At 34.0% G+C, this 60,948-nt stretch overlaps 8 protein-coding genes, 1 long non-coding RNA gene and 1 pseudogene across 22 annotated transcripts; 6 read left to right on the top strand and 4 right to left on the bottom strand.

Annotated features, from left to right (window-relative positions):
- Window positions 1-5,166: 5,166 nt before the first annotated feature.
- Window positions 5,167-10,657, top strand: LOC144571586 (vacuolar lysine transporter YPQ1-like). 4 transcript variants are annotated; one of them, XM_078320933.1, is made up of 16 exons: window positions 5,203-5,330; window positions 5,431-5,531; window positions 6,154-6,399; window positions 6,524-6,566; window positions 6,716-6,744; window positions 6,838-6,864; window positions 6,953-7,048; window positions 7,132-7,280; window positions 7,644-7,791; window positions 8,424-8,543; window positions 8,734-8,847; window positions 8,996-9,016; window positions 9,436-9,494; window positions 9,798-9,888; window positions 10,144-10,244; window positions 10,469-10,657. In XM_078320933.1, exons 3-15 carry the CDS (start codon window positions 6,388-6,390, stop codon window positions 10,207-10,209), a joined length of 975 nt encoding a protein of 324 aa, XP_078177059.1. In that variant the 5' UTR covers window positions 5,203-5,330; window positions 5,431-5,531; window positions 6,154-6,387; the 3' UTR covers window positions 10,210-10,244; window positions 10,469-10,657. The 4 variants fall into 4 exon arrangements, with proteins under 4 accessions (XP_078177057.1, XP_078177059.1, XP_078177058.1 ...); XM_078320932.1 differs by lacking the exon at window positions 6,716-6,744; XM_078320934.1 differs by lacking the exon at window positions 5,431-5,531 and having other exon boundaries at window positions 5,213-5,330.
- A 2,604-nt stretch (window positions 10,658-13,261) lies between these two features.
- LOC144572050 (RNA-binding protein P-like) lies at window positions 13,262-16,102 on the top strand. Of its 7 annotated transcripts, XM_078321455.1 has the most exons (5): window positions 13,268-13,582; window positions 13,671-13,682; window positions 13,713-13,993; window positions 14,216-15,060; window positions 15,804-16,102. In XM_078321455.1, the coding sequence occupies exons 1-4, from the start codon at window positions 13,399-13,401 to the stop codon at window positions 15,047-15,049; spliced, it is 1,311 nt and encodes a 436-aa protein (XP_078177581.1). In that variant the 5' UTR covers window positions 13,268-13,398; the 3' UTR covers window positions 15,050-15,060; window positions 15,804-16,102. The 7 variants fall into 7 exon arrangements, with proteins under 7 accessions (XP_078177580.1, XP_078177581.1, XP_078177582.1 ...); XM_078321454.1 differs by lacking the exon at window positions 13,671-13,682 and having other exon boundaries at window positions 13,262-13,582; window positions 13,701-13,993; XM_078321456.1 differs by lacking the exon at window positions 13,671-13,682 and having other exon boundaries at window positions 13,701-13,993; window positions 15,749-16,102.
- Window positions 16,103-25,302: 9,200 nt separating this feature from the next.
- LOC144571848 (ADP-ribosylation factor-like) lies at window positions 25,303-26,655 on the top strand (annotated as a pseudogene). Its single transcript, XR_013517599.1, has 4 exons — window positions 25,303-25,597; window positions 25,849-25,901; window positions 26,021-26,134; window positions 26,397-26,655. The product of XR_013517599.1 is annotated as an ADP-ribosylation factor-like (transcript).
- An 865-nt stretch (window positions 26,656-27,520) lies between these two features.
- On the bottom strand, window positions 27,521-29,960 carry LOC144571844 (uncharacterized). Its single transcript, XM_078321226.1, has 3 exons — window positions 29,090-29,960; window positions 28,234-28,706; window positions 27,521-27,921 (listed from the first exon to the last, which is right to left on the bottom strand). The coding sequence occupies exons 1-3, from the start codon at window positions 29,702-29,704 to the stop codon at window positions 27,642-27,644; spliced, it is 1,368 nt and encodes a 455-aa protein (XP_078177352.1). The 5' UTR covers window positions 29,705-29,960; the 3' UTR covers window positions 27,521-27,641.
- Window positions 29,961-30,898: 938 nt separating this feature from the next.
- On the bottom strand, window positions 30,899-33,907 carry MOS4 (modifier of snc1,4). Of its 3 annotated transcripts, none has more exons than XM_078321230.1 (8): window positions 33,638-33,907; window positions 33,247-33,321; window positions 32,638-32,816; window positions 32,357-32,440; window positions 32,080-32,149; window positions 31,853-31,989; window positions 31,642-31,697; window positions 30,899-31,232 (listed from the first exon to the last, which is right to left on the bottom strand). In XM_078321230.1, exons 1-7 carry the CDS (start codon window positions 33,800-33,802, stop codon window positions 31,649-31,651), a joined length of 759 nt encoding a protein of 252 aa, XP_078177356.1. In that variant the 5' UTR covers window positions 33,803-33,907; the 3' UTR covers window positions 30,899-31,232; window positions 31,642-31,648. The 3 variants fall into 3 exon arrangements, with proteins under 3 accessions (XP_078177356.1, XP_078177355.1, XP_078177357.1); XM_078321229.1 differs by having other exon boundaries at window positions 30,899-31,227; XM_078321231.1 differs by having other exon boundaries at window positions 31,001-31,227; window positions 31,647-31,697.
- A 1,343-nt stretch (window positions 33,908-35,250) lies between these two features.
- Window positions 35,251-40,318, top strand: LOC144571845 (mediator of RNA polymerase II transcription subunit). 2 transcript variants are annotated; one of them, XM_078321227.1, is made up of 7 exons: window positions 35,251-35,598; window positions 36,029-36,194; window positions 37,082-37,538; window positions 37,722-37,781; window positions 39,136-39,204; window positions 39,607-39,650; window positions 39,954-40,318. In XM_078321227.1, the coding sequence occupies exons 1-7, from the start codon at window positions 35,361-35,363 to the stop codon at window positions 40,096-40,098; spliced, it is 1,179 nt and encodes a 392-aa protein (XP_078177353.1). In that variant the 5' UTR covers window positions 35,251-35,360; the 3' UTR covers window positions 40,099-40,318. The 2 variants fall into 2 exon arrangements, with proteins under 2 accessions (XP_078177353.1, XP_078177354.1); XM_078321228.1 differs by lacking the exon at window positions 39,136-39,204 and having other exon boundaries at window positions 35,253-35,598.
- Window positions 40,319-42,065: 1,747 nt separating this feature from the next.
- On the top strand, window positions 42,066-42,995 carry LOC144571843 (uncharacterized). The gene is made up of 3 exons (XR_013517597.1): window positions 42,066-42,219; window positions 42,318-42,373; window positions 42,619-42,995. It is a non-coding gene; the product is annotated as an uncharacterized LOC144571843 (long non-coding RNA).
- Window positions 42,996-44,726: 1,731 nt separating this feature from the next.
- On the bottom strand, window positions 44,727-47,305 carry LOC144571795 (uncharacterized). Its single transcript, XM_078321176.1, has 6 exons — window positions 47,147-47,305; window positions 46,537-46,587; window positions 46,106-46,157; window positions 45,586-45,644; window positions 45,439-45,484; window positions 44,727-45,086 (listed from the first exon to the last, which is right to left on the bottom strand). Exons 1-6 carry the CDS (start codon window positions 47,276-47,278, stop codon window positions 44,974-44,976), a joined length of 453 nt encoding a protein of 150 aa, XP_078177302.1. The 5' UTR covers window positions 47,279-47,305; the 3' UTR covers window positions 44,727-44,973.
- Window positions 47,306-47,492: 187 nt separating this feature from the next.
- Window positions 47,493-49,964, top strand: LOC144571903 (uncharacterized). Its single transcript, XM_078321298.1, has 4 exons — window positions 47,493-47,576; window positions 48,349-48,657; window positions 49,129-49,201; window positions 49,513-49,964. The coding sequence occupies exons 1-4, from the start codon at window positions 47,493-47,495 to the stop codon at window positions 49,962-49,964; spliced, it is 918 nt and encodes a 305-aa protein (XP_078177424.1).
- Window positions 49,965-50,036: 72 nt separating this feature from the next.
- Window positions 50,037-51,618, bottom strand: EULS3 (hydroxyproline-rich glycoprotein family protein). The gene is made up of 4 exons (XM_078321225.1): window positions 51,337-51,618; window positions 51,088-51,210; window positions 50,473-50,701; window positions 50,037-50,244 (listed from the first exon to the last, which is right to left on the bottom strand). Coding segments are annotated over exons 1-4 (537 nt in total). The 5' UTR covers window positions 51,520-51,618; the 3' UTR covers window positions 50,037-50,242.
- Window positions 51,619-60,948: the final 9,330 nt, after the last annotated feature.

The following is a 60,948-nucleotide window of genomic DNA, read 5'->3' as shown; positions in this document are numbered from 1 at the left end:
ATGAATACTTCTGATTTATAAATAATATATGAGTAGTTCCTCTGTTAACTTTTGAAATTTCATGTATATTGACTAAATATGAATAAATAACTGATTAGAGATGAATACTTCATGTTTATATGAATTTTTTATTTGTTATTTACAAATATATAATTATTTCATGAATAATCATATGCATACTACCCACACATTCGGTTATCAATACTTATATAGTTGGATATGAATACTTAATGTATATTGACAACATATGAATATTTCATGGGATACATATGAATGCTTCATATGTACTTTCAATATATGAATAATTCATTTATATTGACTATTTATTCCTATTATTGCTAATTTTTAACATATTAACTATTAATATATCATTAGTTAGAAATGAATATTTCCATACATAAATATGCATATCTATAGAAGTATTCATATATGTACAATTATTAATATTTTTTAAATATGGATGTAGAGTTTAGTAGCACATCATAGATCAGTATGTGCAAGTGAATATTATATGGATTAGATATGAATACTTAAAAATTAGTATATGCATTCGCTGTTATTAGCAATTTGCGAAAACGTCGCTTTCAACAAACGGTTACAGTCCCCCAATCCAGCCTGTGTTGGTCCCCAGCAGTCGTTAGTGGTCCCCAACAGTTAGTGTTTATGTTTGACCAATAATATGGATAAAAAAACAATAGTTAATTCCATAGGTATGAATACTATACCTGTCAACGTTTAATATAATCATAATCAGCCCTGCTGGTTGCCAGTTGTCCAAGTCAGTTAGTGTCCCTGTCACAACTTTTTTGTCTTTTAGTGGGGGGACGTTTAGGGGACTGATATAGGGGGACTATTAGTCGATCCCTAAATTTTAATCTTCCTTACTCTGCCTTAAAATACATATTTATCCTCACTACTTGCCCTCACTCTGATAATAATTGGCAAAAATATGACAATTATTATCATATCAGTGAAGTAGATAAGATGGTATTGAATAAGAGTACCAAATTGCCCTCGCATGTAAAATACTAATATTTAAAATATATTAAAAAATTAAGAAATTTGATATTGTAACTTTATTTTACCTTGTCATTAAAATATTTAAAATATTATCACCCCGCTCATAAAAAAAAAAGAATGTGATGACATTACTTATTAGTAACGTTCATTTCACATATATATGTATTTCATCAAAACTAAAATATACAATTATATAACAAAACTTAGTGGATTTTATAGTATGAACAAATCAGATTATAAGTCCTAAAGTTTATATGAGAAAAATAAAGATTCAAATTATGTCGTGCCAACTTGAAATATTGAAGTTGATGTACAATTCAAATTTGTTATTACAAAATTTTAAATACATGTGTTCGAATTCATAAACAGTTCATGTACAATCAAAGGTTTAAATAACGTTTATCGTGTCATAGCGGAATGGCTAAAATACCAGCGCTTTGTCCATATAACGCCGCTATAGCGTCAATAATGTCATAGTTTTTATAGTCCGAAAACGCTATAGCGTCGTTATTGTTGGGTTTCGGACTGACCAAAACCGGTTTAGACTTAAGATGCAGAAATACCGTAAAACAAAAATTTTTCTTCTAACTTATGCCAAGGATTAAACGGGGTATGTCAGGAAACTTTCCAAGGCGGTCCACCTTCAGTATTCCTTTGGCATCAAAACCCAATTTAATCATTTTACAGATCTACTCCATAATTGATTTCTAAAACTTTAATCTACTTACCAATTAAATAGATTAATATAACATTTATACCTTGTTTCCAAATTCATATTGGAATGCAGACCGAGCGAGAAGAGCGACTCCGGGAATGACTTGTCTCGGAGCACCAGACGTCTGATGCCTCTATCGGTTATCCACCAGGACTAACCAGAGAGCTGTTTATTTCTTTTGCCAGAAATATTATAAATCGTGGGATTCTGCAAAAACACTATTCACCGAGAAAAGATAAAAACACGTAAACACAAACTTGCAGTTATTCAGATTCACTAATAAGCAAAATTGAAATATCGCTAAATTCAGGAAAACACTAGTCACTGATCCCGCAAATATACTTCTCAACAACCCGCAAGATTGTACGTAAACTACGTATAACTTTTTTTTCTCAACCAAAACACTATTTGGGAGAGAAACCGAGAAAGAGAGAAAATAGAAACTCGAATCGATCAGATAGATTCGATACGAAGTGAATTAGTAGTTTTTCTCGCTACCCCTCCACCCCTATTTATAGGGTTATATGGCGGTTGTCAAATGACCGAAATACCCTCGGGTGGATAAGGATGATGACATGTCACGATGACGTGTCATGTGGATAAGAACGATGACGTGTCATGTGGATAAGGATGACATGTGAAAAGACAAAAATGCCCTCGGCCCAAATTCAATTAATATTCATATAATTATTCTGAACAATTATATTTCTTGCGGTTGTTGTTTCGGTAACTTTTATACAACGTGTTGTGCACGTTTATAAATTAATTGTTGTTTTGCTTGTCATCTTATATGACATTTATAATTTAATTATATCACGTATAATTAATTATAACCATCTTATTATTAATCATAATCAATTTATAATTAATCAATAAGATTCTCCGAGTAGCTCCTATATGGTGTGACCCAATAGGATCTCTATTATGTTTGTAAATAGAATCAGAACTGTTCTAACTTCTATAATCATAGGAGACATCTGACATCTGCACTATGACCATCCAATTACACAGATGATGATGTACTGTGCAATATCACGATCCAGTAAACTATTTTACTCGTGTTAATTATTTGTCTCGTAGTTATTAGATCAGTTTCAAGGTAGGTGTGTGTCATCCTTGCAAACATAATCTTTTCTTGATCTTGAACATATTACCAAATATAATTACTCTTGTAATTATACCGCATGCAGATAATCTTATTATGTTAAGGGGCACAGTGATACTATAACTCGTATAGAGATACGAGAGACAATAGTATTTTTGATAAACCATCACTTCCTCAGCTAAGCTATGTATACCAAAGAGCTACCATTATAGCTACTTTTTACGGATAGCGTAAGGTAACAATCACACATACACATATGTTAGTAGGAAAGATGAATACCTCATACTGTAGAACTTAACACTGAATGAAAGCATTAATGACACGAACACAATTCCATTTAATGTTTCATTCGGGGTCTGTCAAATACGTTGTTCCTGGAACAAGTATCTATGTGATTAAAATGACACTCTTGTCTATGGTCTGTAAAACTTGACCATCTTTCAATCCACATACTAACCTTATAGCGGTCAATTAGTGTTCTTGCTAATTACCTCACTTAGTGACTTTTAAGAGTACATATCATCTATATTATGAAATTTCATAATTTCAGTCATGAACTCGAAATGATTCATAAATACAATAATACTCAAGGCAACAAAATGATTAATCATCCAATTCATGAACAAAATATATATGATAAACTATCGTACTATTGACTTCTAAATTATTACAAACTAACAGTTATAACGCACTATTTAGAACCTTGCGCATAATAGAAGTGCTATAAGAAAAGTATTAGCTGAAATAATTATATATATAGCTAATCAAATAACTTAAATATAAGTTGAAGTTCGTATTAATATGTGTTTTATGTCATGTTTTCAATACACGGAAAAAAAATAAGAGAATTATTATCAAATTTTAGAAACAGTGTCATATTTTATTTGATAATAATCGAAGGTTTAAATAGCGTTTATCGCATCATAGTGGACTGATTAAAAAAAACAGCACTATGCCCAAATAGCGCTGATAGCGCCATAGCTTTTATGGTCTGAAAACGCTGTAGCGCGCTATTTAGAACCTTGAATAATATTATATTTTGGTAGCTATATTTTTTAGTCATTATAGTTTTGGCATTAACAAAGTATCATTAAAAATGTATTAATTAGGGAAAAATTTATATATTTAAATTCTTTGAAACAAACGTAGCAAGTGTTTATAGAATTTTATTTTTGTAAGATAATAAATGACTCATTATGGAAAGAAGTATCTTATTTAATCCAGAAAAAAATCAAGATATTGACTATTTAAAAAAAAATTAGTAACGCATTAATTTCTTACAGATCTTAACAAATATAACGAATCTTAATTAGGATTTAGGAACAAAACTAAAATAAAAAGAAAACTTTATCTTAAGCGCTGAATATTATAGCGCTGCCCTTTCAGAAATCCTTTTCGAGAGCCAAACGTGCCTTAAAATGGAATAAGAAGTTTAGGCCTAAATAGCACTGAATATTATAAAAAATCTTAATTAATATTTTATTATTAATAATTATTATTAATTTATAATTAATATTTTATATTATTAATATATTAAATAAATTTTATAATAATACATAATATATTACAGTTATTATTAATATATTAATATTATATAATAAATATCTTATTATAAATAATTAATTAATTTGTGTTTTCAAAACTTTAGTCCTCCACTAAATCTAACCAAACAAGAAATAGTTTAAGCTATGAATTAACTTTAAACCTCAACCAAACATAAATAATTTAGATCGGCTTAAGTTAGAATAACCAATTTAGAGACCACAACCAAACATGGATCTAAGAATAAATAACTATTATGTTCTATATTTTGGACACCCTAAATGTAATTTTTTTTTTTTTTTACAATTTTACTGGTACCTCAAAATATGCGCCGGATCTTAACACTTTCTTAATTTTATCTACTCAAACATCATTAATAGAAAACTGAAACATACAGGGGCATGTTTTTGGATAGTTTTGGAAAGCATATCCGGACATCATCCATTTTTTTTTTTTTTTTTTTTTTCCGGCCAAAGATTCGGAGATCAATGTCGAGGAGCTTCTGACGGTTTTTATCGAAACTCTCTGAAGTAACTTCACTTTTAAGTTTAGACAAACCGTCCGATCAGAACTCAGACCAACCCGGAAGCCTTTAATAATCATGCCTGGCAGATTGGATGGTTCCGATCTAAAATTAAAATTTGAGTTAATTCAGGTTAATGAATTAGCCCAAGACCAACAAAATCGACTCACGTGATACCTCATTTGTCCGCCACGTGTCGTTCTCTAAGCCAATTCCGGGTTCATGAAAGCTAAAGCCACACATAATAACCCGCCAATCTTTGATTTTGAGAAGAGAGAGAGAGAGAGAGAGAGAGAGAGAGAGAGAGAGAGGCAGAGAAATTTGTTTCCTCATTTTTCCTCTATAATCAGCTTAGAAACCCTTGTTTCTGTTCTCTGGCCGCCGCTTTTCACTCTCTTTGGACCGCCTCACCAAATTCGACTAAGGTATTTTTCTATTTTCGGCCAACCTTTTTTTGGTATTTTTGTCAGAGCATTTTTGGAGAATCTCTTACGCCATTTATATCATTTTTTTCTCGCGGCGAAGGTTATATAAGAGGTGGAACATTCAACATTGACATAAACTTGTCGCTTCAATTTGAGGCATCACCTAAATTTCTTTTATTTCTTCAGTTTATTAGTAATCGAGTAAGTATTTTATTTAATCTCTAGTTTGTTTCTTGTATGTAACTTGTTTCTTGTTTGATTAATTTGTTAGCCCTATAAAGCCGGGGTTTTTAGGTTTTGGTTTGAGTTATTAGAAGATTTAATTAATTAGTTTATAGTAAATGCCGAGAAGTTCTCGTCTAGGCCTAGGAAGACGACAATGGTTCCTCATAAATAAACCCGAAAGAGAGAGAGGGGGAGGGAGAGAGAGAGAGGAGAAAGATTCTCTCGTTTATGAATTTATAATTTTGTATATTTTTTACTTTTTACTTATTGGATCTGTTACCGTGTCAGCTTTAACCTCTGTTTCATCTAAAAAAAAAAGCTTTAACCTCTGTTTTGTCCTCTGCTCTCAGCAATTTTTTATTCTTTCCCCTCCAACCGAGAAAATACTCGGAGCTTCTGGATTTTCTTATCCAATTTTAATTGCATTTCTTAAAAGCTTTGTATCAACAAGAATTTAAATTCGTTTTGTATCCTGTTCCACAATATGATCATTGAATCTGATGACAGACTTCATTGGTGAAAAATACACACGTAATCTATTTATGCATCTAACCTTTTCCACGCTTTTATTAAATTTTATTCTTCTTTTATGTATCAGGTCAGGAATTTAAATGGGTTTTCTTTCAAGTCCTCCCCCTAAATGCTTAAGCGAGGGCTGTTCGGAGTGGGCTCGTGTGTATTTGAAATACTGTCTGTGCGGTACAAAGGATGGTGTTGCTCTTTCCTTAGGTCTTCTCAGTGTTGTGAGTTGGGGTGTAGCCGAGATACCTCAAATTATAACTAATCATAAAACCAAGTCGGCTGAAGGGCTTTCTATTGCTTTCCTAACAACATGGATTGTTGGGTAAGTTTGAAATAATAAATTTATTTAACTGATGTTTATGTACATATTTTGTTCATTAAAGTGATATTTTAGAGGTTCTCTTGATTATTGATTGTGATGTCTGTCTGTCTAATTCCAATTATAGGGATCTGTTCAATATGATCGGCTGTTTCTTGGAGCCTGCTACTGTAAGATTTCAAACTTCTTTTTTACTGATATTTTGCTCTCTACTTAATTACACATATGTCATGTGGTTCTAGCAATGGAACATGAGCATTGAGCACTTATGGTCAAATTCATTTCACCACGTTTTTTTTCTTACTAATTCTTGACCCAGGCTGTGTCAGCTCGGTAATCTCGGGTCCAGTTGAGTTGATTTTAATTAAGTTTTGTAGTCTATGAAGTATTTGTTAAGAAGGTAAGGTGGCTAATATTTTTTTTTTTCATTTCAAATTGCAGCTTCCGACACAATTTTACATGGCATTGGTAAGACAATTGAAACTAATACTTCAAACTTCAGTTTTTCTAGAAGCAATGTAATATCTATAAGTGAATGAACTTAATTCTTGTGCAGCTGTACACTGCTACTACGATAGTCTTGGCATGGCAGACCATATATTATGGGCACCTCTACCATCGAGTTAAATCGAATAAAAGTGAAAATCAGAAGGTATATGAATTTCAAAGTTCCATTGCGAAACTTCTCTTTGCATATTAAACATGTAGGGTTAACATCTTGAAAATAATTTTCAGAGTCAACAAGAAGTAGGTGATGGTAAGGAATCGAGAACTGTCAATGTGGAAACAACAAATGATTGTGAAGACAGTGCAAATGGAAGGAGCTCACCAATTCCTGTAGGAACTAAGCACTACTATGTGGATGGAGCTGACTTTTACTATACGTAATTGCTATTTTCCCTTAATGCTCAGTTTTAGAAAAGCAATGAACCTCATGAGCTGGTTCTTAATTTGAGAAAATCAGATGGGTCTAGTCCACCCATTAAAGCTGAAGAAATGATAAGAAAGCGAGACACCATCCTTAGCAAATTCAAAATTGATAACTTAGGCCCTGTTGAAATTCCATTTTCTATTGAACTTTTATTTTTTCCTAGCTTGAGATCACTAGTTGGAGTTGTATCCAAACCAGGAATAAGATTAAATTGAAAAGGCGTGCAAAGAGGAAAACAGACATATTAAGGCAACAATTTAAGGTTTGTTAACTGTGGCGTAAGTACTTTTGATAAACTCTAAATGTTATATGCTAGGTCGGCGAGATCCTTGTCAAGAAGCCCATTACCAATGGCTGGTTCATGGGTAACACATTCACGACAAACACCTCCCCTCTCTGAACCTTTACTCGGTGCACGCTCTCAGATGAAGTCCGCACCGGTCACCAAAAACATGCTTTCTGTGGTAAGTTATAATATCTTAATTTTTAAGAAAAATTTATGCATGAAGATTCCATAGCAAACCATCTTCCCATACAAAAAATGAAATATCTTGATATATCCAACTTAATTACGCTACCTGCTTGCTAAAAAATAGAGCAGTATGCTGGGCATCTCAGTGATGCCGCATCATTAATAAAGCAGGAAGTGTGGGGTATAAGACTATGAGCAAGTTATGTCTTGGAGGGAAATGTAGTGTTCTGATTTCTGAAAGTTCCATGTTGGTGTTGATTTTGTTTACATACAGAGATCTGTGTTCTATTTTGGAGTTTCTGGGTGTACATCTAGTTGATTTTGATTGAGACTATGATTTCATTATATGAATAATTGATGAACCTTTATATAGTAACAAAATCTTTTGAACCCGCAATCTATTTTTTCGAAAATCACATTTATATGGAACTATGATGAAAAGTGCTACAAGTAATAAGAACCTTCGGAACCCGCAATCTATTTTTTCGAAAATTACATATGAAATAGACAATTAGTCCTTAGCAAAGAAAAGTGAAATAAAATGCACTAGATAACTTCAAGATATTATGAACATCAGATGCATTATTATTAATATGATCCAATTATCGCAAAATTTATTTGCAGGTACCTTTGGCAATTTTCCTGGTTTCCGCATTCAACCTTTGGTCATCCGCACAATATAGTTTTAGTCAATCATCTGATGGAATGGTCATTCCTGTTGGCCGAAAGCTTTTGCAATTGGAGGTAAAAGTTCTCTTGCAGTACACAATTTTAGACAACGGTAGTTTATACAGTTAACCAAAATTAACACTTCTCTGGTACATACTCCTTATAACAAATTGATTCGTATAAAAATATTGCGATATAAGGTGCACAAAAACCAATCACAATTGCTAGTATGGTACTTCTAAATTTTTTAATATAACAATTGAAGGGTATTATGCTAAATTCTGGAGGTGGTGGTGGAGAAAGTTGGATTGGAACCTTCCTTGGGTGGGCCATGGCGGCAATATACATGGGAGGTCGCCTCCCGCAGATCTACTTGAACGTGAGTAATCATTTCTGATATTTGATTTTGGACATTCATTAGATGAGTTAGACACAAAATAGAATGCCATTAGTTATTCATAATATTTCTAAATTTGAATATTTTTAAACCTGTGTAAAGTCTGACTTGCTATCAAATGCTTTTTCAGATCAAAAGAGGCAATGTGGAGGCAAGTAATCTATCATTTCTTACTTTTTGGGGGGCTGCCTTGCCTGCCTGCTCATTAAGTGCTGAGCTAGCATTGGGCACGGAATATAGCCTAAGCTAGAAAATAAGACAACACAATAGAATACAAGCTTGGAAGTAAAGCAGAATTGTGTTTGGCTTAAACTTGACTTGGCCAAAGAAATCATAATGTTAAACTTGATGCAAAATCGGACTAAGCCTTAAACCAGTGAAAAACTAATAACTGATATGTCTTGTCTAAACTCTGGCCAAGACTAACTTATACCAAGTTTCCAAGACCAGGCTGTGTCCTGTTTGGTAGGGTTAGTCCCAAATACTAAGACTATGCTGAAATTAGGCTTTGGCGTCAGCCTAAGTCTTCGTTTTTTAGTTTTTAGCCTCATGTCACCTATTTACTTTCAGGGACTTAATCCACTGATGTTCATTTTTGCTCTATTCGGCAATGTGACTTATGTCGGAAGGTAATGCCAAAAGTTTGGGAGTATTATTCCTTACACTCCTTTTCTTAGTTATTAAAATTTATAGTTCACGGAATTGTGTATGGAATCCTTCTAGTAATTATTTTTTTAATCTCATAGTGCTAATTATTATTGTGCACGCTAGAACTAAATGAAAGTGAAGCAAAAAGAGGATGTAGGACTAGAAATGGAAAAAAAGAAATTGTGTGGTGTGGCTAGCAAGGATTTTCTAGTATCAAATTTACAATGCTGAACTGCATTTAAATTTTATTTCTAACTCTTCTCTCTCTCTAATTTGTGATGCAGCATTCTTGTCAATAGCTTGGAATGGGCAAAAATAAGTCCAAACCTGCCCTGGTTGGTTGATGCTGCTGGTTGTGTGGTCCTTGATACCTTCGTATCCTTTTCTCTATTTGCATATTCCTCAAAATATAGTCACCAAACATTTCAAATTTAGTTGCCAGCATAATACCAGTCCCTAATGTCTGGTATGATTTGTATAACTGGTTAGGTAGCAAAAATAATGATAATCTTTGGTATTGGTATTCAAACTTGTATTAAGTTGAATGTTATGACAAAGGCTCAGGCGAAAACATGTGTTCTCGATCACAAAAACAAAATATGAACTGAACTTCTTTAACTGAGATTATAGATAATGCTGCAGTTTCTGTATTTTTACCTTAAATCAAGGAAGAGTTCTCAAGACATAGAGAAATGAAGAGTTTTTGCAATGCTATTATAGCATATTTCAAGGTTTGTTCTTTAGTTCTGAATTATCGATTCGCATTTGCTTCTCCTAGAATAGTTATTAAAGATACCTCATTGTACTCCAATCCCCACTTCACCCATTCTTTTGAGGGGTTTTTGTGTGGTGGGGGGGCGCAGCAATTTGACAGTGGGATACCATCTTCTTTATTTTAAAGATAATGGAGTTTTACATTTTTTCCTATTAAAATTTTTTTTGTTTTATTTTTCAGGTGATCGTTGCAGTATCCGTTGCCTTGTTTCTAGTTTTAGAACTCTGTAATTTAATGATGCCAAACAAATCCTGTACTATTGGGGTGCTTTTAGTATTTTGTATGTGGAGTTGTGACAGCAATTTATAGCGTGTAAAGTATTTAAAAACAATTGGTTTTTGGTAACTGTTAAATAGAGTTTTGTACCTCCTTGGAGCAAGAACTTGTAGTTTGTAGATTGAGGCAAGTGAATTCTCTTTGAATTGTTAGCTAGGTCCTGGGGATGTATGTAAATAATATGTACTACCAAACAGTTGATGTTATGTTGTTCCATGCGATCGACTTGAATCCTGTCCCACAACGATTTTGGATTTATCAAATGTGAGCTATATATATTCTAGCTAGGATGATTGAGTGTGGTTTATGGAGCAGCATGACACATAATAGAAGGAACAATAGTTAAAACCAATAGATCGACAATCCTGTATTCCAGTGGACTATAAGCTAGTAAAATTAAATTCGGTCTGAGAAATGGAGGTAGCTCCATGTACTACAGAACCAATTGAATTCGGTAGATGCCTTGGCATATCCTCTTTCTCTTCGAGTAGGTTTTCTATATCAATTTGTTGTTAGTGGTAGCATATATGCTACGGTCCCTTCTGGCACTGATTTTTCTTTTTTGAATTAAGATTGAAGGTCAAAATCACTCAACTATTTAATATTCACAAACGATTGTTTTTGTTTTGTTTTTTTTTTATAAAAAAATACCACCTTTTACACATAGAGCATTATCTTTACCATTATATAAAAAATCAGTTCTTTTTTGACACTGATCTTATCTTAGTACTAGCATAATTTATCTCTTAATTAATTAAGATCATGTCTTAGAAGATGACTTGTTTCTTAATTTTATGTTAGGCCCTACTCAAACCAACTAACTTGTCTTTTTTAGGATTATAAAATGCATCACTAGATATATAATAATATATAGGCGCATATTTGGCACTCAACGCAACCGCAAAAGGACCGAAAACACATATTCAAAACGTACCATAAAAACCTGTAATGATTAGAAGTGCAACTTAATTTATAATGCAATGAACAAAGGATTATCTTTAATTTTCTTTTCTTTTTTTTCAAACATTGGTAGTAGCTACCAATTTACAGTAAATAAATGCATTTAAAACTCCTAACAACCATCTAAAAATCCCAAAACAAACACTGCACAATATTGCCCATTAATTCCAGATAGCCCCCGATCAACACCCTGAGCACGGCCTTGTCTTTAGTAGAATGAACAAAAGATTATCAGAGCAAACAAATTAAATTGCCGTTATTTTATTTTTAAAAATAAGATATGGAGGCCCTTAAATGCATAATGTCACTGAACATAAAATCCAGCATAAATTACAAGAAGAATACAAGTCTAAAAATGCTCCAACTAGCTTCAGCATAAAATAAAAATAGCAAACAAAAGGTGAAAAAACCAAGAGCAAATAAATACGGATTTCAATAACAAACAGAAGCTAGAGCTCCGTCATGATACGTTGAATTACTAGCAACCCGTATATGATTAGATAGATCTTTTTTGGTGTGTCGAGATTTGTCAACTCAAAGAATTATTACTTGTAATTTATGTACATATAAAATTTTAAAATTTGCAAAATTATTTAGTACAAAGGCAAGCGATAAAAAGTTAAAATTTAAATGCATTATAATAACTTATAAAACTCTATTTTTCATCATTTGTTTTACCCCTTGACTTTGTGCTAAATAATTCGAAATTTTCAAAAAATTTCATCGATGTGTATCACTCGTGAAGTATATCGGTTTGAATCTGTTATTTGAAGACAATCTGATAGATTTAGAGTTATACTCATCAAATCTTTTGATGAGCATAGCACACACTAGCTAGTTTTCATCTATAATATTTCCAATTCATTTTTTAGAAGAATGGTCGAGATAACAATATAAGTATATGTGATCAAAACGTTTCTCATTTTTAATTGCAATTTAGTTCAGTAACAAAGACAATGCTCTCTGTGGAGAGATTGTAAGTTTGAAACTCGAATGGAGGAACATATATTAAATAGTTTGATAGCTTGATCCAGAGCGGAACTCAACTTTGTGTATAGGAAAGGCTAACCGACCAAATATGATATATTTAAAATATATTCCAATAAAAACAAAAATCTATATAACACAAACTAATATTGATTTTTCACAATTTAATATGAAAATAAAATATTAAAATTAACATTTATCTAAAAGTTATAATAAATAAAAATTAAGTAATGTGGACTAAGTATGTATTTAAATTGAATTTCAAAAAATTGAAAAAAATAATCTGATAATTATAATTCAATTTTCTTTCTTTTTCATTTTGAAAGGAAAAAAAAAAGAACGATGGACATTTTTTATTATGGAAAATAAGAAAAATAATTACGTAATAAAAAGGTGAAGTGAATATTTGTAGGCCGTAAAATTGCGCCTCGCCTGAATTGGAAACCCGTAGACCCAAAAATCCAAAATATTAACGGGCTATATCCACATAGTCCATCGTCTTATTAAAGCCTGCGCCAAGTTAACCTCATCGAAATAGATTGCATAACCCATTTACCCAATCCAACCAGTGAATCTTTCTTTGACACGAATAACAGAATAATTCTGTTTGGATCTGGACTGTCAATCAATTCAAAGGTGTCCGTGTGTTCCACCTCGAACCGGATTGTCCCGGATTCGGATCGGACGGCCGTGATTCTAGGTGACCCTGGCACCATTTATGCACCAAGCACAACAAAATAATAATAATAATAATTGAATATATACACGACGAGGAGCACCCGTGTCCTTCGGTTTTCGCCCTTTACGTCATCTCTTTCGTCTCTCAGCCGCTAGTCCCACTCCAACCCTAACCCTAACCCTAACTCCGATCTCCTTTCTATTTCGCCATGGCGAAGAAGCGAAAGCTCGCCGGAGGCGCCTCCACCCCGGCTGCCCAACAGCCAGCAATTAAAACCGAGCATAAGGAAGAGCCCGTCGAGGAAGCCGAACCGAGCGTACCGGTAAAACAGGAACCAGTAGAGGCCGAGGAGAATGATGAAGAGATGAACGATGACTCGGCCGTAGCTCAAGGTAATGACAGATCTGGTCTTATTTGTTCTTGAATTTCAGTTTTTGCAAAAAAATGCCATTTAACAATGGTGTTTTCTGTTTCTGTCAGTCAAAGAAGAGGGTGCTGCTGAAGAAGAAGAAGAAGAAGAAGAAGAAGAAGAAGAAGAAGTGGAAGCTGAAGCGGAGGCAGAGGATGAGGAGAACAGTCCGGCATCGATCCAGAACATCCTAGAGGCTTTCCCAAAGGATCAGCTGGTGGAATTGTTGCGGGACGCCGCAATGACCCACCAGAGCGTGCTGGACCAGGTTCGTCAGGCTGCGGATGTAGACCCCGCTCAGAGGAAGGTGTTTGTGCATGGTCTTGGCTGGGACACCACCAATGAGGTCTTGACAGCCTCTTTTAGCCCCTTTGGTGAAATTGAAGATCTAAAGGTAGGACTTTTGAGAACCATTCTAAGAAGAATTTAGTATATGTTGGTTTCAGTTAATGCTGCCTGTTCTTGACCAGTGTCTAGAAAATTTTCACCAGCGTACATACATACCAGTATAAAATAAACCCTGTATTACAACCTGTGCAGTGCAATAGTATTAAGTATGCAGCAGAATATAGCAAAATTAAGGACTGGAGCAGAACTTAATATATTACTCCTGCAGGTAGTTATGGATAAAAACACTGGCAAGTGCAAGGGTTATGGGTTTGTTCTCTTCAGACGGCGAAGTGGTGCCAAAAATGCACTGAAAGAACCTCAGAAAAAAATCGGGAACCGCATGGCTGCGTGTCAGCTGGCATCTTTAGGGCCAGTACCGACTAGTGCCCCTGCTCCCACTGGTCAGTCTCCTTCAGTCTCGGAGTACACCCAGCGCAAGATCTTCGTAAGCAATGTGGGCCCTGATGTTGACCCACAGAAACTATTGCAGTTCTTTGCTAAATTTGGAGAGATCGAAGAGGGCCCACTAGGTCTCGACAAAGCCACTGGAAAACCTAAGGGGTTCGCCTTATTTGTTTACAAATCTGTTGAGAGTGCGAAAAAGGCATTAGCAGAGCCTCATAAGAAGTTTGAAGGGGAGATGCTGCATTGTCAGAGGGCAATTGATGGCCCACGTCCCGGCAAATCTGGGTTCACGAAAAACTTAGGTCCCGGGTTTCAGGGCAGAAACAACCCAAATCAGGTCTACGGAGGTGGGGTGCCCGGTGCACAGGTGGTTGCACCAGCTGGTCTGCCAGGCCCAGGCAAGGGTCATTTAATTGCCCCAGCGGGACCCACTGTGCAGGTGCCTGCGCCTGCTGTAGCTGCGCCAGGACTGAACCCTGCTCTCGGCCAAGCTCTGACAGCCTTCCTAGCGACTCAATTGGGGGCACTGGGACAGGGTGGAGCTGCTGGTGGTCCACCACAGGGTTATGGATACGGTGCACCAGGTGGTCCATATGGTGGTCCACCGCAAGGAGGACCTGGAAGAGGGGGTGGTGGCTACATGGGTGGTATTTAGGTGAGATCAAGGTAAGAAAATCCATTCTAGTTATATTATCTTCTTGTCTGTTTCTCAGAGCAAATGCATGTCCAATTAACCAGTTGATGCACCCTTGTTAGGAGGGAATTTCCTGTGTATAATGTTTCTTGGGGTGAGCTTAGGCTGAGCTTGGTATTTGGGTGAATTACTGCAGTCTGGTTGCTTTTGTGGCCACATCCTATAGATGATTAAAGTGTCATTTTAATTTTTCACGGCTTTGAGATTTTCATTGCCACTCATCATGCAAAGTGTTTTTTTTTTTCCCAAAAAAAATATAACAAAAAGAAAACAGACCTCATGTTGTTGGATTTGAGTTAGGTATCTCCTTATGAGATGGAACTTTCAGTTTATGTACTGTTACTTAATTTTAATAAATTACCTGGTTAGTGGGTGGTTTTGATAAAATTTTGCAAATAATGTGGTGATTTCTTTTGAGTAAAATCCATCTATATTGTGAAACTTTTGCTTTGATTTTAACCTGTTATTCAAAATATGCTTCTCATTTTCTAGAAGCTTCCATGTTTGTCAATTTTTGAATATAATCAATCTATATTGGTATTTAACTCTTTTAAAACAATAGACCAAACAGTTCCATCAAGCCCAGATAATTCATGAAAAGATAAATTTGGAGGGCCAAGTATTTTTCTCATTTACAACAATGCTTTTGGCAAATTTCAGGCAAAATTTTGGATGCACATGTTTATTACAACAGCTTTTTTTAATTACTTTGCAGATTATAATCTAGCTGCTTTTATGTATTTGGAGAGAATTTTAAGAAGTGCTGCCTCTGTGCCTTTCATAAAACTTTTAAGCTTTACATGGTCATTATTACTCATTGTTGTCATAAAGCTTAGTTTTTCTAATGTGCTTTAATAGCAAGTATTTTTTTTCATTGTAAATTGTTGGTCAAATTGTCTAGAAAGGCCCTTTTATTGCAAGGCAACTGTAAAAGAACTCCATGGATTTCTGTTGTTTGTGATGCTATTGTCGAGAGATGCATTTTTAAGATTTTAAATTCAATCTTGTTTAAAAGCTTCTTTTTCTTCCTTTATCAGTTATGTTGAATGTGTTTGTTACAAATTATGTTTTGTTCTGCAACGCCAAATTTTTCTTTAACTTAGTTTTTAAACTCTTTCATATGATCCTAACCAGTGTTGATCAACCCACCCATTCTTGACACAAGGTCGAACCAGTGTACAGTATATTGTAATATGGATTTCTTTTTAAGGTCCAGACAAGTCTCATTTGATTTAAAGTACTCTTAACTCTTGTTTTAATGAAGTGCAAAACAAAGTCTGTTTGTGATCACAAAAACCTCCTCTGTCCTCTTTGTCGTCTGTAGACATTTAGTTTTACTCTATTACTGGTATATTCTGGGCTATTAGATTTTTCCTTTTTGTTTTGTTCTCTTTAATTTCGAATATTGCCTTAGTTTGTATCATACAAGGCACAGTCAAAGATAGGGTAGGCGTAACCAGAACACTCTTTTCCAGGGGCATGTTGTGAGGGGCCATAGAAGGAAGGAAAAATGTAACCAGAACATTCTTATTCTTGAAAAACATACATTTAATTTCAATTTAGCATCCAACTGTCTAGTACAAATACTTTTTTATTTATTCTACCTGGGGTGTGGTGTGCTTGGCTTTGTCGAAGTATGTTGTAGTTGTGGTTGGAATGTAGGTTTCTGCATTTTCTTGCTTTTCTGGGTAAATTTTGCATGAGTCTGTTACAACTTCTTTGTGGAAAAGGTTGTTTTCTGCATGGCTTTTGACTTGTTTAGATTTGTACCGTCCATGACTAGCAGGAGCCTGGGTCATGAGGTAAATGCTGTTTGCATTTCTCATCATAAAATTTTGGAACTTTCAGTTGAATTATGGAAAAAAATGGTGTTGCTGTAGAGTTGTTATTGTAATAGAAAATTGTATACAGTTCTCTATGTAACATTTTCATCTTGGAAGATTGCAAACTTGTGTAATTGTAGAAAGGCTTGTGCACATGTAAAGCAAACAGCTTATCTTGCGACTCCTGAGCACATGGTTATTGACTTATTGTAACATGAAAAATGAAAGCACTTGCATGTTACATAATCCTTGTGCATGTTAATACGGTGGAACTTGCATGTTAGGGTTTCCAATAAACATAAAAGTACTGCTGAAGTGACTGCCTTGTGTCTTATAGAAAGCAACATTGAGTCTCGTATATTCTTCAGATATACCCGGCAACCAACAATATTTGTAACCAAAGTAGCAGGTTTTCTGCTAGTTCTGTAGTACTAGATCTGTATTATATGAGATGTAGTAGTTCTGAGTAATGCCACTCAGGATGCCACGGTAATTGTAGGTTATGATTTTTGTGAAAATTGTTTGTCATAATCTAGAGTTCTGAATAGTATCCAATTATCCATATAATAAATGGTTCGTGAACCTAAGATTGAGAGACTAATTTACATTTAATGACGAGTTTAGGCTTTGACCCGATTGAAACCTTGAGGTGATTTAGGTCGAAATTTTCATTTCTACCATATTCACAAAATAAATAAATCAAAACACCTCAATTTTACTTGTTGGCCTCTTGGCTAGGGCAGCCGGGGCAATTGGCAGCTTCCAGTCTCTGAGAACGTTTAATGGTTTGATAGTTTGGATAAAATGCAAATTCCCATCAACCAAAGGTGTTTTGGTTTATTTTTTTTAGGAAAAATTTCTAGTGTATCCATCAAAATTTTTAAAATAGCCAATATTCCCATCAAAACATTGAAATTCCTTATTTCCCCATTCTAAATTGAAATCCTTTCTTATTTCCCCATATATTGATTAATTCTGAAAATTTAAGTTAAATTTATAATTTTATTTTATTTTGAAATTTAACTTAAATTTTTATTATGGTTTAAATAAAAATTTCGGTGATTTAGGATTTAAATATTCCAGTAAAAATACCAAAAGGACTCGCTTGTTTTGATTAAACCTCTACACATCACTCACATCCAAGTATCCATATAACTAGAATCTCTGATATGTATTGGGGATTGCTCTTAAGTTTGAGTATGACTAGCATATATCAGTAGGGTTTGTTCTCATTATTGTACCAGTTGATTTCGTTTTGAATGTGAACCAGCTTAGTGAAGCCTCATGTGTGACTATTTGTGTACCAATTTCAAAGGTCCAATTATATTCTAATTCCGGATAATTATAATAACCGAAGGTATTTTCTAATGCTAGATCCAGATTTTTGTCCCTTTTAATTAAACAGATGCTTAAATTCGAGTCAAGCTTGTAAGAGTTAATTTACGGAGGAGTTATATATGACGGAATATGCTAGCATGCTATGTATAGCATAGAACCCCTCTATGCAACGGCTTGGATTTCAAGTTTTAAAAATCCTAACGGTCGATCCGAACCGTTCATCTTGTTCTCCATATTAATATGTGTTTGGAGACCAAATTTTACATTTTTTTAAAATTTTTTACTATTTCTTTAGATTTATTGAAAATCGCTGTTTTCAGCAAATCTGGACCATAAAAAAACAGCGATTTTCAATAAATCTAAAGAAATAGTAAAAAAATTTCAAAAAAATGTAAAATTTGGTCCCCAAACACATATTAATATGGAGAACAAGATGAACGGTTCGGATCGACCGTTAGGATTTTTAAAACTTGAAATCCAAGCCGTTGCATAGAGGGGGTCTATGCTATGCATAGCATGCTAGCATATTCCTATATATGGCCATGATTATTAACGATATGTCTATTCTATTATTAAGCACGTTGGGTGTCCGATCCGCCAACGGCTACGATCGAGAGATGAAACTTCGAATTTGATCTCAGCTCTCCAATTACATATTTTGTCTTCTTTTGATTAAATGCATCGGTTTTATGTATAGAAGTCTAAATTTAGTTAAAAACATACCCACCACATATGCTGTCACACGATACGTTACAATTAAAATTGCAGAAATTCTGAAATTTAGCGATATATTTATCTGTTTCCTTTTTTTTTTTTTTTTTCATATTTCTCCTCTTTAATTGAGAAGACTCCACCTTCAATTTTTTTTTTTTTTTTTGTTTCCTTACTTCTTCGTTTCTATACGGATCATTTTTTTTATTTTCTTATTTCTCTTTCTTTGTTTCTATATATATTGGTGTGGACAATTTAGAAGACTCCACCTTCAATTTTCTTATTTTTTTGTTTCCTTACTTCTTCGTTTCTATACGGATCATTTTTTTATTTCTCTTTCTTTGTTTCTATATATATTGGTGTGGACAATTTAGAATATATTTCCGATATAGAATATATCAATGTGTGTGTGTGTGTGTGTGTGTTCTAAATTGGAAACAAAGAATAATATAAATTGGAACGTGTGTGTGAATATATATTTTTCTTATAATATGTGTGTGTGTGTGTGTATCCTATACATACACACGATAACACTTTTTATTTATGTTTTTTTGATATCATATTATATGTTGATATTGAATTGTTGTATGATATTTGATATTAGATTCGAATCGAGCTATTATTTGATATCATTGGTACTTAAAAATAAAAAATCATCACATCATCAAATTGTTATCAGAGATCACGATTAAAGTTAATTAAAAATACAGAATCATATAAATTTTCTATTAACATGTGTTTTAATTTTTAGATAATTATTATTTTCATTGATATATTTGTTTCTTATAATATGTTCCCGTTGCAACGCACGGGTATGATACTAGTAAATAATAATCCAAGTAATTCTGAATTTTGCCTCTAGTCAATTATGTTGTTTTATGTGTTGTCAGATTACATAATTTACAATCAAACTAATTAGATAAGAGTATTGCTTAATTTATTCGAGAGTTTTATATTAAGAAATGCCTTCTTTGAGAAGGGAGGATTAGAAAAATCCTATTGATTGCTGCTCGATTATTAAAATTATAAATTGTTATGGAATTTGAGAGTTGAACTCCCACATTTCTTGTCAATTTTTTTTATAAATCGTTGTGAGCTTCTTTTTGAAAAACAATTATGTATGCATTGAAATGATCGATTTTTTTTAAAAATAGAACTAATTTTAGTTATTTTAATAGAACATGCACTATTGATTTGGATTTTATAAAAAAACACCTCCACCGATTTTAGAGATCGATGACCATTTTTTTTTTTTTTTAAGTTAAGAAACTCACCACTCTTCACATGTCTCTCTCTCCCTCCCATCCAACATTCAACTTCTATGAAAATCTGGCCTATAAACTCACCACTCTTCACATTTTTTTGGGTATGCTTTTAACCTCTATTACTCAAAATCCTGATTCCTGTAAATATTGAAACACACGTATCTAATTTAAGATACATTGTTGTCTATTTTTGTAGGAATTTGTGTAAACACATATAAAGATATATGAAAACATTTATATTCGCGCAAATATTTAGGAAGATAACAACCGTTGGAACTGGCCTCTATTTCAATAACAACGTTTCAAGGAGATTGTTCAAATGTTTTTTTTTTTTGTTTCTCTACTATACTTTTTTTTAATAACAAAAGATCAAAATTTAACGTGCGAAACTAAAATTATTATATGTAATATACATTGTTTTCTCTATTTGCACATAAAATTAACTTTTCTAATTTATTTAATTATGAATCAGTAAGTTAAGAAATTAATATTTAGAAATTATCCATCATTTTAGTGTAATTTTGCATGCCACTAATACTAATTAAAATAAAATAAAATGTCATAATATTTTACATGTGCATAAATATATATATATAGAGAGAGAGAGACTAATATGCTTTCGGTAGCATATGGGCCGAAGTGCTACCGGTCCAATTTTGAAATTTCAAAATCCAAAAAGTCGATCTGAACCATTCATCTTGTTCTCCATATTAATATGTGCTTGGAGACCAAATTTTACATTTTTCTGAATTTTTTTACTATTTATTAAGCCACTTTGAAAATTGTTGATCCAATGGTGGCTTAACAAAATAGTAAAATCAGAAGTCACCGTTGGATCAGTAATTTTCAAAGTGGCTTAATAAATAGTAAAAAATTCAGAAAAATGTAAAATTTGGTCTCCAAGCACATAATAATATGGAGAACAAGATGAACGGTTCAGATCGACTTTTTGGATTTTGAAATTTCAAATTTGGACCGGTAGCACTTCGGCCCATATGCAACCGAAAGCATATTAGTCACTCTCTCTCTCTATATATATAGAGAGAGAGAGTGTGGCTAATATCAAAATGTTTGCACCACGCCTCCCGTGCAACCAAGTTATTTTTCAATTTTTAAAGTCCAAATGATCGATCCGAACCGTTAGATGTGTTCTTCATATTAAAATGTGCTTGGAGACCAAATTTTACATTTTTTAGATTTTTTTTTACTATTTATTAAGCCACTTTGAAAATCGCGGATCCAACGGTAGCTTCTGATTTTACTGTTTGGTTAAGCCACCGTTGGATCGGCGATTTTCAAAGTGACTTAATAAATAGTAAAAAAAATTCCAAAAAATGTAAAATTTGGTATCCAAGCACATTTTAATATGGAGAACACATCTAACGGTTCGGATCGATCATTTGGACTTTAAAAATCAGAAAATGACTTGGTTGCACGGGAGACATAGTGCAAACGTTTTGATATTAGCCACACTCTCTCTATATATATAATATATAACAATTTAATTTTAACATTCAAGTTATTTAAATTTATAAAATTAAGGCATAATACAAATAAAATTAGAGACATCTATACGCTCCTGTTTTTAAATAGCATGTGCATTTATGTCAACCAGCACAAATTCATAACAGGCCTAGGTTGCTGCTTTCTCCAGTGCCATTGTATAAACCGTCACTCTGACATGGGCCGTCATTTCAAAAAGGCCCAATATCAGCATATTATCAAGGCCCAATTCTTTTACCTCAAAATTTAAAGTCTAGGGTTTTTGCCCGAGTGGTGATATATATTCACGGAAACAATAGCCAACGGCGCCGCTTTGATGCCGATTCTGGCTTCTCTTTCCTTGCTCTTTTGTTGTATGTTCTTAACATGTTTTTGTAATTTTAATTTTAATTTTATTACGCCTGATATTGCAATCGCTTGCTGGTTACATCAGATGCAGCAAGGGATCTATCGTTAGGCCAAACGAAAAGTCAGAACTCAAAAGTTCTCTACCTTTAGCTCCGATTTTCCTCGATTTCTTTAGGAAATGTTGGTGACAAGGTAGATACATTCCCAATTTCCCATTCCTTCTTTTGTAACCAATGTTCGAAATTACTCTAAAAAGATTTGAGATTTTCCCATTCCTTGATCAGCTATTTCTGAGACAAAATTTTGATTTTTTAATTTTCACCAATTGTATTGGGTTAGTATATTTTGTTCGGCTTACGATGATGTCGATCAAGGATAATTGCTTTACCAGACTAATGTTTAAACCACCAACATCTCCGAGGCAATTTTAATTCCAACCTTCGTACGCTGATCATCATTAAAATTTCTATTCATCTCAAATCACAATGTCTTATTTACCTGAACTATTGTTAAATATGCTCACAGAAACTTGCAAAGATTCCAATTTCGCAGGTGATACCGTGGAACTAAAAAATATTTTACTTGAATAAAGTCAGTTTCCATCATGCATATTTTCTTTAAAATGGAATTCTTTTATTTCTATATCTTTAAAATGGAATTCTTTTATTTGGTAAAAAAGAAACTAAAGCTACCTTTAGCTATAGTCTAGATCATGGTGATTTCTACAATTCTAAAGCTCTGTTTCATTGCATATGGATGTCATTGTTGAAAAAAGGGTATATGCTAGCAGGTATATTTTAAAATTTTCTATAGCGATCTAGATCAAAATCTTATCATAAATAAGTAATCAATCACACTCAATTAATGGATCACGCTACAGTTACACACATGGTCTAGTAAAGTGTTATTAGTCATATCTTTTCAATCGAGTGGTGCGTGAAATAGTTTTTTGTGCCTTAGTTTTCCTTGATTAAGTTTTAAAAATATGAAACCTTAAGCTTCGCACACTAAGGTGTTGTCGAGAACAACAGGAGATCAATGATAGTTGTTTAGATTCTCATGCCATTGCGAATTCGAAAGCTAACTCATTACTTTAAAGTATTTTGAATAGATCTTGTGTAGCACATCAACACGATTTCACACGCTTCTTAACAAATTCAAATCTCAACTCGAATCAATGAGATAAGGAGTGATCAAAATCTAAATCACACGGATCTAGATCAATCTCGAAAGAGGAGAGAGAGAGAGAGGCGGCAGCTGGCGGGTGCCCACACGGCGGCAGAGGGGAGGCTTGGCCCTAGGCGGCTCGGTGGCGTGCAAGCTCGGCGCGGGTGGAAGTTGACAGCTAGAGCACATGCACGGCGGACAGAAGGGTGGCGCGGGCTCCAACGCCAACCAAGCTCTACCCTCTAGAGTCGATCCGACAGCGGGCCTACTCGAGTTCGGTGGTGGCGCTATTAAAACGGGTGTGGCGGCTCTGCTTGTAGTTGCCCTTTCGCTTGCCCCTTGCTTGCTATTGATCTTGATCAATGGAAGAGAAAAAAGGAATGAACAATAAGTTTCTAGAAATGGATCTTGTCAAATGAATTGTGTTGGTTTAGCATGGAGGGATGTCCTTAAATATATTTTACGAATTACCTAAATGCTCTCATAAATATCTAGCTCTAAGTTGGATAGAAGAGACTCATTTAATAATTACATATTTTATTGGTCTAATGGATTAATGGTTTATTCAAAAATATATCCAAACCTTGCTTAAACTCCAAACAACTCCTCTCCCTCACATTTAGTTGACCAATCAAAAAACGTGTAGAGCAAATTTGATCCGAGTTTGACCCGGTCAAAATTCTTACCTCTTCACTAAAATGATCATATTTTTTGAATCGTAAGTCCAAATCGCGCATGCTATATATCCATGCGCTCGTATGATAATCCTCTATCTCATGATATCACCAGGTCAACCAAAATAACAGAATTAAATCATCTTACATAATCAAAACATCATTTGTACAACTGGTTACAAACTGCTTTCATTATGTCCTCATATATCTTATAGTGTTGAACATTATAATAATTTGTATTATTTAATTCGATGTGCATGTTGTTTCCAATATATTTGCACGGTGTCATAAACTTGTATGACATCTCGACCAAGGAATTTTATAGGTGTCACCGTCTTGGATCTGTATTATGTTGGCAATCTGGAACAACTAGTTTCCAGTTGATTAAGGTTAGCGTCTAGCAACACACAGTGACTATCTAATTATATAAACGATATGTAACATGACAGTATCATAGATCCAATATAGACAATGCATAACACTGCCAGTGTTGTTTCCAGCATCTCATGACTATCTATTAGATGAATGCGAGACATGATATTTGTCATTCTCGTTGTATCATCAATTATGTTTCTTGACACGTGAGTATTATATTATAATACATGATTGCGATTGGACAATCATGTTATGCACATATAATATAATCTCTATCACGAGGCCCAGAGATATTATAACTTACTCAGCATACACCAGGATGCGAATAAGAGATATTAGTCTTGTTAAGATATACGTATTACCCAACGCAAGTAGTGTACATAGAGAAGATGTCTTTATGGCCCCCTTTTACAGAGAGCGTTGGACACCAACTATTAATGTGCACTCCCTAAGCAGGCATACCATAGTCTGAAACATAAAACAATAACACCGTGAACCATCAATGACAAAACACAGGATCCATAGTGATGTTCATGTGTGGTCAAATCTGACGACATATAAATACTTATATGCATCTGTGACATTGAACCGGCAGCTAGTTTGAGTTGATATGTGTTAGTTGGATCAAAGCATTCAATCTTCACACTAGCCTCACATATAATCAGTGTTCCTTGCTGATTATCTTGGTCAGTGATATTTTAAAGTTCATCACTTTTATTATTTGATTGCTACATAATCTAAGCACTTAGATAAACCATAAGCAAGTCATCCATTAGCTTACCATTGAAGTTGAACCCCTACGATCGAACTACCAGCATCAATGAGTCTCTTTGCTGCAACTTTAGGCAACAAATTGACTATCGTCAATCAATCATATGAACAGAAAATACAAAAAAATAGTTTGTTCTAGAACACCTGACTCTATCAGTCATAGGGTCGGATTTTATTGCCTGAAAAATAATTGTTCACGTGATTTAAAGGCCTAAACATTTGTACGTAAAACCAATTGGATCAATACTGTTGCCTAGAAGACCTGCATTTTTGCTACAATTCCCATGCATACTAAATTTTGCATGTATGCATTTCAATTGTGGTTCAATGCTGTAATGTATCTCTTCATGTATAAACTTATTTTGACAAACAAGTGAGATAAGATGGGGTTGACATTTACCAAGCTGTTTAGTCGTCTCTTCCCAAAGAAAGAGTAGATGAGGATTCTGATGGTAGGTCTCGATGCAGCTGGTAAGACCACCATCCTTTACAAGCTCAAGCTCGGCGAGATCGTCACCACCATTCCTACTATTGGTAAGAATTATAATTATTTTTATTTGACTTTTGCCATGTGACTGAGGGTATTTTACAATATTGTTGTCAACAGACGAGAAATGAATTCTGTCAACTGATGCTAAAATGGGTAGAGGAAGATTTTTTTCACAACTGAGGATTCGGTGATGCTTCATGAGTATACTTGTTTTATTAAACTTTGTAATTGTGCATTTGTGCATTACAATTTAAAATATCCCTAAAATGCCATCGATGTGATGGTTTTTTTGCAGGATTTAATGTTGAGATTAGCTTCACTGTCTGGGATGTCGGGGGTCAGGACAAGGTACTAATTTTGCACTTGTTTGACCTTCATAATTCACAACATGTATTCTCATAATATTACTTTTCACATGCAAAATTTCATCAATATAATTAATTGCGACTTCTTTTTTCAAAATACAGATCATACCATTGTGGAGGCACTACTTAATTTCAGATTACCCAGGGCCTTATATTTGTGGTTGATAGCAATGATAGGGATCGTGTTGTTGAGGCCAGGGATGAACTCCACCGCATCGCATGTTCAATGAGGTATAAATTTTATGAGTTCTTAATTTGTGTTGCTTATACAGATTTCTAACATTTGCTTGAATTAATGAAGTTAGAACTGAGAAGTCCATATGGCCATGATGCATTATTAACTTGTGATGAACCTATTCATGAAAACCTAGCCCTGCCTTTTGGATCCTACCTATTAGCTTTAGGTACTGCAGCAGCCAGCAGCGACTGCGCTACTTGTGCTTGCTGATTCTAATTGTTAATTTTTGTTTCATTATTAAATAACAAAGGATGAGTTGAGGGATGCTGTACTGCTTGTATTTGCTAATAAGCAAGATTTACCGAATGCTATGAATACTGCTGAGATCACTGACAAGCTCGGTCTGCACTCCCTTCGTCAGAGCCACTGGTAGCTAAGCTATTCATTTTTTTTTTTTTAATTTCTTACTACATTTTGTTTTCACTGTGCTAAACTTATTGTTTTCTTTTTGTTTCCAGAGCACCTGTGCCACTACTGGAGAGGGACTTTGAGGGTCTCGACTGGCCCTCCAGCAACATTGCTAGCAACTTAGCAAGGTAATGTAACTTTTAGAGGTTCCTTCTCAAAAGTTTAATTCCTAGTCTTGTTCTGATGGCTGATGGCATTTTTTTTTTTTATAGAGCTAAGCGGATCGCCTAATTTGGAGTACATGACAATCTCCCTCGGAAGATTTTATGATTACAATTAGAGAAACATATGTTTATCTTGATTACATGACAATCTCCGCCTCGGAAGATTTTATGACAATCTCCGCTTCCTAAGTTTTGGTGACCGTTTTCACTTTGGGAAATTTGGAACGTTTTTCAGGATTTACTTATCTGGTACCTCTTTTAATGCAATTGATACAGAGTCTGACCAGTATAACATCAGTGACATTTCAATCTATATAATATTAATTTCAAAACTTATCGAATCGACTTCAAATAGTGAATCAAAACTGTTCAAACCGATCTACTTCATTAGTTGTGAGTTTACATGTAAAATTTATAACTTTTTAAATTTGTTTGGTATCAAATCAAGCGGTCAAATATGTGAGTTTTTAAGTTGATTTTAATAGATTCATTTTTCAACATTTTTACCGCTTGATTTGATACTAAAATAACTCAAAAATATAAAATTTTTGCATATAAACATATCACTCATAGAGTAAATTGGTTTGAATGGTTTAAATTAGTCGTTTGAAATCTATTCAATCAATTTTAAAGATAGTGTCATGTGACACCGATGTCATATTAGCCGGACTCATTGATACATTATATATTATCAAAACAGTAATTCAGTATGTTTCTTTTTCTGTGTTCGCGAAAAACATGGTAATTCAGTAATGCATAGTTCTTGAACTAAAAAATAAAAAATGGTAACCGTAAGTTTCCCAGCAAATGTTACCTCTATGCTCTGAGACAAAAAGGTAAAGTTGTCATTAATTAAAACAGTGACTCGGTCTAACATCATAACAAAATTACAAATAAAAGTGACATTTTTCGGCTAGATTAGATGTACATTTCTCTTCATATGAATACTTGGATAACTTCCCTCAAGTTTCCTGAGTTTCTCTACCTCCTTTCCTAGCAACCGGTTCCGCATCATGCTACCAACTGTACGCCATGCTAGCTTCATCTCCTCCCATGGAGGTCCTACTGTCATTTTCTTATTCAGATAACATTCAAAAGTTCTCTTTTGAACGTATGCATCGGCACACATCTCTGTTAGTGCTTCTTTTCCTGCATCGTCCATATAAAACACCTTGTGCAAAATATCCAAGAACCTGAAACAGAAATGATTTAGAATTGTCAATGAAAGTCAACAAACTACTATTATCTTCAGAGCATTGTTTAGTGTTTCTGGTAGTTTTCCTTGGACTATTGTTCATGTGTGTTATACATACTAGTAGACCAGGTCTGATATGAATGGTACCGACCAAATGTCTTGTCTATACTTTCGTCATTTCCACAACTTCTTTTAACACATCAATTAATTTAACACCTGGGTCATGCAATTAGTCACTAAACCGTTACCAGATTCTCCACCTGACAGCTATGGCTATCCTGGGTATTATGCGATCAGACGGTGATAGTACCTGAACATGCCCAAAAATTCATCATCCCATTTCTTCAAATACTCTCTCTTTAACCCTGCCTCGGTCACCTTCCCCTCCTCTCTCCACAACCTACCAATAGCCTCTCCACACAATCTACCAGATTTCGCTGCAAAATAGATCCCCTCCCCAGAACATTTTGTTACATACCCCGCCGCATCCCCCACCAATGCGACCCGACCAACTACCCGTCTTGGTCTTGGGTGCTCAGGTATTGGGTGCGCCTCGACCCGTATTACTGTACCACCAGCCAGCTTAGAACCAGCACGTGCATGGAGAGATGCTTGAAGAGACTTGATGGATGGCTTGGATGAGACAGTGCCAGTTCCAACAGCTACATGGTCGCATTTTGGGAAGACCCAGGCATAGAAGTCAGGTGATACATCAGATCCGAGGTACATCTCTGCGAGATCGGTGTAGTATGACATAGCTGAAGGAGGTAAGCGGATTCTTTCCTGGAAAGTAATGAATTACTGATTGATCATTTTGTATGTAATTGGTGTTAAAGAAAGATCTTATTTGATTCACAATTATAAGGATTTTCAAGATAATGAGGTTTCTACTAAATTCAAATTGATGTCAAGGAAATCAATAACTATACAAGAATATCAACATTCTCCAAATATTTCCACCATAAATCGCCAATATGAACAATAGGTTAAACTCAAAATCATACAGATCTTTGTTATTTCCGTATTTGAATTGCTAGAAGAAATTATTAACACGAATCATGGAAATTTTATTAAAATGTCGTCACTCATAGAACAAAGGAAATTTATTTTCACCAGTAGTAACTTAATGACACAAAATATTCCTCAAAAAGTAAAGCATATTTGACCTGAAAGGCTATAGCGGTAGCATACTCGCCAGCACCAATCTCCCGTGCAACCCTACTATTAGCACCATCAGCACCAACAATTACATCAGCTTCGATTGTCTGTATAGATCCTTCAGATGTATACCGTATAACATATGGCTCTTTGTCTGATCCTGGCACCTTAATCCCAGTCACTAAACCTGGCACAACCACCGCTCCCTTCTCCTTTGCACGCTCTCTCAAAAACGAGTCTAACACCTCTCTCCGAAGCATTGGTATGTAATGGCTGTCGGCCGACAGGTGACGTGAGAAGAGAGAGGGCAGGTTGGAGGGGGAGAGGAGCAAGAACTTGGACACGTGGCGGTCAATGAGGGAAGGGGGGAGGGAGAACTCTTCCATCATGCAAAGAGGGATGGCGCCACCGCATGGCTTTGATCCGGCGGGGTTTCGTTCGAAGAGAAATGTGGTGATGTTGGCATTGGCGAGGGATTCAGCTGCCGAGGCACCGGCTGGGCCGCCACCTATGACCGCGGCACGGAGCGGCCTTGAGGAGGCGGTAATGATGAGGTGGCGGCTGTAACAGGTTTTGGTTTTGGTTTTGGATGGGATGAGGAACGGGGAGGTGATGGAAGCCATGCCTATGCGGCTATGCGTTGTCTGGTGTGATCAATTGTTTAGATCTGTTTCATAGTTGCTTTGTTTGATTTCCATTTTCCAATTTTTGTGGTATCAAAAGGGGTTAGTGAGCTACTTGTATATTCTTTTATTTTCGATACTGTGTTCAGACTTCAGAGAGGTTGCTACTGGAAAACGGGCATGGCATTTCTTGGGTTTTGGTTTTTGGATTTGGCACTTAAGCCATGGAGCGTGAAAGCCTATTTAAATTAAAATAAACAAAGCTAGTTACTGCTCAATTTGATTCTGTTTGGGCAGATATTTTGTTGTAGAGTGCAAATTTAATAATGGGCATGATGTTGAGATGCCCTTGATTTTTACATATTGTTGCTCCCAGAGAGCAGTATAAATGTGGATCTACTGATCTATACCTTCGACTAATCATGTATTCGTGTTCGCCTTTCATACTCGGACATGTTTAATTATTTAATTCTCACTAATACTGAAAAAAAAAAGAAAAAAAAAAAAAAGCAAGCTTGTTAGTAGTGATTGTAAAGAGTCCGTGTTCCACCAGATACCTGAGATGCAATTTAAAATAATGAACGGTCCAAATTAATTCCAATCAAGTTAAACTCAATATGATGTCTATTGTGACTGTAGGGGGTGCTTTAAGGTTCGTGCCATGTTAAAAGAACGATCCAGATCTAACACTTACACCTCGGGTATCTGGAGTGATACGGATTCGATTGTAAAATGTGCAGGGTTAGAACTTAAGAAGTCCGCTTTGAGGAGTGTAAATGAGCCAAACTCCGAGCTGAAGTTTATCCTTAGTTTGGGTTTTGGAAAAAAAAATTAAATTATTTTCAGGAAATGCACTATGAATAAGCGATTTTTATATAAGAGGATGGTTTCATAGCCGGCTACATGTGGATTACTGGTTCTCCATTTTGAACTCTGAATTCAACTTATCGAGATTTTTAAAGTCAATTACTCAGAACTCAGAACTCAGAAGTAGTTTATACATCAACTTTGTTCCTTTTACTCCGAGGGACCTTTGAGAAATTCAGTTATTTTCAGCATGGTCATTTAAAATAAGGAGATTCCTGTTTTCGTTGGAAAACGTTGCTAAGGTTTCGTTCCTGATAGAATTTAAAAAAAAAAAAAAAATTATACAGAATTCACTGCATTCTTACCAATCCTATCCCGTATCCAGAATTGGGGAAAAGTCGCTGGAAACCGCAATGCTTCCAAGCTGTTAATTTGAAAGCAATCACATCTTTCAGAGTTCCGAGTTTGAAATTTTGATTCCTAGATGAATACTTAAGCATTAGTGCTACTATCAAAAGTGTTGGCAATCCCAACACCAGTCCACATAAGAACTTCAACACTACCGTTGGCAGTTCGCACTGATGAGATGCTACCTTCTGAAACTATTGCCAATCTAACATATTACATCAAATCTGTCATGAAAGAAAAGACCTAAGAGAAACTTCTCATCATACTGTAATGCTCGTCTGGAGGCTCAAACTCCTAGTTCAGATGTTCTGCACTATGCGAGAGTACAATGAAAAATTAGATAAATTAAAGTTTGAAGGTATGATGACAACAGAGCTAGTGTTAGGTGGCTTTACATCTAGCATTTATCTCTATAAAACGCTGATGTATTTTAACTTTTGTTTCATTAATATGAAACGGGCCTTTTAGCCTTTTCTCCAAAAACAAAAATTAAAGTTTGAAGGAAGAAAAAAGGGGTTCCTGGCATTTTTCAGTAGATCAATATTTTACAAAGCACATGTCATGCTTCATTGGTTTTTTCAAGCACCTCTTACATGCAGACAAGAGAAAAATGCATGTATTCATATACAAGATTGGTCTTTCAAGTAAGAGATGACAAAGTAGGTATTACTTCACAGGTCCCCATCGAATGAAATATTTTTGATAAATAAAATGTAATAAACCTTAAATTCACGAGGCTAGAGATGAATTTTGCATAATAGCATCCAAATCCAGACCACTGCATCAGAAAATAAGAGAGAGAGAGAGAGAGGGAGGGAGGGAGAGAGTTAATAAATACTGCATCACAAAATTAACCAAATACAAAGAATGTTTTTTTTCTTGTGTGTGTGTGTGTGTGTGAGAGAGAGAGAGAGAGAGAGAGAGAGAGAGTACTGCAATTGCTTAGCTCCGAGTTTTATTCTATCTATATGATACTCAAGCTCAGAGCAAGCGGCATGAATAGCTGCATTCTTCTCACAAAGCTCCTTCCACTCGGCCGTCAATGCATTAAGACGAGCACCAGCATTTTGCTATTTGTTGCATTTAACTAAAATTAGTCCCAATGAGCACAAAACATGCAGTTACTAGGACATGACTGAGATTATAAATAAAGGTCGTACTTGATGAAACTTCCTCTCGCGGTTCACAACCTCAATCTCTTGATCATATTCTTGTGCCATCTTTTGCATCCTGTTAATACCAGTACAAGTACCAATAAAAATATTGAAAACGGATATCAATACATCCCAGTTATTAAACCCATTTATTCCTTTCAAGATTTATCATGACTGGTACATGGTTGAGATTCAAGGCATGGAAAAAGGTTTCAGAATGCCAACTTTTCTGATGGCTCAAACCAACCTGAAAGCAAAAAAATTCAAAGAAGTAACAATTAACCTAGATAAGAAAGACTCCATTTGCTTGATCTCCTGTTTCCAGACTTCACCACTATACTTGAGCATCAGCTCCAAATTCTCTATCCTGAAATAATCAGCATTAGTTGTCTGTTTGGGATCAATCCACTGAAGCTTAGGCAGATTTGTAACACTGGAGCTTAATTACAATTTAAATATAAAATTTATATAAACAAGAAAAAAAAAATATCATTGTCAAGTAACTTCCTAAAATATGTCATATGTCAGCTATAATAGGAGGTTAAGGAACAAAAAAATATGTACCTTATAACTTGATGCTGAAGGAGGCTCTGTGCATTTTTCAAGGCCTGCCTCCAGGCAGCCACATCATTTCTCTTGGTAGGAGGAGGAGGCTCAGCTGAGTTGTACCGGGAGATGTCTAATGTCACTGGTGGCCTGCCAGCTCTGACCCTTTCATACTCTTTTGCAAGCATAGGATGATCCTGTAGTAGAAATCAATAGATATTTCAAAATGGTTAAGTAGAATTTAGCACTGCATTTAAGCTAGCAGTATGTTCACTAATAATGTACCTTCACGAAAGGCACTAAACCTGCATGATATCAATAGAGGGCCTTAAGTCATTTACTTTTTCTTTTCCAGATTGGAAGATCTCAATTAAAGGCAATTTGTACTTAATCAGCATGGTTTTGGTACTCAGCAATATACATTGATATGAATACAAGGCCACAAGTAATGGTGCTCGGCAATGGAGTACCTGAAGTGTAATTTACTGGTATGTGCTATAGTAACACTGGAAGAAGAAAAATATGAGAACTTCCCCTTCCATTTCATTTACTGAAAATCTCTAACAAATATAATACATGGGAGTAATTGGAAAAAAAAAAAAAAAAACATGAGAGATTTATTTTCACCTCAAAATTGACTTCAGGCAATGGAGGCAGATCATGGAGGAAATCAGAAGGCTTCTTCTTGCTTTTCTTCATCTCCTGGAAAATGAAGAAAGAAGTAGCTAATTATCATACAGAATACTTAGCCAGCTAATACCACATGTGTGGGTGAAGAAAAGAGGTGCTTCAATACATCCGCCCAAATACAAATACCAGATGCTTTTATATCATTCCAAGGGTCACTCAATACAGGACTATAAAAAAGAGCAAGGGGATTCATTAGCCAAAAGAGAAAAAAAAAAAAAAATGAAAATAACAAAATGGAATAATTGATTCGTGAGTAAACTTATTTGATGGTTGAGCCCATAGACGTAGAAAACTACTAAATAGTAATTAACATGGGCTTTGACCGTACCTCCTCGACAAGGCGATCGACCTCGGCCTTGACCCTAGGGTTACCATAGTCGTCATCAATGTACGGAAGCGCATCCACCAACTCCGCGTCCGGCGCCTCCCTCCACCTCTCATGACCCGCCGCGCTCGGCGGCGCATCCAGCATCAAGACCTCCCTGCCTGCCATATTTCGCGACTTTTGACGGAGGCGTAGGTGTGGAGCTCGAGCAGTGAGCAGAAGACAAGGAAGAGAGTGCTTGTGATGGCCTGATGGGTATAAACGGGCCGAAAACAGATAAATGATACAAATACGAATCGGTTATTAAACAGATCATATGAATATAAATACGGATCTAATTCCAATTTTCAACTATCGTGGAGAACAAAAAAAAAAAAAAATTAAAGTCAAACTTATGACGTTGGTACAAAATATATAACAAAAAAATAATTACCAACATAACTATGTCTTCAATCGTCGCCGAGCTCCAACGACGATCGGATCTACTCACCGTCGCATTTCGATCGAGATGGGAACTCTACGCTCCGAACTCCGACAATACCGCACTCTTGGGTCCAATCGACTCCGCTCGGCTTTGATCCCTCCCCTCTCGTTCCATAACCGGATCCGCTTGTTCGATTGTCGTCACGCTCCGACGACGACCAAATCTATTCACTGTCGTGCTTCGATCGAGATGAGACTCTACATTCCGAGCTCCGACGATATTACACTCTCGACTCCGGTCCCTTCCCTCTCTCTCATTCTCCTCTTCGCTCGAGGATGTAGTAACGAGAGAAAGGGGAGGGTGTTGTGTCGAAAATGAGGCCTACAAGGAGTGAAAATAATGGAGTTGGATGGAGAAATGTGGAGATCATGATATCCATACTAAAATATGCTTGGGAATCAAATTTTATAATTTTTGAAACTTTTGACTATTTTTTAAGATAGATACAAAATCACTGTTTTTGAACAGTTAAAAAGCAGTAATTTTGTATCTGTCAATAAAGATAGTAAATTTCTTTTTTTAAAAATGATTAAAAATTTGATATTCAAACATAGGATCAAAAATTTGAAATTTAAAAATAAAAATTTAAAATGTGAAGTATAATAATTTATGAAAACATAAAGTATGAGAACTCTCCTCATAAAAAAATAATAGGCTACCTTAGATGTGATCATGTGAACATAAAATATTTGCTAAACTGCAGTTTTATGAAAAACCGCGTAAAGGAAAAAAAAACATCAGAGAATATGCAATTACTTGTTTGAAATAATAATATCTGGTTCTATGGTTAGTTCAGTAGAGCTAAAACTAAGGTCATTTTGAGTTACTACTTTAGAAACTTTCACAGAAGCTGTAAGAGAATTTGAATACAACCAACTCTTAAGTATCCACTTTCTCACTACGCAGCCTTGGAGGTAGAAAACTAAAAACCTTCCAAATCCTCTAAGGTAACAGAATTTTTATGTTTAGATCCATATCATATTATCCGATCAGAATTCGCACGGATATTGAAGGATACCGTGCATTCTACCTCGGATCAGATTGGTCCGGATTCTGATCGGACGGTTTTTATCTAAACAGATAAATTTTGTTACCTCAGACTCAGAGAATGTGGACTCATACTAAAAATGCACTGAATTTCTCAACTCTCTACTCTTTCCCTTTCCCTTTTCCCTCCCGCTCGCTGAAAACCCTCCAACAGACAGCAAAAACAACACCCTAAAATCGCAAAAAACGATCTGGATGGAGCCACCGCAACTGGCTGGACCCGGTGATGCGCCGCCGAAGCAGGTGGCTCAGGCGATGGATAGGCTCGGCCACGCCGCGCGGCTCATCGCCGAGATCCGGCTTGGTGCGGACCGTATTCTCGAAGCGCTCCTTGTCTCAAACGAGACGCCGCGTCTTTCCGAGAAGGCTGCTGAGCTCACACTCGCCGAGGAAGAGGCCATGAGTCGCCACTTCGTTGATCTCCGTGCAGTTGGTACATTTCAAATATCTTTTAGGGTTTTTTTTTCTATTCCACCTTTTTGCATTTTACACTGAAATTTATTATTTTTTGTAGTTATGCATTCCTCTTGCTTTTCTAGTCAAGTCAGATGAGAACTTTTAAATGCAGGCACAGCATATAAAATTTGTAACAGTGAACGCATATTTAGGCAATTGCATATAGAGAGGTGCATAAGGATTTCATTCTTTTCTGGAATTAGCTGCATTTGATGAATTTTATTTTAATTTGGATTCAAAGGGGTCATTGATGTGCCAATTTGTTGTTGCTTCATCTGTGTATGGATATCTACCTGGGTTTTTATCTGTTTACCATTAATTTACACCCCCATCTATCCCTCAGACAAAAGAAGAGAGATAATAGTATGAAACCTTAAACTAAAATCACCTCAAATATTTTCTCTTAGGAAGGCAGCTTGAAGAGTCGGGTGTGCTAACTGGTGCTCTAAGGTCAAAAGGAAACTCATGGGGTCTTCACATGCCTCTTGTTTGTCCTGATGGCGCTGTTGTGGCATATGCCTGGAAGCGCCAGCTGGCTGGCCAGGCTGGTGCCTCTGCTGTTGATAGAGCCAGGTGCAACAGCAATTTTAGTTCTTACTGATTTTGTGTTATCAGATTGATCTTGTAATGAACTGTACCAGTACAGATATATGTATTGTTGTTAGCCTAATATCCCTTTCTGTTTATCATTGATGTATTTGATGGTCGGCATCAGTACCGTGTCTGATGTTACACAAGTTAGAATTTGCGTAAAGTTTTTCTATGTGGAATTCGGTTGAGGGAAAACTCGATTTAGGTCAGAATCTTATGTGAATGCAATCCAATAAGAATCCACCTCATACACACAAACACAGGAAAATAGAAAACTGATGAAGGTTAACCTATTTTATCTTCTGCACAACTATTAAATTGTTCTGTTTTTTATGCCTCCACTTTTTAAGCATCTAAAACTCAATTAACAGAATAAAGCTGTCAGACATGATCAATATGTCTAAAATGCATGCAAAACTTGGAAGCCTTTCAGCTTTATTTTAAATGGCACGAAGAGCATGGAAAAGCAACACACATGATTCATCCATATTAGTGTGTATTTACAAGTATCTTGATGCCTATGTAAGAGAGCCAAATTCCATAATCCTTTACATGCATATAGTGAAAATAATATATATTTTACCTTGTACCTTTATTATTAAAACACTTTCACTTTTATTTTTATTACTACTTATATTTATTTTGTGATTGTGATTGGATTTCATTTCTGGCCTACCCCAACTTGTTTGGGACTAAAGGCTTGGTTGTTTGTTCAGGTTTTAAATTCTCAGTAGTTCAAAATTATAAATTGGAGGGATATGAGGCACCAACGATGGGGCCTTTGAGTGCCCTCTTGTTAATATGTTCACAAAGCCATGAACCTTTAATATTCATCTCAGTTCTTAAAGGATATATCTACACATTTTCAGATTAGCTCTTAAAGCATTCACTGATCAGAAGAGGCGCTTCTTCCCTCATTTAGAAGACGATCTGATCGACCTCTCCCATAACGACACCATCAAAATTCCCCCAACAAAACAACCCCGTCTTTCACAGAGACCAACCCAAAACCCTAATATTGATTCCTCTGAACAGAAATCCACACTAGCTGACATACTAAAGAGCATAGAAACTGAGGCTCCAGGCGTCACCACCTCCACATATCAACGGCTCGAATGGTCAAAACGAGCTGAGTCCTTGTCTTCTGTTATGAATGATAACTCGCTGGATCAGCCTAAGGTGCCAAATTTGTCTAAGTTGAGTAGCAATTTCAATAATGTGGCGGTAATTGAATTGGTGGCTTCTGGTGTATTTAGGGTCTTAGTGTCGCTTCATCCTGCTGGGTCAACAGATCCTGATGCTGTGGCTTTCTTCTCTCCTAATGAGGTGAGGAAACCAAACAGTACAGTAGCAAACAGATTTAATATATTAATAATAGGATTTCACTCTTATTTGTAACTTCTTATGTTATAATGTTATGGTGGAACAGGAATTTAGGGTTCTCCTTCTTGTACCTCTTTCTTTCTTTTTCATTGAATTAGAGATAGATTATTTCTTTTTATTTCTTAGGGAGGAAGCTACTTGCATTCAAGAGGCTTGTCAGTTCATCATGTTTTCAAGCATGTCACGGTAAGTTGAATCTACAACTAGATTTGTGTTTTGTTCATGTCTAATGTTACGTTAGATGCCGAACTGAGAGCAAACTTATGTCAGAACATAAAACATACTGTACCGGTTAGCACTTTAGTGATAAACTGTTGGGCGATTGGTCATTTCAGGTCCTTTGGATTGTGTAAGGTTTTGCTGTTGGGTCATTGGTCATTTTCAGGTTTTGGTCATTTCCAATGTATTGGGTTGTTAAGATTCAGGAGGTCAGCTTCTTGAGTCATGTTCAAGTCCTAGCAGGTTTTGTTGTGCTTTTATCTAACAAAAGTTATTAGGGAGTAACGGTATCATGTAATTCAGGATTGGTTCAACTATCAGATCAAATGGGTTGAGATTTTGGGTCAGATCAGGCTCCGATTTTGGCTCGTATTTTTAGGGTGATAGATCGGTGGGTTTCCAATCCATCCAGGTTTTGGGTTGCTCGCATTTGGTTTGGGTTCGGTGCATGTAATTCATAACTCATAACTGATAGGTCATTTAGGTTGGTTTTAGGTTTGGGTTACTTGTTTTTATTAGTGCCTTGGTTTGTGGTGGTTAATTGTGCCCTTGTTTATGCATTTGACCAATTTGTTGAGGAAACTTTATGTTAAACTAGTATCGTGCCCATGCGTTGAAACGGGAATATATTACTGGATTTAATAGTATGTGAAGAGAAATTGTGAAATGCATATTGGTAGCAAGCAACAAATTAAGAGACTGTGAAAGCATATTAGTAGCTCTAATAAAAACTATTTCTCCTCTTCACACATGAAAAATCGATTTTCTCTACAAATTCGGAAAGATTGAATAATTTCTATTTTCATTGTTGAAAATATAGAGGACATAATTTAATTGCAAAGAATCGGAGAAATAAGGAAATAATTGAATTGCATGAATCAAATATAGCTATAAGGAGAAATAAGGAAATAGATCGTTAGGGATACATTCAATTTTAATTGTGACAACCATGTAGCAGTCTGTGTGGTGAGTATGATTTTAACTAAATTTAGACTTCTATACATAATATAGATGTATTTAATAAAAAAAAACAAATTATGTAATTGGAGAGCTAATATTTAATTTGAAAATTCATCTTTCAATCTCAGCCGTTGACGGATCATGACAACTACGTGCATAATATAAGAATGGAGATAAGAGCAAAATCACAAAACCAATAAAATCAATTAACACAAATCATCTCATGCGTATTATATTTCTTCGTGTGAAATGAAAGTAACAAGGACACATGATGTTTAATTATCTCTGGTAGGTCTCCATCGTTAAGCCTTGTAGGTAGCTTATTTATTGCACCTGTTGTTTTGTTTTGTTTTATTTGTAGGAATATGCTGACAAGGCCTTGCAATATTTCCTCAGTGTAGACCCAAACAAGGCTCTTTCTCATCTTTTGGTATTGTACTGCAACTAATATTCTATTGTCATAGTCCTATAGTTTATTATTTGCTACATTTTCCGTTAGTTAATCAGATTAAAATATCATGTCACCTGAAAAAGAAGAAATTTTCATCTGCTACCTCAGAAACTGCCCTTCCTAATTTAATAAAAATGCAAATGCTCCTTTTTTTGTTATCCTCGTGCGTAATAAACACTTGATAAAAAAACTCATAGTTTCAATATTCTCAAGTAATTGAGGAAGGGTATGCATGTGGACATGATGTTTTGTCAACGTTTGCATGATATCCTGTTCTTGTAGTGTTTGTATTCATTATATCTGTAAGTTCTGCAGGAGCACTTGTGAAATTGCTTGTAGTTTGTCTTAACTAATAGTACCAATTTTACATTTTGTTTGCAGAGTTGGATCTGTAGCCACCAAACCTTATTTACGAAAGCTTGCAGGTGAGACTGCTCTCTTTTGTAGAGTACCTAAATGCCATTGTTTGTGAATACTGGTGGTTAGCAAGATGTGTATGTCTTTCTGCTAACTATATTACCAGGAGATCCCTGTAATTAGATACTATGCTTACCTTTGCTATATGTTCATTAAAGATTTAACCCATAACTTATATTGCTTAAACAATTGTTATCATCCATTAAAAAACCTAAAATTGGAATAAAGAACACAATTAATCATATATCAAATACCTCTGCACGTGCCTTATTGTGCTGTTATGTAATTATATATTTTTGGAACAAGTGCAGTAAATGCAGTAAGCTGTTAATGATGGATAAATCTCTAGCTATATTATTGCCACCAGTTCACCGCTCTTATATGCTGACTTCTAAGGGACATGATCAAGATTTTGCAACTTCTTACCACATCGGATGCTCCTCTTATGATGTCTAATGTTTGTCACTGCTGGGATTTTATTTGTTTTTGGTTTATTGCTATCAGCAGATACATGACTTTTGGTGATTGGAGTATCAGCTTCAGGTTTACAAATTAACAAATTGTTAGTCTTTGCTTGTGTACTGAAATTTACAATGCTTTTTATGTACATTAGTGATCTATGGTGTAAGATGTCATACAACCTGCTGCTTTAGGTCTCATTCAATTTTCCCATGTATATGAAACTCCTCTAAGCTCCAAAATCTCTAAGCTCTATGGTGTTAGTCTTTGCTTGGTTACACCTTGTTTGGATGGAGAGTAGAGAAAAGGAGGGAATTGAAAGAAAAGAAAACTTTATGTCAAATTGTGTTTGGTTGACAAAATTATGTTAAGGAGGTGAAAGGTTTAACTTGGTTTAACTTTGTATCATTGTAATTAATATAATCTCTCCCAATTTGATGTGTAATGGATGAAAAGAAATTTTGTTGTAAATATTTTTAGAAATTCTCATACAAATTTTGTCTTACCTATATCTTATATGTATAGTTTTCATACAAGTTTTTAGAAATGCTTAGCCTTATATCTTACTTGTATAATTCTCATATAAGTTTTTTGTCATAATCTTACAACAGCCAATGAATTTCTCATTAAGTTTTCAAATTTTAATTAGCCAAACAAAAAATAAGATAGAAAGAAAAATTAAATTTATTTTCTCTTACTAATCAACAAAACAAAAAGAAAGTAAATATATTATTCTTCTTTTCTATTCCATTCCAATCCCTTCTATTCTTCACTCTCTTTTCTTCCTCTACTCTCCATTGAAACAAGGTGTTAAGGTTCAAGAAACACAAAAGTTTGTCTGATTGACAAGATTAACTACAAACTCTTTGTGAGATTAACTACAAACTTATCAAATTGATTTGAAAAGACAAATTCAAATCGTTGAAACTTATCTACATATCAAACTTATAAATTTGCAAATTAATATATTATGAAGTCAAATAATCATAATATAATGGAAAATGAACACATTAAAATTAACTCATAAACCTTACTGTATTTTACCATTTGATTTATACTAAATTAAGTTGAAATTATAAATTTAATATGTATCACTTAGAAAGTATATTAGTTTCAACAGTTTGAATTCATTATTTGTAGTTGAGTTTCCAACCACTATTTCAGAAAAAAAAACAAATTACATAAACAATTACGACTTGAACATATTTGACAGAATGAATGATTGTCCCTGTCGAAATTATTGATCTTTTGAGTCGCTATTAGGATATATTACAAATACGACATTAAAACAATGATGCATACAAATAATGACGCCTACAATAAGACATGTATCAACAACCCTTTATGGCTTTATTTATATATAACTATGCATGTGAAGTCACGGGGTTTCTGTTGAGAACTGTTTTTGTTCCCATTTAAAAAAAAACAAACATCCAACTCCATCTCCATCTCCATCTCCATCTCCATCTCCAGCCACTGTTTGTTTATTACTTAATCATCTTTGGTAGAGATCTTAATCAATTTAATTTAAATTCGGTCAAAGAGTTTGCTGCCTCCAAACTGTGAATTTTCCCAACCGTTGCCTACCACACATGACATGATACATGTACAAATAGAATATTGATATGATGCTTGAAAAGCGGTGGCCGGAGAAAAATAAAATTTAGATAATAATTAATTCTCCCTATTTTTTTCATTTCTTTATCTTCTCAACTCAATGTATTTACCCAGCGTACCTACTAACCCTACTAACCCTACCGGAGAGGCGGAGATGAGAGAGAGACAAAGAGCCTATTTTTAATAGATACCGAAGTTGACTAATAGGCGTGAAATTTTGTCTCCTGGCTATATATATAAGTATCAAACTTAACCTACTTTCCACTTGATCACATATTAAAAGTTTATGTGCTTTTGGAGATTGGATCCAAACTTCAAAGGATCTATAATACAGTTGCCAGCCGAAGCTTCTCTTTGTTCGTGATTCATTGATTCGTACTTTCGCAGTGTGTACTGAGGAAAGAGATATGGTGTCAAATAAAATTTTGACTCGTCTCTTTGTGCTGCTCGTTCTCTTCTCTTGCAGCTTCCTCTCTCTTCATGCTGATGTGGCACTCTCCAGTAAATTTTTTCCCTTTGTTAGTCTCACTTTCACAGTTCTTGTTTTACTTGCTTATTAATTTGTTTAGCTATATTCGTCTTTGCTGTTTTTGTTTCAGGGGAAATAAAATCCAACAATGAAAAATTGGAAATGGAGCTACACGAGATAAATCAGGTCCCCCTCTCTCTCTCTCTCTCCCAACTTGGGTTGATAAAGATTCAAGGAAATGTCCCAAATTATTTCGGTAAATAAGTATGATAGCATGACTTCTTCACTAAAATTCAGTCGAATTTTAGATAGGAGTAGAAGCTACTGTTTCAGAGAAATTGATAAGTCCAAATAGATTTTCAAAAAGAAAATTCAGAAGAGATTAGTATTGCTTATTCACAATATTCTTGAATAAATTACTTGATATTCAGATATCTACTGGCGACCAAATGGACATGGAAGAGGTGAACTTAAATGGAAGAATGGACCTCGAAAGGGACTACCCATCGTGGGGAGCCAACAGTCGGCATACCCCAAGGAACCCTGGCAGATCCTGATTTTACTTGCGTAAATTGAAAATTTCAATGATGAGATACCGTCTTTCTCTAGTGATTAAGAAAACACTATCTTTGAGATAGATCATATGTTCAAAATCTGATTGGAATATCTTTTGTGGATATTTAAAGTTAATAGGTGTGATCTTATTTTTATTTCAGAAATAAACGACGACTGTTCTATCGCCAAATTATGCATGATGTTTTGCTTTAACTGCAATTGCTACATTATAAATAATACAGAATTAATTTGTTTGCTGAATATTGATTAATGCATGATTTATATAGAAGTTTGCAAACTTTATATATCTACAAAATGCAAATTTTGACGAATATCTTGGACATTATAATTTATAACATAGGTAAACTTTTTATAAACAATACTGGCAGCAACTGCCAAGAGATTCATCAAAAAACAAAAAAGACATAGGTAAACTTTCTATGGATTACTATGTATACTGTTTAGTGAATTTCCATGTAATCATCTAATCCTATATACTGCTTTTGTGACATAGAATTAAAGTAGAATTAGTTCAATAACATAATGCATATGGATATTAGTTCCTGATAGAAGGTTCTGTGACATAATGATGCATGGAGAACGCCGAATTGGCATTGTTGGGTACACAGACTTCATCAAGTAATGGTCTCTGTATCCGTGCACTATGCGTGTGCGTCAATATAAATACAATCCATGTTCATCTTCAACAGAACAAATGAATAAAATGGCCTTTCGTATTTCGAAAATGCTTGTTGATGCCCACTGGTCGCCTAATCGCCTTGTATCAGATCCAGATTGCTGCTGTAAAAAGCAATTCTCAGCTGTTGTTGGTAGGGCTGCTCATGAGCCGAGTTGAGGATAACTTGGATTCAACTCGCGAACTCATGAGTCGAGTTGAATCTGATTTGCTAATTCTGTTTCGAGTCAGAAACTCTAATTTGGAATCAACTCGAGTTGAAGCGAGTCAACTCATGACTCCATAATATAGTACATAGTGAGATAACCTAATTTAATTATAACAAAAGAAATAATACATAGTTTATCAAAATAATACACAATTAAAGATAATACATAATGAGAAAAATAACCAATACATAATTAAAAATTACAAAAATATCAAAATAGTACATAATTAAAAATTACCAAACAAATAAAGTCTAACAAAACAATACAGAGTGTAATAAATTAACAAAACAAAAGAAATAGTGCATAGTTTAGCAAATTATTAAAAATTACAAACAAGTATAAGGTTTGGGGATGCAAAAATTAGGAATATATGGATTAGGGTTTGGTGTGAGTACAACCGAGTTGATTCCGAACCGAGTTGGAGGTAACTTGGATCCAACTCATAAATCAATCGAGTCAGTAAACTCGAGTCAATTTTGATTCGAGTCAGTTTCAACTCGAGTTATTAGCGAGTTGAATCCAAATTGATTCCGAACTGAGTTTTGAGTCGTAAGCTCTTTGTGCACCCCTAGACGTTGTTGGTCTTGATTTCATGACATTTCTAAACAATGTCAATGACAAGAAACCAATATCAAAGTATGAACCTTGAAAGACTTAACCAGAATTTATAGGCTTAAGAATCACGGTGTCTAATCTATACACCAAGGCCCAATACAGATTTTACGGCACTGGCTTGAGCCTTGAGCAATGCAAAGCAAATATTGATCTGGGTCATTCTCATTAGCAAATATTTCATCATTACACAACTTAATGAGATGCTTTTGGATATTCGACATTCTGATAAATACTTGGATTCTAACTAAAATTACAATTCTCTGGTTTGCGCTACATAGTTTGCTTTCGAATCCAAGTGAAACATTGGATGACTAAAGACTTGCTTGGGTAGATGATACAAGTAACACTGTGATCGGATTGCAACCTATCTTCACCCAATCCTATCTGGTCGTGTATCCATCCACCATCAAATGCAGCATTCATCCCGTTTCTCGGATTGCAATAATTTTCCAAAATAGAAAAATGAACAAACATTTCCATTTGATATTTACCATTCTATTAAAAGTCGTGAACAAGCCTCATATCTCAACATGAACAGAATACTCTGAATTTATTTTAAATTAGGACCCAACATAGGAACCAAAAAGACCTATCATTTACATAGACAACCTCCATGGGTTACAAGAAACAAAAATGTAATTAAACATGTGCAAATGCAAAAATATACACCGATAATAAATATTTATACTGGAGAAACATAATGGACCAGCTCAAATTGAGGTTCTTGACTTCTGCATCGTGTTGTTACCCTGTGAGGATGATGGCGACCTAGCAGCGTGAAGAGACGAGGAGACCAGCTGTGCAAGAGCTGGTACGGCCCCACCTGTAAAGAAAATATACGAGGATTTGACTAAAAGTGTTCTTTATTTGGTGCCTTAACAAGTATCAGGTGAATTACTGGAGATAATAATAATATAAATTTAAGAAAAAAAAAAAACAATATTTAACTCAGTCTGTCTTCAGAATTCACACAAAAGCATGCAAGCAGCCATTTACATACTCGATGGTACAAGCTAATTAAGTATATGGTACTCTTCATCAATTCAAGTGGGTGAAGAGGAAGCTAATTTAAAAGAAAATTAGGAGAGGAAGCTCTGTGTGGGTTGTGTGTGTGTGTGTGTGTGTGTGTGTGTGTGTGTGTGTGTGTGTGTGTGGGTGTTAAAATTAAGACAAACCTGCCAATCCAGCACAAGCTGAAGAGAAGACAATCACTGGTGGTGCCTACATGCCAAAGAAAATACATAAAATCAATTCAACCAATAAAAAAGTTATTAGAAAATCAAGTTTATTATAGGCAGAATAAAATGTTATATATCACTTACACCAACAAGGAAATGTATCCACATAGGCCCTTTGATGTACCGCCTAATGACCGGCATAGCTGAAATTAGAAACTAATTAGTACTTCAAAAATAATTCAAACTTCATATGTAGATAGCAACCGAGATACATAATGCAGAATTCGCCATTTTGCTGCAAACAGTAGCGATTAATATTAAAAATTAGTGTTCCTGGACAAAATGCAGAAGTCTTCTGTCAAATATGAAAGTGTACTAATTTCTTGACTGCAAGCATATTAGCTCCTATGATGAAAATAGATGAGATAGAAAACAAATATGTAAAATTTACCGAAATGCACAAGGCTTCAATAAAATGACAGGTGATCACATAGTTTGGTAACAAGCTTTCTCACAATCAGAATGTACCACTGGCATTTGGAATCTAAATTATCAACTCTAAGGAAGATACACTTTTGAGTTTATAAAAAGGTAAAATATCTCCGCCATAAAATATATTGTCAAGACGTATTACAAAAAATGATAGAATTGGAGGTTAACATACCATGATTAAAACCGTAAAATGCACTAGCTGTACCACCAACTGCTGAGCCTATCTATTAACAGAAGAAGTCACATATATGAGTTAGACAATTAACTCCAACTTCAAATGGTCAGATAGCATTTGATTTTCTAGATTATGCAAACAAGGAATGCAATGCTTATTTCTGTGGGTATATTTTATGTCAGGTCATTGAATAGACTAGCACATAAAACAAGCTTTTTAAGGCAATCAAGCTAAAATCAGGTATCCTTAGACTAGGGCATGGACAAAGTAACTTGCTATTTGCTAAAACGAAACCTAACAAGGTTCAGGTCAAATATGAAAGTGTACCAATTTCATGACTACAGGCATATTTAGCTCCTATAAGGAAAAAAGATGACATATATAACAAATATGTAAAAATATACCGAAAACTTAATGTCATTACATACCATTGAGAAGCTGTCTCGGACAAGAGGAGGCAGAGTCCAATTACTTGTCTCCTATTGAAAGAAATATTTATAACAGTATCAACAACCATCAACCATATCAAATAAAGGACATTAGAACAAATCCCAAAACAAAACATAAGTAGCACAAGAAAGATTGATTGAAGGAGAGAAGGTTATTTTAAACAAATGAACAATCAACAGTAATCTTTACTATTATATCCTTGAAAAATTCAGCTGTCTTCAGTTATAAAAACTTATAACAGGCTTGCTCATTATATAAAATATTATGGTAAATAGCCCTAGTTTGATAAAAGAGGTAACCTAATATGTGAATCGTGGCCAAATTGGATTAGAAGCATGCACTTTTAGAGCAACGAATGTATTCAAAGCAATTAAGACAAAACCAGGATTAAATCCTGTTTTACAAGAGGGCCAAAAGAGACAAATTTTACAGGTTATATGAAAACCATATAAAATTGGCACATAACATAAGACGAGTGACATAAGACTCGGAGCCTACTCTAGAAGGTAAAACACAAAATTTAAGAGGACGAGGGAGAGTGTGGGATAACTGGATAAGAGAAAGTGAGACGACAGAGAAGAGTCATACCATCTCCTTGGAGAGCGGTCCCGCGCAGTGGCTACATCTCGTAGGAGGCGGAGCAGTGGCATAAGAATCCGACATGGACGCGATCGAGCCTCTCTCGGTCTGCGGTGGAGAAGGAAATGGAAATCCCTCCATTAAAACCGCTTCAGATGAGTTGATCTGGACCCTTGAAATATATGTTCTCCATTCGTAAATAAATGACCTAAGAAAATCTTCGATAAATAAATAAGGAAAATTAATTATGGGCTGCACTAGGTCTTTCTACTATTAAGATTTAAGATCTGGCCTCCAGTATCGCCGACAAAATAAAAAATAAAATTTATAATGGGCTGCACTGGGCCTTACTACTATGAAGATCTGGGCTCCGGTGGACGAAATAGTTCGAAATTCCCCCCAAAATATTTACGGTTTCTCCCTTCGCCGAGAAACCGAGGTTTTATAAAGAGAGAAGGAAAGTAGAATGCAACAGTGATCGCTGAACGAGCCTTGAAGGAAGCATGGCTATGGCAGAAGTTTTGTTAAATTTTACTATATGTTGTAATTGGTTGTAGTTGTGTTTTTTTATTTTGGCACTTTACCTGATAGCTGCTATCCGGTTTTTTCAAAAAAAAAGAATGCAACAGAATTCATCTAAAAATACGTGCCAACATTTATCAACCCATATGACTACTCCGGCAGCAATGGCTTCTCAATCCAGTACTCTCTCCCTTCCTTTTCTCTTTCTTTTAAACATGCAAACTAGCAAAAAAAAGAACGAGTATTTTTGCATAAAAACCCTTCAAACGTTGTAAGTTTCATGGATTTCTTCATTGACCCATTAATTAAGTAAAGAGCTTGGATCACTTGGAAATGAACCACTTTGAGAATGTTTATTATATAATTAAAATCAAGTTAAGAACAACTTCAGACCTGATGCATGTAGGGATATTCAGTCTAAAGATAGCGTAGCAAATTTTATGCTATTTGAGTATCACTTGTTTTCCCGCAAAGGATGCTAGATGCATAGCATTGCAAATTTCAAATCATTTGATGAGCATGAAACATATATGCATCAAACCTCACCATTTTATCTTTGGGGGCATTTCTTATAGTATAAACTGTGATGATAGATTTATCAGTATATATTAACTATCGAGGAGTCTACATGCAGTAAAATTAAAGCTAAATTTACTACTGATCTTTTCCTTCACTCATCTTATATGTAGAACAAGAGAAGAGCAACTTGGTATAACTTCCAGAAGGTTAAACTCATCAAAACCCTCTCAGAACTCAATAGTCCCAAATACTGGGCCCGAAACGGTTGGAACGAGAAAGCATGGGAAATTGTGCAAAAACGCATGAAGGACTGTGGGTATTGTTTCAATTACAGCATTAAGCAAATAAAGAATCAGGAAAAAGCACTGAAGAAGCAATATGATACAGTCAAGAAGTTGATATGGTTGAATGCGTTCCACTGGGACAAGTCTCACGGGAAGGTTGTTGCACAGGATGATCTATGGAAACAGTTATTTGAGGTATGTTTCACTAAGTATCTGCAGTTAGTATTATGAAATTAACTGTTCTGGTGTTGGACAACATATCGGGACACTATGTAGGTTAGGTACAACAGTTTGCATGCATATATAAATCTTAGTTAAAAATTGAATAATATAGATAAAGGAATATTATATAAAAACAGTGACCATTCTCCAAATCAGTGAGTAGTCATGTACTAAACTAGACAGGCACATACCCTTGTTAGATTGCTCGGCATTAGCACAGTAGGAAATTAGGTAATCTGCTATTGCAGTTTTCTCTCTTTCTTCTTTCAGTAGTCAACGAAAAGGATACTGGTTTTTGCTTAACTCTAACTGAGTACTGATTATCATTAAAAGAGTGAAAAGGAAAAAAAGGAACTAATGGAGGGGTACTGGAGTAATATTTCTTTTCTATCCAGATATTCTTGTTTTCTTGTTATGATTTGTCTTTCTGTTTCTTCTTTTCAGTCTGAAAAAAGTGCAGAGCAGTGGCGCCGAATGCAATTTCCTCTATATGATGAGCTATGCAAATTATATGAGGGTTTGTCTCTCATTTTCTTGGCTTAATTCTCATTTTTGTTAACAACATAGTTATGAAGATAGTGGAACACTTCTCATACTTTGGTTTCCTTAATATGGAGAGCTATGTAAATTATTTTGGAACAATAGTTTTCTATTCAAACTTTCTCAGAAAGTTACCCGCTCCTTCATATTTTGGTTATCAACCAGCAATCATAGTACACCATCATGTTCATACCTGACTGCTACTGTGAATGATCCAACATTTGATAATTTTATGTCATTCTACAATCCTTCAATGCATTAATTCTATTATCATGTTAATTATCTCAGGTAACAATCCTAAGAAAAATTGCTGTCAGTGTTCCAATCTTGCCAGTAAACAGTCGAGCATGTGTTCATATGCACCTCCACTAAATATGAATGCTCAAAGTGTGAGCTCATATGAAGAATCATCTGATACAGATGACTGTGAGGCTGAAATTCTCGAAATGCTTCTACTTGAAGAAATAACCAGCCAAATAATGATGGAAAATAATATGCTGTCAATGTTGCCTGGTAAGGAAGCAGAGAAACCTCAAAAAGACAGCTTGGAAAAGAAGTATTCAATTAGCGAGTGCATGAAGGCCTTGAATGGTTCATCAGGATTTACACAGGATGAGAGGCTCAAGGCGGCCAATTTCTTAAACCCTCTCTCGAAGATAATATATATGTATCTAAAATCATTGGTCCAAATAATATCTCCAGACATCTTAAACCCTCTCTCGAAGATTATGCGCAATTAGTTCGATACCAGTTTGTTTTTTAAGATAGTTTGCTTAACCATTCAATTCAGAAATAACTTAGAACACAACAAATAAGAGGAAAATCATTACATTAATACAGAGGAGATTTTACACAATACATCCGTAGGTACAAGATATATATATATATCTCCCAAACATCTTATTTGCCTTGAGAGGCAAGTTTATTCCTGGAATCTAGGTACCGGAGAAGTAGCAATAGCAGATAATAATAATGACCAGCTATCCAGAGACAACTGCACTTCTCATGGTCCAGTTTTTCCTGCACAATAAAGCATTGTTTAGAAAACCAATCCAATAAGACCCGAGATTGAATTATTCTTTTGCCTTGAGACAAACGATTTAACCTAATGGTCAATGTTATGGTACATTTCTTAAGCCTTCCTATTAAATCAAAAAACCAAACAGGCTTTTGCTCGGTACCAAATAACTATGAGAATTCAGAAATGGTGATAATGTGATGTTAATTTTTGAAGAAAAAAAAAATTACAGTATGGTTCGATCTTCCAGCGTTGGTTGTCGCCCTCGCACCACTTCCAGAGCACGACGTTGGTCCCGTCATGGACCCCACCGTGGTCCTTATCACCATGGAAGGCATCGAAGTTGAGGTAGATGTTGTTAACCATCCTAATGCATCTGAATCCTTTGCCGACATCCCTGCTCTCGGTCCACAGCACCGACTCGTCCAGGTAATCCGGGTTGTATGGCACAAGTTTAACCTATATCATGTACAATAAAACGAAAATAAATAAATTAAAGCAGCTATATGATGTTGTGATACAGTACAGTCAGTACTGCTCAGCAGACATCGGCAGAAAACAACCAACATAATAAAATGGTGAGTCAATTAATCCTAAGCACAGATATAAATAATCAAGACAAAAAAACTGAGAGAAATTTCAGAAAAGCATATAATACTAGATCTAATCAGTACCTTGTAAAATATGAATATAATTATTAATTAGCCTAGCTATAGAAGTGGCCAGCATCTGAATATATATATATAATCAGTTCAATCACGACTGAAATGAAATGAATACAATCCACATATGAAAGAGCGGAAAAATAAATATTTTGGCTAATTTTGGTAAATTAATTAACTTACTGGGTGGGATTCCCCCAGGGAGTGTTTGATTGCTTCCCCTGTGACTTTGTTAACCAGAGCAAAAGCAGGGTAGCCCTCCTCATCCTTGATTTGATTGCTGTATTTCATGTCCTTGATCCAGTGCTGATTCAATTCAAGTATTTTGTTAATTAACCAATCCAATCATGATACTATCGATCACCGCAAGCAGTTTATCAACAGATAAAAGGAAACATTGCAAACAGTGACCAATATATTTGTAAAATTTACCTGATATCCGTCATTTTTGTTAGTAGGAGCCAGGACGACATTGCCGTCGCGAACAGAGAGGCAGTAAGTGTCATTGGCCTTGCAATAAATCTTGTAAGTGGGCTGTCTCGGTAGCCTCGTCTCTCCGGGCTGGTCCGGAGGAGCGTATCCAGCAGTGTGAAAACCATAGGGAAAGTTCATCATTGTTACTATGGTCTAGGAATTATGTGTTTGTGTGTATTATACTTGGTTGAGCAATTAAGGTGCCTTCATCTCTTTATATAGTGAGGGAGGGAAGGAGGGAAGGAGGGAAGGAGGGATAATGATTGATGGAATAAATATTCGATTGGACGTGGCGTAGAAATATCTTCATTGTTATTTCAAATCATCCGTTGTTTGAAATGTGATTTTTCAATTTTAAATTTTGCTGGGTCAGCCATTAGCGAGTGTTCAGCACTTCTCATGAGAATGAAAAGACAAAAGTTTAGTGGAGAATATATTTTTTACATAGGTTTCTTTCATATGTTGGTAAATCATAAAATTTAAAAGAAACTATCAAAATTTTCCAAATAAATATTGTTTTGTTTGTTGGAAAATTAAAAAAAATGAAGGAACGCAACATTTTTTTTTTTCACAATGCTTCTCTAAAAAATTTCCGAAAAGTGAAAAACACAAGAAACGTTGATCCAAAATGTATTTCTCATATTTTCTGGGTTTTATTTCCTCACATCAAACATTCCCATACTATTTGATAATTTATTTTCATTTAATTTGAAAATATTTAAGTATTGTTGAGTTGATTTTTAATTCCTGTCATTTGAATAGTTCTTTTGCATCAATTTTTACAAAACCAAGCAATTCTGTGCCGAATTTTTTTTAAAAATATGCTCAATAAAATAAAAATCACAATAATGGCCTCAACTTTTGTTTTTGTTTTTGTTTTTTTTTTGAAAAATGACTCAACCGCCAGGATTTCTAGTGGTTATCCCTACTGAACCGTTAGGAATTATGGTGGTCCACTGAATTAAATTTCTGATAAATACTAAATTAAATCTCAGCGATTGTTTTTTTTTAATAGCATATTTTAGATTTGAATATAAAAACGCTAAACTAAATTTCAAAATAAAAACATTAATAATATTTGAACTAAAAAAAAATGAAAATATAACAAAAAAAAAAACTCTAGATCAAATACTTCATAAATTTAAATGAATAATGTCCAAAACAAAGTATTACATATTATATCCCGAAATTTTTAAATATACCATACTTCCAAAAAAAAAAAAACAAAACAATCACGATTTCTGAAAAATTCAATTTTTGACATGGCCGCATCCCCTAGGTGCGGCCACCTTTTTTTGGGCCGCATCTAGGGGATGCGGCCACCCCTTTTTTTCTCGTTCAGATTAAACTACACGAAGAAGAAGAAGAAAGAAAGAAAAAGAAAAAGGTGGCCGCATCCCCTAGATGCGGCCTGTAGAAAAGTGGCCACATTTTGGGAATGCGGCCATGTCAAAATTCAAAATTTTGAAAGAAAGTGGTAGTTTGATTTATCTTTTTTAGGATAATGGTATATTTAAAAATTTCAGTATTATATCACATATTATTAGTTACATGAATAATATTCTAATTGAAAAAAATAAAATATAAAAAAAAACTCCAAATCTTAGACTTTATCCATTTCTATAAACAATATCTAAGAAAAAATAGTACAAAATAGATAACTTGATAAAAGAGTACAAAATTGAAAATTGAAAATTAGTACAAAATAGATAACTTGATTCCTCCTTGAATATGAAAGGCCCCAAGTAACACATGTTGATATTTTATAAAAATTAATAATATAATACAAATAATAATAAGTTTTCAAACTTTTAATTATGTGTTTAAAACTTTAAATGCAATGTATGTAACTTTCAAACCAATATGCTTTTTTGTTCCTCGATAAAATTGCTTCAAGTTGGTTAATCTTGTTGTTTATTATTGTATATATCTTCAATGATTAAAAAAAATAATTATGAACTTCTTTTTATATATAATATTAATGTTTCTTTTCATCTACATATATAAGATATTTTAGTTTCTGGAATGAAGTCCAAAAATTAGTCTTAATATAATATGTTATTATGAATTTTAAAGAAAAAATAGGTAATTTTAAAGTTTTTGAAGAATATATATGAAATTCCTCTATAATGGGGGAATTATAATAACTACCCAGTCAATAAAAATAATTTATACACAATATATATGAGTGAGTCTATGGTACTATGCATATCACGGGTTGTTACCGTGCTACAGCTCTATATTTGAGTTTTCAAATCCTAATGGTCGATCCGAACCGTTCATCTTGTTCTCCATATTAATATATGTTTGGAGACCAAATTTTACATTTTTTGAAAATATTTTACTATTTTTTTAGATATTTAGAAAATCACTTGATCTGAAAATTCTGGACCATCCAAAAACAGTGATTTTCAATAAATCTAAAAAAATAGTAAAAAATTTTCAAAAAATGTAAAATTTGGTCTCCAAACACATTAATATGGAAAACAAGATGAACGGTTCGAATCGACCGTTAGAATTTGAAAACTCGAATATAGAGCCGTAGCACGGTAACAGATCGTAATATGCATAGTACCATAGACTCACTCCAATATATATTCTATAAAATCAATAAAAATAATTTTTGAAGTTTTTCTAATTTGATTTGACAAATACTTTTATCAGATTAATTGTGAATGGCTTTCCCATACCTAATTCTTGTGCTTTCTTTATTTTAATATTTAAAAAAAGTCAGTGAATTTTAAAGTACGGGTGTCAATGGCACCCTTTTATCTGTTTATCCGATCCATACTGCATTTGATAAAACGGGTATAGATAAGATTTTTTTTCTATAAACTTATCGAGCGGATAAAGATTTTTTCCTGTTATCTAAACAGGTAAGAGTACAAGTAAAGTCTATTTCATACCCATTACCTGATTGGGTAATTATGTAAAAGAATTTATGAGGGTTCAAATGCACCCAAATTTTTGTGTACCTAAATACACTCTATCTTTCAAATCATTTTTCTCCGTTTTCAAAGTCAGAATAGTCAATCTGAACCGTTAGATGCGATCTATATATTAAGATGTGCTTGGAGACCAAATTTTACATTTTTGAAATTTTTTACTATTTATTAAGCCACTTTGAAAATCGCTAATTTTGCATTTTCTGGACCATTGGATCAGCAATTTTCAAAGTGGCTTAATAAATAGTAAAAAAATTCCCAAAAAGGTAAAATTTGGTCTCCAAGCACATCTTAATATATAGATCGCATCTAACGGTTCAGATTGACTATTCTAACTTTGAAAACGGAGAAAAATGATTTGAAAGATAGGGTGCATTTGGGTGCACAAAAATTTGGGTGCATTTGAACCCTCCTCTTATATATATTATATATATTAATGAGCATTGGATTATTGTCCATCTCCAATACTTCAACTACTCTTGATTTTGGAAAATACATTTTATTAAAAAAAAAATTAAACTTGGACAATTGACTATCTATATAGTTGTGTTAAACATAATTAACTATTAAAGCACTTATTTATGTAGTTTATTTATGTAGTTGTGTTAAACATAAGAGCCTTTGCTGCTGTTACATATCAAAAATTCTAAATTACTTTTGTTGTTGTTGTTGCAATCAAGTCTGCAGGCACCTCATTCCATTTCAAAGGGATAATACAAGAATACAACTGCTGCTAATTTAGGAAGAAAACAAAAACGAAATAAAACCCCACTTACAACCTCATTAATTATCCCTAAATAGTAATTTTTTTTACTATTTATATATATTTTTATATATAAAAATCAAATTCTAAACAACTACTTTTTTTTTTTATTTCTAAGTCAATTATATTCTAAACAGATGCATCTTCTGGAGAAGCTGATGGAGCGCAATGTCAGAATTGATTTTCTATAATGGTGAAATTGGATTTACATAAAATTTAATATAATAATGTTTTAAGTAATAATTAGTAATGTACTTATTAAAATTAATAGAATGAGAAAATGTATTTCTTTTGTTACAAGCAAGATGTTGAATTTTACTTTTATCTTCATGCTTGTCTTTTTAATTAAAGAAAAAAGATATTGTGTTTTGATAATAACCAATATAGTTGGAATTCATTTTCATATTAGTAACGTGATTATGTATTGTATTGAAAAAAAAAATCGTTGACATCCCTATTCAGTGTTCTAAATAGCGCGCTATAGCGCCGCTATAGCGTTTTTGGAGACCAAACGCTATGCTATGGCATTAAAACACGCTATTTGCGCTACAGACGCTATAGCGGTAGGACCGCTATAGCGTATAGCGTGTAGCGCAAATAGCGCGCGCTATGCAACATTTGCTGTTTTTTTTTTCAATTTATATGAGCTTTAAAATAAATAAATAGTGAAGATATTGTTTAATTTTGATGAATATTACATTATATCAAATTCAAGTCCGTTATAATATTTTTTTCATTTTTCTCTTGTTTTTTTTTAACTGATGATAAATTAAATAAATAATTGCTAAATTATGAAAATTTTAGAGACTAACAAGAATTTCTTCAAGGATCATCTGTTTATTTTACGAGAAGTATGATTTTTTCTTTCTTTTCAATTTCTAGGTTATTTTGAAATTTAAATAGAAAAAAGATAAATTATGTTATGATGTTGAAGATATTTTAAATTGGAAAAAGATCGATAGTTTATGATATTAGTATTACTATAGATATTTTGAGTCACAATTTGGACTTTGTATTGGTTCAATATGAATATTATAATTTTTTAATCAATTTGATATTATTTATTGTTCTATCAGACTAAATAATGTTGATATTTAGTACAAATATATAATATAATTTTTATAAAAATTAAAAACGCTATTTGGAATAGCTTTCGCTATAGCTTTTTTTGGAGGCTCTCCGCTATGACGCGATAAACGCTATTTAGAACCTTGTCCCTATTTGAAAGTAATTTTTCTATTTTTTTTTCTTTTAAAAAAGAAAAAAAAAAGAAAAAGAAAGATAAAAGATGTTGATTGTATTGGAAATGTATCCTAATTTTTAAATATATAGCACAGATATAAAGAAGAACAGAATCCCAAGGTAAAGATGTTACGTGCATATCCACCGCCCCCCTTCACGCCTTGTCTTCTTTGCATTTCTTTGGATAAGAGGAACAAAAACCTAACTTCAATAATTAAAATTATATTCTTTTTCTTTTACACAGAAAATATCATTTTACTCTATCTTGTATGTTTTTTTTATTTATTTTTATTTTCCCTAGTTATCATGGAATGATTATTGAAATATTTTTGGTTTTTTTTTAGTTCGAGACTAATTTTAACTCATTTGGAAGCAAATGAGAAAGAAATTTTGCTCTGCTTTTGGGGACAAACTAAAAAATTTGAATAGGAACTGGAAAATAAAATGTAAGAAGGCATAATGTAAAAGGTGAAATTTGATTTCAAGATTTTTCACAATTATAATGAAAAATTTTAACCATTAGACTAAAACAAACATTTGTTATTTTATAAGAGAGGTTGAATAAGATACAAACTTAAAAAAAAGATAAAATTCAGTTAAATTTTAATATGCATAAACTAAAAATCTAAAATGATAGTGTAGTGTGACTTAGTTTCCTTTTAAATACACTAAAATCCGCATCTAAAAAGAGGGTTTCAGATAATCATGGAATGCTGTATCAAGTAATTTTATTTGTCTTATAAGATAAAATATAAGTGATCGGTCACATCAGTAACGTTAAGTAGGATTAGATTCTTACGTAATTAATTTTGACTGGAATATGCTTTAATTATCAGAAAGGAACTTAAAGTGCTCTACACACGTATATCTTTTTACCAGAGCATCGAGAAGGTTGTAGAAATAAGTAAAAGATGTATAAAGCTATTCTCCTTTCCAAAATAACCAACCATCTCGCCACCTTGACAGTATACGCTTTTGATTCTCCTTCGTAATAATTCCATTAAGCGAATGAAATAGATCATTTCATTTAAAAACTTGCTGATTTATAATTTGATTATGAAATATGGATTGAATTTTGATTCAATCTAACAAATTAATTTTGAACATTGGTTTTGTAAAAAAAAAATTTAAGTAAAACTTGACCCGTTCATTATATATTATTTTTCTAACATTTATATATATATATATATATATATATATATATTAGAGTTAGGCTGGGTGCTATGGATAGCATAGAGGCCTCTATGCTACGGCTCAATATTCGAGTTTTCAAAATCCAAACGGTCGATCCGAACCGTTCATCTTATTCTCCATATTAATATCTGCTTGGAAACCAAATTTTTACATTTTTCTGAATTTTTTTACTATTTATTAAGTATTTTACAAAATTGTTGATCCAACGGTGGCTGCACAAAACAGTAAAACCGTTGGATTAGCGATTTTCAAAGTGGCTTAATAAATAGTAAAAAAATTCATAAAATTATAAAATTTGGTCTCCAAGCAGATATTAATATGGAGAATAAGATGAACGGTTCGGATCGACCGTTTGGATTTTGAAAACTTGAATATTGAGCCGTAGCACGGGAGGCCACTATGCTATCCATAGCACCCAGCCTAACTCTATATATATATATATATATATATATACAGAGTTGGGCTAAAATGAGCCATGGCTTATTGCGCGTTGGTGAGCCATAGTTCATTTTAGCCATTTTGAAAATTCAAACAACCGATCCGAACCGTTTCATCTTGTTCTCCATATTGAAATGTGCTTAGAGACCAAATTTTACATTTTTTTGGAATTGTTTTACTATTTATTAAGCAATTTTGAAAATCGCTGATCCGATAGTCCAGAAAACTTTACTGTTTTTTACTGTTCACAGTAAAACAGCAATTTTAAAAAATGCTTAATAAATAGCAGTGTTCCAAATAGCGCGCTATAGCGTTTTTGGAGACCAAACGCTATGCTATGGCATTAAAACACGCTATTTGCGCTACAGACGCTATAGCGGTAATAGCGGTCCGCTATAGCGTATAGCGTGTAGCGCAAATAGCGCGCGCTATGCAACATTTGCTGTGTTTTTTTTCAATTTATATGAGCTTTAAAATAAATAAATGGTGAAGATATTGTTTAATTTTGATGAATATTACATTATATCAAATTCAAGTCCGCTATAATAATTTTTTCATTTTGCTCTTGTTTTTTTTTAACTGATGATAAATCAAATAAATAATTGCTAAATTATAAAAATTTTAGGGACTAACAAGAATTTCTTCAAGGATCATCTGTTTATTTTACTAGAAGTATGATTTTTTTTCTTTTCAATTTCTAGGTTATTTTGAAATTTAAATAGAAAAAAGATAAATTATGTTATGATGTTGAAGATATTTTAAATAGAAAAAGATCGATAGTTTATGATATTAGTATTACTATAGATATTTTGAGTCGCAATTTGGACTTTGTATTGGTTCAATATGAATATTATAATTTTTTAATCAATTTGATATTATTTATTGTTCTATGAGACTAAATAATGTTGATATTTAGTACAAATATATAATATAATTTTTATAAAAATAAAAAACGCTATTTGGAATAGCTTTCACTATAGCGTCGCTATTCGCTATAGCTTTTTTTGGAGGCTCTCCGCTATGACGCGATAAACGCTATTTAGAACCTTGATAAATAGTAAAAAAATTAAAAAAAAATGTAAAATTTGGTCTCCAAGTACATTTCAATATGGATTAAACATCTAACGGTTCGGATCGGTCGTTTAGACTTTCAAAATAAAAATACGGCGTGAAGTACAAATGCTTGGTGAGCCATGACTCACCCAAGTCCATCTCATATATATATATATATAGAGAGAGAGAGAGAGAGAGAGAGAGTGGCTAATATCAAAACGTTTGTTCCAACCCTCAGGAACAAACGGTTATGTTCTCCAATTTGCAAAGTCCAAACGACCGATCCGAACCGTTAGATGTTTAATCGATATTGAAATGTGCTTGGAGACCAAATTTTATATTTTTTGGATTTTTTTTGCTATTTATTAAGATGGTTTGAAATCGCTGTTTTCCAGTGGTGCAGAATTTTAATAAAAACAGCAATTTTCAAACCATCTTAATAAATAGCAAAAAAATTCCAAAAAATGTAAAATTTGGTCTCCAAGCACATTTCAATATGGATTAAACATCTAACGGTTCGGATCAGTCGTTTGGACTTTGCAAATCGGAAAATGACTTTGTTGCACGGGAGGGGTTGGTGCAAACGTTTTGATATTAGCCTATCTCTCTCTCTCTCTCTCTCTATATATATATATATATATATATATATATAGAGTTAGGCTGGGGTGCTATGGATAGCATAGTGGCCTCTATGCTACGGCTCAATATTCGAGTTTTCAAAATTCAAACGGTCGATCCGAACCGTTCATCTTATTCTCCATATTAATATCTGCTTGGAGACCAAATTTTACATTTTTCTGAATTTTTTTACTATTTATTAAGTATTTTACAAAATTGTTGATCCAACGGTGGCTGCACAAAACAGTAAAACCGTTGGATTAGCGATTTTCAAAGTGGCTTAATAAATAGTAAAAAAATTCAGAAAATTATAAAATTTGGTCTCCAAGCAGATATTAATATGGAGAATAAGATGAACGGTTCGGATCGACCGTTTGGATTTTGTAAACTCGAATATTGAGCCGTAGCATAGAGGCCACTATGCTATTCATAGCACCCCAGCCTAACTATATATATATATATATATATATATATATATATATAACTATACTAATAATACCATTATAAGAACAATGCGATATCTTGTTATTTCTAAGTTTTTAAATATAATTTTCTCTATATATGTAAAGAGGAGGGTTCAAATGCACCCTATCCTTTTTCTCTGTTTTTAAAGTCCGAATAGTCAATCCGAATAGTTAGATGCGATCTATATATTAAGATGTGCTTGGAGACCAAATTTTACATTTTTTGAAATTTTTTTACTATTTATTAAGTCACTTTGAAAATCGCTGATTCAATGGTCCAGAAAATGTAAAATCAACGATTTTCAAAGTGGCTTAATAAATAGTAAAAAAATTTCAAAAAATGTAAAATTTGGTCTCCAAGCACATTTTAATATATAGATCGCATCTAATGGTTCGGATTGACTATTCGGACTTTGAAAACAGAGAAAAAAGATTTAAAAAAAAGAGTGCATTTGAGTGCACAAAAATTTGGATGCATTTGAACCCTCCTCATATGTAAATGTTAGTCAATTAGTGTTCCATTTTTTTATTATTTATATTTGTATATCATTGTTTTAAAATAAAATAAATTCAAATTTGCATGACTATAAATCTATAATTAATATAATAAATATGTATATAATTCGTCTAACGGAACGTTATTTTACTTTTTATCAAATAAATGCAAAACTTTGTTTTCTACAAAAATAAAATACCTTTTTTTTTTATGCTATGCTCCACATAATTGCTCTATGTGTCGTTCTCTTTACTTTAGGACATCCAAACTCCTCTTTTTTACATCCCTTCGCTGTTCTAATTTTTCTTTTTTTGACGAATAACTTTTTATGAACTTTTGTCCTTCTCTTTATAACAA

Source organism: Carex rostrata, chromosome 19 (assembly GCF_964058835.1).
Source record: "Carex rostrata chromosome 19, lpCarRost1.2, whole genome shotgun sequence".
NCBI lineage: Eukaryota > Viridiplantae > Streptophyta > Magnoliopsida > Poales > Cyperaceae > Carex > Carex rostrata.
This window is presented reverse-complemented; position numbering and strand designations above follow the sequence as displayed.

Bases quoted from the DNA above. Each gene is read 5' to 3' on its own strand.
- EULS3 (XM_078321225.1), bottom strand. From the start codon at position 51,519: ATGATGAACTTTCCCTATGGTTTTCACACTGCTGGATACGCTCCTCCG. The intron at 51,211-51,336 runs GTAAATTTTACA...GAATTGAATCAG, and splicing joins ACAAAAATGACGGATATCAG to CACTGGATCAAGGACATGAA. The intron at 50,702-51,087 runs GTAAGTTAATTA...TACATGATATAG, and splicing joins CCCTGGGGGAATCCCACCCA to GTTAAACTTGTGCCATACAA.
- LOC144571903 (XM_078321298.1), top strand. From the start codon at position 47,493: ATGAAGATCTGGGCTCCGGTGGACGAAATAGTTCGAAATTCCCCCCAA. The intron at 47,577-48,348 runs GTTTTATAAAGA...TCTTATATGTAG, and splicing joins CCCTTCGCCGAGAAACCGAG to AACAAGAGAAGAGCAACTTG. The intron at 49,202-49,512 runs GTTTGTCTCTCA...TAATTATCTCAG, and splicing joins GCTATGCAAATTATATGAGG to GTAACAATCCTAAGAAAAAT.
- LOC144571844 (XM_078321226.1), bottom strand. From the start codon at position 29,704: ATGGCTTCCATCACCTCCCCGTTCCTCATCCCATCCAAAACCAAAACC. The intron at 28,707-29,089 runs GTCAAATATGCT...ATTACTTTCCAG, and splicing joins CTACCGCTATAGCCTTTCAG to GAAAGAATCCGCTTACCTCC. The intron at 27,922-28,233 runs GTACTATCACCG...TTTCTGTTTCAG, and splicing joins GAATTTTTGGGCATGTTCAG to GTTCTTGGATATTTTGCACA.
- LOC144571795 (XM_078321176.1), bottom strand. From the start codon at position 47,278: ATGGAGGGATTTCCATTTCCTTCTCCACCGCAGACCGAGAGAGGCTCG. The intron at 46,158-46,536 runs GTATGTAATGAC...TTCTGTTAATAG, and splicing joins TCCGAGACAGCTTCTCAATG to ATAGGCTCAGCAGTTGGTGG. The intron at 45,087-45,438 runs GTTTGTCTTAAT...TTTTCTTTACAG, and splicing joins AGCTTGTGCTGGATTGGCAG to GTGGGGCCGTACCAGCTCTT.
- MOS4 (XM_078321230.1), bottom strand. From the start codon at position 33,802: ATGGCAGGCAGGGAGGTCTTGATGCTGGATGCGCCGCCGAGCGCGGCG. The intron at 31,990-32,079 runs GTACGACCTTTA...TGCAACAAATAG, and splicing joins GCGAGAGGAAGTTTCATCAA to CAAAATGCTGGTGCTCGTCT. The intron at 31,698-31,852 runs GTACTCTCTCTC...TTTCTGATGCAG, and splicing joins CTCGGAGCTAAGCAATTGCA to TGGTCTGGATTTGGATGCTA.
- LOC144571586 (XM_078320931.1), top strand. From the start codon at position 6,167: ATGGGTTTTCTTTCAAGTCCTCCCCCTAAATGCTTAAGCGAGGGCTGT. The intron at 6,400-6,523 runs GTAAGTTTGAAA...TTCCAATTATAG, and splicing joins CTAACAACATGGATTGTTGG to GGATCTGTTCAATATGATCG. The intron at 8,544-8,733 runs GTAAAAGTTCTC...TAACAATTGAAG, and splicing joins GAAAGCTTTTGCAATTGGAG to GGTATTATGCTAAATTCTGG.
- LOC144572050 (XM_078321450.1), top strand. From the start codon at position 13,399: ATGGCGAAGAAGCGAAAGCTCGCCGGAGGCGCCTCCACCCCGGCTGCC. The intron at 13,583-13,670 runs GTAATGACAGAT...TGTTTCTGTCAG, and splicing joins TGACTCGGCCGTAGCTCAAG to TCAAAGAAGAGGGTGCTGCT. The intron at 13,994-14,215 runs GTAGGACTTTTG...TTACTCCTGCAG, and splicing joins GTGAAATTGAAGATCTAAAG to GTAGTTATGGATAAAAACAC.
- LOC144571845 (XM_078321227.1), top strand. From the start codon at position 35,361: ATGGAGCCACCGCAACTGGCTGGACCCGGTGATGCGCCGCCGAAGCAG. The intron at 37,782-39,135 runs GTAAGTTGAATC...TTTTATTTGTAG, and splicing joins ATGTTTTCAAGCATGTCACG to GAATATGCTGACAAGGCCTT. The intron at 39,205-39,606 runs GTATTGTACTGC...TTTTGTTTGCAG, and splicing joins AGGCTCTTTCTCATCTTTTG to AGTTGGATCTGTAGCCACCA.